This window comes from Bufo bufo, chromosome 9, assembly GCF_905171765.1.
Source record: "Bufo bufo chromosome 9, aBufBuf1.1, whole genome shotgun sequence".
Classification (NCBI taxonomy): Eukaryota; Metazoa; Chordata; class Amphibia; order Anura; family Bufonidae; genus Bufo; species Bufo bufo.
In genome coordinates this window covers 226140612-226212700 of record NC_053397.1, presented here as the reverse complement: position 1 = coordinate 226212700, position 72089 = coordinate 226140612, and the positions used below count along the sequence as shown (strand labels likewise).

The 72089-nt window shown below is 43.7% G+C and overlaps 3 protein-coding genes across 8 annotated transcripts; 2 read left to right on the top strand and 1 right to left on the bottom strand.

The window, feature by feature from the left end:
- The first annotated feature begins 18614 nt into the window (after window positions 1-18614).
- HPDL (4-hydroxyphenylpyruvate dioxygenase like) lies at window positions 18615-36238 on the top strand. Its single transcript, XM_040408192.1, has 2 exons — window positions 18615-18695; window positions 34612-36238. The coding sequence occupies exons 1-2, from the start codon at window positions 18661-18663 to the stop codon at window positions 35786-35788; spliced, it is 1212 nt and encodes a 403-aa protein (XP_040264126.1). The 5' UTR covers window positions 18615-18660; the 3' UTR covers window positions 35789-36238.
- A 62-nt stretch (window positions 36239-36300) lies between these two features.
- MUTYH (mutY DNA glycosylase) lies at window positions 36301-57896 on the bottom strand. Of its 4 annotated transcripts, none has more exons than XM_040408181.1 (16): window positions 57840-57896; window positions 57182-57691; window positions 56983-57101; window positions 55320-55359; window positions 44851-44924; window positions 44732-44773; window positions 44552-44623; window positions 44264-44377; window positions 44075-44172; window positions 43548-43692; window positions 43148-43238; window positions 42072-42260; window positions 41846-41991; window positions 41543-41695; window positions 37562-37612; window positions 36301-37227 (listed from the first exon to the last, which is right to left on the bottom strand). In XM_040408181.1, exons 2-16 carry the CDS (start codon window positions 57273-57275, stop codon window positions 37093-37095), a joined length of 1563 nt encoding a protein of 520 aa, XP_040264115.1. In that variant the 5' UTR covers window positions 57276-57691; window positions 57840-57896; the 3' UTR covers window positions 36301-37092. The 4 variants fall into 4 exon arrangements, with proteins under 4 accessions (XP_040264115.1, XP_040264113.1, XP_040264116.1 ...); XM_040408179.1 differs by having other exon boundaries at window positions 57182-57276; window positions 57840-57890; XM_040408182.1 differs by having other exon boundaries at window positions 42072-42257; window positions 43205-43238; window positions 57182-57276; window positions 57840-57890.
- Window positions 57897-58035: 139 nt separating this feature from the next.
- Window positions 58036-68846, top strand: TOE1 (target of EGR1, exonuclease). Of its 3 annotated transcripts, XM_040408186.1 has the most exons (8): window positions 58036-58096; window positions 58370-58486; window positions 58776-58816; window positions 59331-59427; window positions 60388-60546; window positions 62504-62763; window positions 64826-64997; window positions 67706-68846. In XM_040408186.1, the coding sequence occupies exons 2-8, from the start codon at window positions 58376-58378 to the stop codon at window positions 68318-68320; spliced, it is 1455 nt and encodes a 484-aa protein (XP_040264120.1). In that variant the 5' UTR covers window positions 58036-58096; window positions 58370-58375; the 3' UTR covers window positions 68321-68846. The 3 variants fall into 3 exon arrangements, with proteins under 3 accessions (XP_040264120.1, XP_040264119.1, XP_040264121.1); XM_040408185.1 differs by having other exon boundaries at window positions 58050-58486; XM_040408187.1 differs by lacking the exons at window positions 58036-58096; window positions 58370-58486 and having other exon boundaries at window positions 58782-58914; window positions 59222-59427.
- Window positions 68847-72089: the final 3243 nt, after the last annotated feature.

Genomic DNA, 72089 nt, shown 5'->3' with positions numbered 1-72089 from the left:
ACACTGTTCAGAGAGGTGTACTGTTTTCCCTCCTTGTAAATCTCACATTTGATGATGGACCACAGGTTCTCAATGGGGTTCAGATCAGGTGAACAAGGAGGCCATGTCATTAGATTTTCTTCTTTTATACCCTTTCTTGCCAGCCACGCTGTGGAGTACTTGGACGCGTGTGATGGAGCATTGTCCTGCATGAAAATCATGTTTTTCTTGAAGGATGCAGACTTCTTCCTGTACCACTGCTTGAAGAAGGTGTCTTCCAGAAACTGGCAGTAGGACTGGGAGTTGAGCTTGACTCCATCCTCAACCCGAAAAGGCCCCACAAGCTCATCTTTGATGATACCAGCCCAAACCAGTACTGCACCTCCACCTTGCTGGCGTCTGAGTCGGACTGGAGCTCTCTGCCCTTTACCAATCCAGCCACGGGCCCATCCATCTGGCCCATCAAGACTCACTCTCATTTCATCAGTCCATAAAACCATAGAAAAATCAGTCTTGAGATATTTCTTGGCCCAGTCTTGACGTTTCAGCTTGTGTGTCTTGTTCAGTGGTGGTCGTCTTTCAGCCTTTCTTACCTTGGCCATGTCTCTGAGTATTGCACACCTTGTGCTTTTGGGCACTCCAGTGATGTTGCAGCTCTGAAATATGGCCAAACTGGTGGCAAGTGGCATCTTGGCAGCTGCACGCTTGACTTTTCTCAGTTCATGGGCAGTTATTTTGCGCCTTGGTTTTTCCACACGCTTCTTGCGACCCTGTTGACTATTTTGAATGAAACGCTTGATTGTTCGATGATCACGCTTCAGAAGCTTTGCAATTTTAAGAGTGCTGCATCCCTCTGCAAGATATCTCACTATTTTTGACTTTTCTGAGCCTATCAAGTCCTTCTTTTGACCCATTTTGCCAAAGGAAAGGAAGTTGCCTAATAATTATGCACACCTGATATAGGGTGTTGATGTCATTAGACCACACCCCTTCTCATTACAGAGATGCACATCACCTAATATGCTTAATTGGTAGTAGGCTTTCGAGCCTATACAGCTTGGAGTAAGACAACATGCATAAAGAGGATGATGTGGTCAAAGTACTCATTTGCCTAATAATTCTGTACAGGGTGTATACTGCACAGTATACTATAATACTATACACTGCACAGTATACTATAATACTATACACTGCACAGTATACAATAATACTATACACTGCACAGTATACAATAATACTATACACTGCACAGTATACAATAATACTATACACTGCACATTATACAATAATACTATATACTGCACAGTATACTATAATACTATACACTGCACAGTATACAATAATACTATACACTGCACAGTATACAATAATACTATACACTGCACAGTATACAATAATACTATACACTGCACAGTATACAATAATACTATACACTGCACATTATACAATAATACTATATACTGCACATTATACAATAATACTATATACTGCACATTATACAATAATACTATATACTGCACAGTATACAATAATACTATATACTGCACAGTATACAATAATACTATACACTGCACAGTATACAATAATACTATACACTGCACAGTATACTATAATACTATATACTGCACAGTATACAATAATACTATACACTGCACAGTATACAATAATACTATACACTGCACATTATACTATAATACTATATACTGCACAGTATACAATAATACTATACACTGCACAGTATACAATAATACTATACACTGCACAGTATACAATAATACTATACACTGCACATTATACAATAATACTATATACTGCACAGTATACAATAATACTATACACTGCACAGTATACAATAATACTATACACTGCACAGTATACTATAATACTATATACTGCACAGTATACAATAATACTATACACTGCACAGTATACAATAATACTATACACGGCACATTATACTATAATACTATATACTGCACAGTATACAATAATACTATACACTGCACATTATACAATAATACTATATACTGCACAGTATACTATAATACTATACACTGCACAGTATACAATAATACTATATACTGCACAGTATACTATAATACTATACACTGCACAGTATACTATAATACTATACACTGCACAGTATACAATAATACTATACACTGCACAGTATACAATAATACTATATACTGCACAGTATACTATAATACTATACACTGCACAGTATACTATAATACTATACACTGCACAGTATACAATAATACTATACACTGCACAGTATACAATAATACTATACACTGCACAGTATACAATAATACTATACACTGCACATTATACAATAATACTATATACTGCACAGTATACTATAATACTATACACTGCACAGTATACAATAATACTATACACTGCACAGTATACAATAATACTATACACTGCACAGTATACAATAATACTATACACTGCACAGTATACAATAATACTATACACTGCACATTATACAATAATACTATATACTGCACATTATACAATAATACTATATACTGCACATTATACAATAATACTATATACTGCACAGTATACAATAATACTATATACTGCACAGTATACAATAATACTATACACTGCACAGTATACAATAATACTATACACTGCACAGTATACTATAATACTATATACTGCACAGTATACAATAATACTATACACTGCACAGTATACAATAATACTATACACTGCACATTATACTATAATACTATATACTGCACAGTATACAATAATACTATACACTGCACAGTATACAATAATACTATACACTGCACAGTATACAATAATACTATACACTGCACATTATACAATAATACTATATACTGCACAGTATACAATAATACTATACACTGCACAGTATACAATAATACTATACACTGCACAGTATACTATAATACTATATACTGCACAGTATACAATAATACTATACACTGCACAGTATACAATAATACTATACACTGCACATTATACTATAATACTATATACTGCACAGTATACAATAATACTATACACTGCACAGTATACAATAATACTATACACTGCACAGTATACAATAATACTATACACTGCACATTATACTATAATACTATACACTGCACAGTAAACAATAATACTATATACTGCACAGTATACAATAATACTATACACTGCACAGTATACAATAATACTATACACTGCACAGTATACAATAATACTATACACTGCACAGTATACAATAATACTATACACTGCACATTATACAATAATACTATACACTGCACAGTATACAATAATACTATATACTGCACAGTATACAATAATACTATACACTGCACAGTATACAATAATACTATACACTGCACAGTATACAATAATACTATACACTGCACAGTATACAATAATACTATATACTGCACAGTATACAATAATACTATACACTGCACATTATACAATAATACTATACACTGCACAGTATACAATAATACTATATACTGCACAGTATACAATAATACTATACACTGCACAGTATACAATAATACTATACACTGCACAGTATACAATAATACTATACACTGCACAGTATACAATAATACTATATACTGCACAGTATACAATAATACTATATACTGCACATTATACAATAATACTATACACTGCACAGTATACAATAATACGATATACTGCACAGTATACAATAATACTATATACTGCACAGTATACAATAATACTATACACTGCACCAGTATACAATAATACTATACACTGCACAGTATACAATAATACTATATACTGCACAGTATACAATAATACTATACACTGCACAGTATACAATAATACTATACACTGCACAGTATACAATAATACTATATACTGCACAGTATACAATAATACTATATACTGCACATTATACAATAATACTATACACTGCACAGTATACAATAATACTATACACTGCACAGTATACAATAATACTATACACTGCACAGTATACAATAATACTATACACTGCACAGTATACAATAATACTATACACTGCACAGTATACAATAATACTATATACTGCACAGTATACAATAATACTATATACTGCACAGTATACAATAATACTATATACTGCACAGTATACAATAATACTATACACTGCACAGTATACAATAATACTATATACTGCACAGTATACAATAATACTATATACTGCACAGTATACAATAATACTATATACTGCACATTATACAATAATACTATATACTGCACATTATACAATAATACTATATACTGCACAGTATACAATAATACTATATACTGCACAGTATACAATAATACTATACACTGCACAGTATACAATAATACTATATACTGCACAGTATACAATAATACTATACACTGCACAGTATACAATAATACTATATACTGCACAGTATACAATAATACTATATACTGCACATTATACAATAATACTATATACTGCACATTATACTATAATACTATATACTGCACATTATACAATAATACTATATACTGCACATTATACAATAATACTAAATACTGCACAGTATACAATAATACTATATACTGCACATTATACAATAATACTATATACTGCACATTATACAATAATACTAAATACTGCACAGTATACAATAATACTATATACTGCACAGTATACAATAATACTATACACTGCACAGTATACAATAATACTATATACTGCACAGTATACAATAATACTATACACTGCACAGTATACAATAATACTATATACTGCACAGTATACAATAATACTATATACTGCACATTATACAATAATACTATATACTGCACATTATACAATAATACTATACACTGCACATTATACAATAATACTATATACTGCACAGTATACAATAATACTATATACTGCACATTATACAATAATACTATATACTGCACATTATACAATAATACTATATACTGCACATTATAAAATAATACTATATACTGCACAGTATACAATAATACTATATACTGCACATTATACAATAATACTATATACTGCACAGTATACAATAATACTATATACTGCACAGTATACAATAATACTATATACTGCACAGTATACAATAATACTATACACTGCACAGTATACTATAATACTATATACTGCACATTATACAATAATACTATACACTGCACATTATACAATAATACTATATACTGCACATTATATAATAATACTATACACTGCACATTATAAAATAATACTATATACTACACATTATACTATAATACTATACACTGCACAGTATACAATAATACTATATACTGCACAGTATACAATAATACTATATACTGCACATTATACAATAATACTATATACTGCACAGTATACAATAATACTATATACTGCACAGCATACAATAATACTATATACTGCACAGTATACAATAATACTATACACTGCACAGTATACAATAATACTATATACTGCACAGTATACAATAATACTATATACTGCACAGTATACAATAATACTATATACTGCACATTATACAATAATACTATATACTGCACATTATACAATAATACTATATACTGCACAGTATACAATAATACTATACACTGCACAGTATACTATAATACTATATACTGCACATTATACAATAATACTATACACTGCACATTATACAATAATACTATATACTGCACATTATACAATAATACTATACACTGCACATTATACAATAATACTATATACTACACATTATACTATAATACTATACACTGCACAGTAAACAATAATACTATATACTACACATTATACTATAATACTATACACTGCACAGTAAACAATAATACTATATACTGCACAGTATACAATAATACTATTCACTGCACAGTATACAATAATACTATACACTGCACAGTATACAATAATACTATATACTGCACAGTATACAATAATACTATATACTGCACAGTATACAATAATACTATACACTGCACAGTATACTATAAAACTATATACTGCACATTATACAATAATACTATACACTGTACATTATACAATAATACTATACACTGCACAGTATACAATAATACTATACACTGCACAGTATACAATAATACTATATACTACACATTATACTATAATACTATACACTGCACAGTAAACAATAATACTATATACTGCACAGTATACAATAATACTATTCACTGCACAGTATACAATAATACTATACACTGCACAGTATACAATAATACTATATACTGCACAGTATACAATAATACTATATACTGCACAGTATACAATAATACTATACACTGCACATTATACAATAATACTATATACTGCACCGTATACAATAATACTATATACTGCACAGTATACAATAATACTATATACTGCACAGTATACAATAATACTATACACTGCACAGTATACTATAATACTATACACTGCACAGTATACAATAATACTATATACTACACATTATACTATAATACTATACACTGCACAGTAAACAATAATACTATATACTGCACAGTATACAATAATACTATTCACTGCACAGTATACAATAATACTATACACTGCACAGTATACAATAATACTATACACTGCACAGTATACAATAATACTATATACTGCACATTATACAATAATACTATATACTACACATTATACAATAATACTATACACTGCACAGTATACAATAATACTATTCACTGCACAGTATACTATAATACTATACACTGCACAGTATACAATAATACTATATACTGCACATTATACAATAATACTATATACTGCACATTATACAATAATACTATATACTGCACATTATACAATAATACTATATACTGCACATTATACAATAATACTATACACTGCACAGTATACAATAATACTATACACTGCACAGTATACAATAATACTATATACTGCACAGTATACAATAATACTATACACTGCACAGTATACAATAATACTATATACTGCACATTATACAATAATACTATATACTGCACAGTATACAATAATACTATATACTGCACAGTATACAATAATACTATATACTGCACAGTATACAATAATACTATACACTGCACATTATACAATAATACTATATACTGCACAGTATACAATAATACTATATACTGCACATTATACAATAATACTATATACTGCACAGTATACAATAATACTATATACTGCACAGTATACAATAATACTATATACTGCACAGTATACAATAATACTATACACTGCACAGTATACTATAATACTATATACTGCACAGTATACAATAATACTATACACTGCACAGTATACTATAATGCTATATATTGCACATTATACAATAATACTATACACTGTACATTATACAATAATACTATATACTGCACATTATACAATAATACTATACACTGCACAGTATACTATAATACTATACACTGCACAGTATACAATAATACTATATACTACACATTATACTATAATACTATACACTGCACAGTAAACAATAATACTATATACTGCACAGTATACAATAATACTATTCACTGCACAGTATACAATAATACTATACACTGCACAGTATACAATAATACTATATACTGCACAGTATACAATAATACTATATACTGCACAGTATACAATAATACTATACACTGCACATTATACAATAATACTATATACTGCACAGTATACAATAATACTATATACTGCACAGTATACAATAATACTATATACTGCACAGTATACAATAATACTATACACTGCACAGTATACAATAATACTATATACTGCACATTATACAATAATACTATACACTGCACAGTATACTATAATACTATACACTGCACAGTATACAATAATACTATATACTACACATTATACTATAATACTATACACTGCACAGTAAACAATAATACTATATACTGCACAGTATACAATAATACTATTCACTGCACAGTATACAATAATACTATACACTGTACAGTATACAATAATACTATACACTGCACAGTATACAATAATACTATATACTGCACATTATACAATAATACTATATACTACACATTATACAATAATACTATACACTGCACAGTATACAATAATACTATTCACTGCACAGTATACTATAATACTATACACTGCACAGTATACAATAATACTATATACTGCACATTATACAATAATACTATATACTGCACATTATACAATAATACTATACACTGCACAGTATACAATAATACTATACACTGCACAGTATACAATAATACTATATACTGCACAGTATACAATAATACTATACACTGCACAGTATACAATAATACTATATACTGCACATTATACAATAATACTATATACTGCACAGTATACAATAATACTATATACTGCACAGTATACAATAATACTATATACTGCACAGTATACAATAATACTATACACTGCACATTATACAATAATACTATATACTGCACAGTATACAATAATACTATATACTGCACATTATACAATAATACTATATACTGCACAGTATACAATAATACTATATACTGCACAGTATACAATAATACTATATACTGCACAGTATACAATAATACTATACACTGCACAGTATACTATAATACTATATACTGCACAGTATACAATAATACTATACACTGCACAGTATACAATAATACTATATACTGCACATTATACAATAATACTATATACTGCACATTATACAATAATACTATATACTGCACATTATACAATAATACTATACACTGCACAGTATACTATAATACTATACACTGCACAGTATACAATAATACTATATACTGCACATTATACAATAATACTATACACTGCACATTATACAATAATACTATATACTGCACATTATACAATAATACTATACACTGCACAGTATACTATAATACTATACACTGCACAGTATACAATAATACTATATACTACACATTATACTATAATACTATACACTGCACAGTAAACAATAATACTATATACTGCACAGTATACAATAATACTATATACTGCACAGTATACAATAATACTATATACTGCACAGTATACAATAATACTATACACTGCACAGTATACAATAATACTATACACTGCACAGTATACAATAATACTATATACTGCACAGTATACAATAATACTATATACTGCACAGTATACAATAATACTATACACTGCACATTATACAATAATACTATATACTGCACAGTATACAATAATACTATATACTGCACAGTATACAATAATACTATATACTGCACAGTATACAATAATACTATACACTGCACAGTATACAATAATACTATATACTGCACATTATACAATAATACTATACACTGCACAGTATACTATAATACTATACACTGCACAGTATACAATAATACTATATACTACACATTATACTATAATACTATACACTGCACAGTATACAATAATACTATATACTGCACAGTATACAATAATACTATTCACTGCACAGTATACAATAATACTATACACTGCACAGTATACAATAATACTATACACTGCACAGTATACAATAATACTATATACTGCACATTATACAATAATACTATATACTACACATTATACAATAATACTATACACTGCACAGTATACAATAATACTATTCACTGCACAGTATACTATAATACTATATACTGCACATTATACAATAATACTATATACTGCACATTATACAATAATACTATACACTGCACAGTATACAATAATACTATACACTGCACAGTATACAATAATACTATATACTGCACAGTATACAATAATACTATATACTGCACATTATACAATAATACTATACACTGCACAGTATACAATAATACTATACACTGCACAGTATACAATAATACTATATACTGCACAGTATACAATAATACTATACACTGCACAGTATACAATAATACTATATACTGCACAGTATACAATAATACTATATACTGCACATTATACAATAATACTATATACTGCACATTATACAATAATACTATACACTGCACAGTATACAATAATACTATACACTGCACAGTATACAATAATACTATATACTGCACAGTATACAATAATACTATACACTGCACAGTATACAATAATACTATATACTGCACAGTATACAATAATACTATATACTGCACATTATACAATAATACTATACACTGCACATTATACAATAATACTATATACTGCACAGTATACAATAATACTATATACTGCACATTATACTATAATACTATACACTGCACATTATACAATAATACTATATACTGCACAGTATACTATAATACTATACACTGCACATTATACAATAATACTATACACTGCACAGTATACAATAATACTATATACTGCACATTATACTATAATACTATACACTGCACATTATACAATAATACTATATACTGCACAGTATACAATAATACTATATACTGCACATTATACTATAATACTATACACTGCACAGTATACAATAATACTATATACTGCACAGTATACAATAATACTATACACTGCACAGTATACAATAATACTATACACTGCACAGTATACAATAATACTATACACTGCACATTATACAATAATACTATACACTGCACAGTATACAATAATACTATACACTGCACAGTATACAATAATACTATACACTGCACAGTATACAATAATACTATACACGGCACATTATACAATAATACTATACACTGCACAGTATACAATAATACTATACACTGCACAGTATACAATAATACTATACACTGCACAGTATACAATAATACTATACACTGCACAGTATACAATAATACTATACACTGCACAGTATACAATAATACTATACACTGCACAGTATACAATAATACTATACACTGAACAGTATACAATAATACTATACACTGCACAGTATACTATAATACTATACACTGCACAGTATACTATAATACTATACACTGCACAGTATACAATAATACTATATACTACACATTATACAATAATACTATATACTGCACAGTATACTATAATACTATACACTGCACAGTATACAATAATACTATATACTACACATTATACAATAATACTATATACTGCACAGTATACAATAATACTATACACTGCACAGTATACAATAATACTATACACTGCACAGTATACAATAATACTATATACTGCACATTATACAATAATACTATATACTGCACAGTATACAATAATACTATATACTGTACAGTATACAATAATACTATATACTGCACAGTATACAATAATACTATACACTGCACATTATACAATAATACTATACACTGCACAGTATACAATAATACTATATACTGCACAGTATACTATAATACTATACACTGCACATTATACAATAATACTATATACTGCACAGTATACAATAATACTATACACTGCACAGTATACAATAATACTATACACTGCACTGTATACTATAATACTATATACTGCACATTATACAATAATACTATACACTGCACATTATACAATAATACTATATACTGCACAGTATACAATAATACTATACACTGCACAGTATACAATAATACTATACACTGCACTGTATACTATAATACTATATACTGCACATTATACAATAATACTATACACTGCACAGTATACTATAATACTATACACTGCACAGTATACAATAATACTATACACTGCACAGTATACAATAATACTATATACTGCACAGTATACAATAATACTATATACTGCACATTATACAATAATACTATATACTACACATTATACAATAATACTATATACTGCACATTATACTATAATACTATACACTGCACAGTATACAATAATACTATACACTGCACATTATACAATAATACTATATACTGCACAGTATACAATAATACTATACACTGCACAGTATACAATAATACTATACACTGCACATTATACAATAATACTATATACTGCACAGTATACAATAATACTATACACTGCACATTATACAATAATACTATATACTGCACAGTATACAATAATACTATATACTGCACAGTATACTATACAATAATACTATATACTGCACAGTATACAATAATACTATACACTGCACATTATACAATAATACTATACACTGCACATTATACAAAAATACGATACACTGCACAGTATACAAAAATACGATATACTGCACAGTATACAATAATACTATATACTGCACAGTATACTATACAATAATACTATATACTGCACAGTATACAATAATACTATACACTGCACATTATACAATAATACTATACACTGCACAGTATACAATAATACTATATACTGCACAGTATACAATAATACTATATACTGCACATTATACAATAATACTATATACTGCACAGTATACAATAATACTATACACTGCACATTATACAATAATACTATACACTGCACAGTATACAATAATACTATACACTGCACATTATACAATAATACTATACACTGCACATTATACAATAATACTATATACTGCACAGTATACAATAATACTATATACTGCACAGTATACTATAATACTATATACTGCACATTATACAATAATACTATATACTGCACACTATACAATAATACTATACACTGCTCAGTATACAATAATACTATATACAGCACATTATAAAATAATACTATATACTGCACAGTATACAATAATACTATATACTGCACAGTATACTATAATACTATATACTGCACATTATACAATAATACTATATACTGCACAGTATACAATGATACTATATACTGCACAGTATAATATAATACTATATACTGCACATTATACAATAATACTATATACTGCACAGTATACAATAATACTATATACTGCACAGTATACAATAATACTATATACTGCACAGTATACAATAATACTATATACTGCACATTATACAATAATACTATATACTGCACAGTATACAATAATACTATACACTGCACAGTATACAATAATACTATATACTGCACAGTATACAATAATACTATATACTGCACATTATACAATAATACTATATACTGCACAGTATATAATAATACTATACACTGCACATTATACAATAATACTATACACTGCACATTATACAATAATACTATACACTGCACAGTATACAATAATACTATAGACTGCACATTATACAATAATACTATATACTGCACAGTATACAATAATACTATATACTGCACATTATACAATAATACTATATACTGCACAGTATACAATAATACTATATACTGCACAGTATACTATAATACTATATACTGCACATTATACAATAATACTATATACTGCACACTATACAATAATACTATACACTGCTCAGTATACAATAATACTATATACAGCACATTATAAAATAATACTATATACTGCACAGTATACAATAATACTATATACTGCACAGTATACTATAATACTATATACTGCACATTATACAATAATACTATATACTGCACAGTATACAATGATACTATATACTGCACAGTATAATATAATACTATATACTGCACATTATACAATAATACTATATACTGCACAGTATACAATAATACTATATACTGCACAGTATACAATAATACTATATACTGCACAGTATACAATAATACTATATACTGCACATTATACAATAATACTATATACTGCACAGTATACAATAATACTATATACTGCACAGTATACAATAATACTATATACTGCACAGTATACAATAATACTATATACTGCACATTATACAATAATACTATATACTGCACAGTATACAATAATACTATACACTGCACAGTATACTATAATACTATACCCTGCACAGTATACAATAATACTATACACTGCACAGTATACTATAATACTATATACTGCACATTATACAATAATACTATACACTGCACATTATACAATAATACTATACACTGCACAGTATACAATAATACTATACACTGCACAGTATACAATAATACTATACACTGCACAGTATACAATAATACTATACACTGCACATTATACAATAATACTATACACTGCACAGTATACAATAATACTATACACTGCACATTATACAATAATACTATATACTGCACAGTATACAATAATACTATACACTGCACAGTATACAATAATACTATACACTGCACAGTATACAATAATACTATATACTGCACATTATACAATAATACTATATACTGCACAGTATACAATAATACTATACACTGCACAGTATACAATAATACTATACACTGCACAGTATACAATAATACTATACACTGCACAGTATACTATAATACTATATACTGCACATTATACAATAATACTATACACTGCACAGTATACAATAATACTATACACTGCACATTATACAATAATACTATATACTGCACAGTATACAATAATACTATACACTGCACAGTATACAATAATACTATACACTGCACAGTATACAATAATACTATACACTGCACAGTATACAATAATACTATACACTGCACAGTATACAATAATACTATACACTGCACAGTATACAATAATACTATACACTGCACATTATACAATAATACTATATACTGCACAGTATACAATAATACTATATACTGCACAGTATACAATAATACTATATACTGCACAGTATACAATAATACTATACACTGCACAGTATACAATAATACTATATACTGCACAGTATACAATAATACTATATACTGCACAGTATACAATAATAATATACACTGCACATTATACAATAATACTATATACTGCACAGTATACAATAATACTATATACTGCACAGTATACAATAATACTATATACTGCACAGTATACAATAATACTATATACTGCACAGTATACAATAATACTATATACTGCACAGTATACAATAATACTATATACTGCACAGTATACAATAATACTATATACTGCACAGTATACAATAATACTATTCACTGCACAGTATACAATAATACTATATACTGCACAGTATACAATAATACTATACACTGCACATTATACAATAATACTATACACTGCACAGTATACAATAATACTATATACTGCACAGTATACAATAATACTATATACTGCACAGTATACAATAATACTATATACTGCACAGTATACAATAATACTATATACTGCACAGTATACAATAATACTATACACTGCACATTATACAATAATACTATACACTGCACAGTATACAATAATACTATACACTGCACATTATACAATAATACTATACACTGCACATTATACAATAATACTATACACTGCACATTATACAATAATACTATATACTGCACAGTATACAATAATACTATACAATGCACAGTATACAATAATACTATACACTGCACAGTATACAATAATACTATATACTGCACAGTATACAATAATACTATATACAATACACTATACAATATTATATACAATACTTTATACTACACTATACAATAATACTATATACAATACATTATACTACACTATACAATAATACTATATACAATACATTATACTACACTATACAATAATACTATATACAATACATTATATTACACTATACAATAATACTATATAGTGCACATTAACACCAAAATGCCCCATATACAACAACCTAACACCTTAACAACCACTCCGTCGACACATAAGACCAAAACCGAATCGACTCCCAACGCCCAATCTGCTTGAGAACCTTGTCCCCATCACCATGGCGCCCGGCCTCTGTAGCCATCCCAATCCGAAAAGAGTTGCTCAAATAACCCCCTTGATCCACCTCCAAACAATCTAGACACCACCGAAATAATGCGATAAATTATAAGCAAGAGATAAAGGAACCATCCGCATGGGCCAGAAGAGTCGTCGGCACATCATACACCCCGGCACCGAAAACAACAACTCCCTACATCCCTTTCCACCCACATGCGTCTTGGAGCGACAAAACTCAGCCCTATCTGCATATAGATCCATCCCTTTTCGGGCACAAACCCCCTGCCCGCCGAACGGTAGGACAAACCAACTCTCCCAAGAAAAGGGCACCGGAAAAAAGCCGTAGAGAACGCCAAATGGAATAAACAAACTTCAAAATCAGAACCACAAATCAACCCCAACTAAATGTCACGCCCTGCCCTGTGGGTGTTCTGAGGAGATCTGTCAGAGTTGCTGCACGCGACTCGATCTGACAGTTTGTTTTGTTGTGGGTTAGAACTGAATCCCACCTCCTCCCAGGTGTTGTTCTTTAGGTAATTGGTGAGGCTATTTATTCCTCCCTCTCCATATAGCCTTTGCAGGTTATAGTTCTGCCTTGTGTGAGCTCTGGAAGTTTGGTGGATCGTCTGCTCCAACACATCTCTAGATAAGTCCTTTTCCCTTTTTTGTTCTGTGTCTGTTTTTCTAGGCCTCTAGGGTGACGCTAGCTCCTTCGGTTGTAGAAGGAGCTGGGTGTCTCTTTCCCTCTTCCCTACAGCTGAGGGTTTGGTTCAGTGTGTTATAGTCCTAGGTACGTGGGCATGTGCATATCTACCATCCAGATATGCACATGGGCATAGTAGCTTAGGGAAAGTGTTTTAGGGATTGCTAGGAGGTGACCCCTTTGTTCCCTAGAATTCGGGGCCTAGTCAGTTGTCTTTGTTTGCTTTGCCTTGTTCTGTTTCCTTCCCTTATCTTACCTACCGTGACACTAAACCCCCAGATCTTGAAGCAACAAAAATCAGACCGTCCGCCTGCTGTCCTCCCCCACCTTCAAGCATCGCCCCTCTTGAACTCAAGCAAGCCAGACCCACTGGGGACAAGGAGATGCAGCAGTGGCCATGTGGGTGCCGGGGAGCGAGGTAAGTACAATCTGTGTGTGGGGAGCATTAGAGGTTGGATAACCCATTTAAACAAGTAACAATCCCTTCGCCGACATAAAATTGGATTGACCTGATCCCCCCGCATCCCCCCGAAAGGACTGGCCCGACCTAACTGGCGCCGTCACCTTCAACCACAACGCTAGGACGCACCGCCTTCCGTTGCCTATACTGCTTGTCTTAGCAGAGTCGCGTCTGACCCCACACACCCGGTATGCCTCGCCAATCGCATCCAAATAACAGAAAAACTGCAAACACTCCAGTGTTTTTTCTCCAATCACAATAGCCAGAATCGCAAACAATTCTTAAAATCGAATGATACCAGCGCTTTTCCTCCTCCTCCTCCCTATTCCTGTCATCTTTCTTCCCCCTATCCAAGATAAAACGTTCCAAAGGTAGCATGGGAGATAAATGGTTAAATATTAGGATGCAGAATGGCCTGTCCTGCCTTGTACTGTTATTTCTAGGGTTATGCTGCCACCTAGTGGCCAGTTGGGTTATTGTTACTGGATCATGTGCTGTTCTGTGCCCAGGACCTTTTGGTCACATGTTGTAGTTCTGCAGGTCCTCATGCCAGTCAGGCGACTTTCATACTTGCGTTGTTGTTTTCCGTTATTGAGATCTGGCAGTGGATCTCAATACCGGGAAAAAAACATTTCCGTTTAGTCCTCCTGAATGGAAAGAGATCCGTTCAGGATGTCTTCCGTTCCGTTTTGTGAACGCTGCAAGCTGCGGTTTTGTGTCCGGTCATAAAAACAGGAACAAAAACTGATCCGTCACTGAAAATAATGCAAGTCAATGGTGACAGATCCATTTTTTATGGAGCCTAAAAAAACTGATCCGTCACCCATTGACTTGCAATGTATTTAGTAATGGATCCGTTTTCTCCCGATTTAATTTCACACAACCGCATCCTAACGGAATGGACGCATCCTGATGTGCAAGATCAAAATGGATCAGTTTAACTCAGAATAACTGCGCAAGCGTGAAAGTGGCCTGAGAGTGCGCTGCTCCTGATGTACCTGGAAGGAACGGGACAATGGAACGCTGTGCGTCCGGAGAGAGCGTCCTGTATCAGGAAAAAACGATGGAAAATTACTTCCTGATCCACGTCCAGTGATACACTGTAACAAGCCCTCAGCTGTTGGAGCGGGAATCCGGATGCTGAATGTATACAATGTCTCTATTCACTGACAGGAAGCAGAAATCTTGCAAATGCTGAGAAATGTTAACACATAGACTATTAGGAAGTTGCAGAATTCCTCATTACACAAGAATTAGGTTTTATTTCACTGGAAACCTCTCGGCATTAGGGCTCATGCACACAAATGTATTTATTTCCGTATCCGATCCACATCCGGTCGGATGCGGACTCATTTACTTCAATGGGGCCGCAAACGCAATCTGCTGTCCGCATCCGTATGTCTGTTCAATGGCACCCGCAACATGTCCTATTCCTGTCCGTTGCAACATGGCATGTACATGAGGGGCCCGGCACTGCTGATTGGCTGCACGTCTACGGCACAGTGTGGGGCCCTCAGCTGGCAGTGGCCCTTGAGTTTAACGACATGCTGCCTGTTAAGGGTCATTGATGGGAGAGTCCATTCCCAGAGCCAGGCGGGGGGGGGGGGGTACAGGAAATATCTCCTGTTATTCTGTACAACCAGACTGAGTGCTCACTAGAACTCTGACCCTCATTCTGCTCCCCCCCCTTCCTGTCAGTGAAATGGTACAGTCCACCTTCAAGGCGCTGCTGGGAGAACTCAAGGGTGACATAAGAGCGAATGAATGAATGGAGGAACCATGTGCCCGTAGTGAGGTGAGAAAGGGAGCGGACACGGGTGTAGCAGAGCTGAGTCTGTCACCTGGTGCAACTGGTGCTGATCTCACTACTGCCCACCGTTATATAGAAGGAAAGGGGCTATCACTGTGTCATCTGTGGTGTTACATAGGACTGCAGGTGACATCTACTACATTATCTGTACTCAGAGAGTTATCACTGTGTTATCTGTGGTGTTACATAGGACTGCAGGTGACATCTACTACATTATCTGCACTCAGAGAGGTATCACTGTGTCATCTGTGGTGTTACATAGGACTGCAGGTGACATCTACTACATTATCTGTACTCAGAGAGTTATCACTGTGTTATCTGTGGTGTTACATAGGACTGCAGGTGACATCTACTACATTATCTGTACTCAGTTATCACTGTATCATCTGTGGTGTTACATAGGACTGCAGGTGACATCTACTACATTATCTGTACTCAGTTATCACTGTGTTATCTGTGGTGTTACATAGGACTGCAGGTGACATCTACTACATTATCTGTACTCAGAGAGCTATCACTGTGTTATCTGTGGTGTTACATAGGACTGCAGGAGACATCTACTACATTATCTGTACTCAGAGAGTTATCACTGTGTTATGTGTGGTGTTACATAGGACTGCAGGTGACATCTACTGCATTATCTGTACTCAGAGAGTTATCATTGTGTTATCTGTGGTGTTACATAGGACTGCAGATGACATCTACTACATTATCTGAACTCAGAGAATTATCACTGTGTTCTCTGTGGTGTTACATAGGACTGCAGGTGACATCTACTACATTATCTGTACTCCGTTATCACTGTGTTATCTGTGGTGTTACATAGGACTGCAGGTGACATCTACTACATTATCTGTACTCAGAGTTATCACTGTGTTATCTGTGGTGTTACATAGGACTGCAGGTGACATCTACTACATTATCTGTACTCAGTTATCACTGTGTTATCTGTGGATTTACATAGGACTGCAGGTGACATCTACTACATTATCTGTACTCAGTTATCACTGTGTCATCTGTGGTGTTACATAGGACTGCAGGTGACATCTACTACATTATCTGTACTCAGTTATCACTGTGTCATCTGTGGTGTTACATAGGACTGCAGGTGACATCTACTACATTATCTGTACTCAGAGAGTTATCACTGTGTTATCTGTGGTGTTACATAGGACTGCAGGTGACATCTACTACATTATCTGTACTCAGTTATCACTGTATCATCTGTGGTGTTACATAGGACTGCAGGTGACATCTACTACATTATCTGTACTCAGTTATCACTGTGTTATCTGTGGTGTTACATAGGACTGCAGGTGACATCTACTACATTATCTGTACTCAGAGAGCTATCACTGTGTTATCTGTGGTGTTACATAGGACTGCAGGAGACATCTACTACATTATCTGTACTCAGAGAGTTATCACTGTGTTATGTGTGGTGTTACATAGGACTGCAGGTGACATCTACTACATTATCTGTACTCAGAGAGTTATCACTGTGTTAGCTGTGGTGTTACATAGGACTGCAGGTGACATCTACTACATTATCTGTACTCAGTTATCACTGTGTTATCTGTGGTGTTACATAGGACTGCAGGTGACATCTACTACATTATCTGTACTCAGAGTTATCACTGTGTTATCTGTGGTGTTACATAGGACTGCAGGTGACATCTACTACATTATCTGTACTCAGTTATCACTGTGTTATCTGTGGATTTACATAGGACTGCAGGTGACATCTACTACATTATCTGTACTCAGTTATCACTGTGTCATCTGTGGTGTTACATAGGACTGCAGGTGACATCTACTACATTATCTGTACTCAGAGAGTTATTACTGTGTCATCTGTGGTGTTACATAGGACTGCAGGTGACATCTATTACATTATCTGTACTCAGTTATCACTGTGTTATCTGTGGATTTACATAGGACTGCAGGTAACATCCACTACATTATCTGTACTCAGTTATCACTGTGTTATCTCTGGTGTTACATAGGACTGCAGGTGACATCTACTACATTATCTGTACTCAGAGAGTTATCACTGTGTCATCTGTGGTGTTACATAGGACTGCAGGTGACATCTATTACATTATCTGTACTCAGAGTTATCATTGTGCTATCTGTGGTGTTACATAGGACTGCAGGAGACATCTACTACATTATCTGTACTCAGAGAGGTATCACTGTGTTATCTGTAGTGTTACATAGGACTGCAGGTGACATCTACTACATTATCTGTACTCAGAGAGTTATCACTGTGTTCTCTGTGGTGTTACATAGGACTGCAGGTGACATCTACTGCATTATGTGTACTCAGAGAGTTATCACTGTGTCATCTGTGGTGTTACATAGGACTGCAGGAGACATCTACTACATTATCTGTACTCAGAGAGGTATCACTGTGTCATCTGTGGTGTTACATAGGACTGCAGGTGACATCTACTGCATTATCTGTACTCAGAGAGTTATCATTGTGTTATCTGTGGTGTTACATAGGACTGCAGATGACATCTACTACATTATCTGAACTCAGAGAATTATCACTGTGTTCTCTGTGGTGTTACATAGGACTGCAGGTGACATCTACTACATTATCTGTACTCAGAGAGGTATCACTGTGTTACCTGTGGTGTTACATAGGACTGCAGGTGACATCTACTACATTATCTGTACTCGGAGAGCTATCACTATGTTATCTGTGGTGTTACATAGGACTGCAGGTGACATCTACTACATTATCTGTACACAAAGAGCTATCACTGTGTTATCTGTGGTGTTACATAGGACTGCAGGTGACATCCACTACATTATCTGTACTCAGTTATCACTGTGTTATCTGTGGATTTACATAGGACTGCAGGTGACATCCACTACATTATCTGTACTCAGTTATCACTGTGTCATCTGTGGTGTTACATAGGACTGCAGGAGACATCTACTACATTATCTGTACTCAGAGAGTTATCACTGTGTTATCTGTGGTGTTACATAGGACTGCAGGTGACATCTACTACATTATCTGTACTCAGAGAGTTATCACTGTGTTATTGAGGTGTTACATAGGACTGCAGGTGACATCTACTACATTATCTGTACTCAGTTATCACTTTGTTATCTGTGGTGTTACATAGGACTGCAGGTGATATCTACTACATTATCTGTCTACAGAGAGCTATCACTGTGTTATGAGTGAAGTTACATAGGACTGCAGGTGACATCTACTACATTATCTGTACTCAGAGAGTTATCACTGTGTTATCTGTGGTGTTACATAGGACTGCAGGTGACATCTACTACATTATCTGAACTCGGTTATCAGTGTTATCTGTGGTGTTACATAGGACTGCAGGTGACATCTACTACATTATCTGTACTCAGAGAGTTATCACTGTGTTATCTGTAGTGTTACATAGGACTGCAGGTGACATCCACTACATTATCTGTACTCAGTTATCACTGTGTTATCTGTGGATTTACATAGGACTGCAGGTGACACCCACTACATTATCTGTACTCAGTTATCACTGTGTTATCTGTGGATTTACATAGGACTGCAGGTGACATCCACTACATTATCTGTACTCAGTTATCACTGTGTTATCTGTGGATTTACATAGGACTGCAGGTGACATCCACTACATTGGGCTACTTTCACATCAGATGTGCCAGAGCCGCCATGCTCAACCTGAGGCCCTCCAGCTGTTGCAAAACTACAACTCTTATCATTCGCGGGCAGCCTACAGCTCATTTTGCATCCGTTTTTGTCACTTCCGTCAGAGATCCGTTACTTTAGACGAGAGAAAAAGCCGAGCAAAAGTCGGTAAAAACATCATAAAAAAACTACGGGGGGAGATTTATCAAAACTGGTGGAAAGTAGAACCGGCCGAGTCGCCCAGAGCAGCCAATCAGATTCATTTCTCACAGATCCTTTGATCTGATTGGCTGCTCTGGGCGGCTCGGCCAGTTCTCCTTTCCACCAGTTTTGATAAATCTCCCCCTATGTGTGAACCCGACCTTCATGCCGGTGCCGGTTCTGGGCTTTATAATATACAGGTCGTTCAGATGTAAAATGGACCCTAAAATAAATGGAATAAATATTCTTGAAAATGTGACTTGTAATCCTTCTAATAACCTAAAACCCAAAATACCAAATAAACGGCGTTTTTTTCTCACTCCAATTAATAGAAATGACGATTCTATTGAGTAAAATGTTCTATAATTTGTGGAATGGAAAAGCAGATGAACCCTGAGGTGTCCGGGGCCCGGGCCGCCTGCAGGGCATCTCAGGCCACTCCCCTTCCTGGTAAAGCCACACCCCCTTCAGGGCGGGGGCCGATAAATTCTCTATACCTAGATTTCCCAAAATGCGCCACAATTTCTGTCAGACTCCAGCAGCGCTCGCATTGTCATGAAATAAATCCAGAATCTCAGAATTAGGCCTCACGCACACGGCCGTTGTTTGGGTCCGCATCCGAGCCGCAGTTTTGGCGGCTCGGATGCGGATCCGATCACTTCAATGGGGCCGCAAAAGATGCGGACAGCCCTCCGTGTGCTGTTCGCATCTGTTGCTCCGTTCCGTGGTCCGCAAATAAAATAGACTGCTCAAAAAAATAAAGGGAACACTTAAACAACACAATGTCACTCCAAGTCAATCACACTTCTGTGAAATCAAACTGTCCACTTAGGAAGCAACACTGAGTGACAATCAATTTCACATGCTGTTGTGCAAATGGGATAGACAACAGGTGAAAATTATAGGCAATTAGCAAGACACCCCCAATAAAGGAGTGGTTCTGCAGGTGGTGACCACAGACCACTTCTCAGTTCCTATGCTTCCTGGCTGATGTTTTGGTCACTTTTGAATGCTGGCGGTGCTTTCACTCTAGTGGTAGCATGAGACGGAGTCTACAACCCACACAAGTGGCTCAGGTAGTGCAGCTTATCCAGGATGGCACATCAATGCGAGCTGTGGCAAGAAGGTTTGCTGTGTCTGTCAGCGTAGTGTCCAGAGCATGGAGGCGCTACCAGGAGACAGGCCAGTACATCAGGAGACGTGGAGGAGGTCGTAGGAGGGCAACAACCCAGCAGCAGGACCGCTACCTCCGCCTTTGTGCAAGGAGGAACAGGAGGAGCACTGCCAGAGCCCTGCAAAATGACCTCCAGCAGGCCACAAATGTGCATGTGTCTGCTCAAACGGTCAGAAACAGACGCCATGAGGGTGATATGAGGGCCCGACGTCCACAGGTGGGGGTTGTGCTTACAGCCCAACACCGTGCAGGACGTTTGGCATTTGCCAGAGAACACCAAGATTGGCAAATTCGCCACTGGCGCCCTGTGCTCTTCACAGATGAAAGCAGGTTCACACTGAGCACATGTGACAGACGTGACAGAGTCTGGAGACGCCGTGGAGAACGTTCTGCTGCCTGCAACATCCTCCAGCATGACCGGTTTGGCATTGGGTCAGTAATGGTGTGGGGTGGCATTTCTTTGGAGGGCCGCACAGCCCTCCATGTGCTCGCCAGAGGTAGCCTGACTGCCATTAGGTACCGAGATGAGATCCTCAGACCCCTTGTGAGACCATATGCTGGTGCGGTTGTCCCTGGGTTCCTCCTAATGCAAGACAATGCTAGACCTCATGTGGCTGGAGTGTGTCAGCAGTTCCTGCAAGACGAAGGCATTGATGCTATGGACTGGCCCGCCCGTTCCCCAGACCTGAATCCAATTGAGCACATCTGGGACATCATGTCTCGCTCTATCCACCAACGTCACGTTGCACCACAGACTGTCCAGGAGTTGGCAGATGCTTTAGTCCAGGTCTGGGAGGAGATCCCTCAGGAGACCGTCCGCCACCTCATCAGGAGCATGCACAGGCGTTGTAGGGAGGTCATACAGGCACGTGGAGGCCACACACACTACTGAGCCTCATTTTGACTTGTTTTAAGGACAATACATCAAAGTTGGATCAGCCTGTAGTGTGTTTTCCACTTTAATTTTGAGTGTGACTCCAAATCCAGACCTCCATGGGTTAAAAAATTTGATTTCCATCTTTAATTTTTGGTGTGATTTTGTTGTCAGCACATTCAACTATGTAAAGAACAAAGTATTTCAGAAGAATATTTTATTAACTCAGATCTAGGATGTGTTATTTTTGTGTTCCCTTTATTTTTTGGAGCAGTGTATATAACCGGTCCTATTCTTGTCCGCGCTTTGCAGACAAGAATAGGCAGTTATAGTAAAGGCTGTCCGTGCCGCTCTGCAAATGCGGAACGCACAAGGACGCCATCCGAGTTTTGCGGATCTGCGATTTGCGGACCGCAAAACACACAACAGTCGTGTGCATGAGGCCTAATTTGGATAAGTAAAAGCATTCCAAAGCTAATACCGCATAAAGTGACTCAAGTCAAACGTGGAGCTGCGTCCTGAAGGGGTTAAAAGTCCTCAGCCAGACATTGTAACCAGTGACACTGAACGGATTGATACTTTGTAATCTCTAGTCCTTGTTCATCTCCATATTCAGGCCTCTGTAACTTTGTTCTAGTTCTGTTTACGGAGCCGAGTGGGGGCTCATTTTTTTCTGGACGGTCTGTAGTTTTTACTGATACTGTATTGGAGGCTGTACGACTTTTTAATCACTTTTTATGAAAAATTTTTGGGGGGGAGGTGAAGTGACAAAAAAATGGCGAACCGCCGTATGGGATTTTTTGTTTTTGTTTTTATTGTACGAGCGTTTTTGGACCAAGCGATGCCCATAATTTATTTTTTTATTGTTTATGTATTTATTTTTTTAATTCTAGGGAAAGGAGGGTGAATTGTATTTATATATATTTACTTTTTTTTAAAGTCACTAGGTGACTAACGTGCAATCATTAGATCCCATCTTGTATTCTCTCACACATGGATTCAGTGTATTCCCCTGCAGTGCTGCCACCTACAGGCCTGCATTGGTTTATACTAGTCATCGGCCTGTAAGCCTTGTACAAGATTAGGGCTCGTTCACACGAGCAATGCACGGGCAGGGGAATACAGGGTGGTCGTAACCCCCGGATAAGAGCCGTGTATAATGTGATGAAAAAATGAGTCCTGCAAAAGAAGCAACTTTTGCTACTTTTTCGCGACCTACTTATGTAGTAGTTATGCCCAAATATGTGCCCCTCACAGTAGTTATGCCCAGATATGTGCCCCCTCACAGTAGTTATGCCCAGATATGTGCCCCCTCACAGTAGTTATGCCCAGATATGTGTCCCCTCACAGTAGTTATGCCCAGATATGTGCCCCCTCACAGTAGTTATGCCCAGATATATACCCCCTCATAGTAGTTATGCCCAAATATGTGCCCCTCACAGTAGTTATGCCCAGATATGTGCCCCCTCACAGTAGTTATGCACAGATATGTGCCCCTCACAGTAGCTATGCCCATATATATACCCCCTCATAGTAGTTATGCCCAGATATGTGCCCCTCACAATATTTATGCCCAGATATGTGCCCCCTCACAGTAGTTATGGTCAGATATGTGCCCTCTCACAGTAGTTATAAGCAGATATGTGCCCCCTCACAGTAGTTATACCCAGATATGTGCCCCCTCACAGTAGTTATAAGCAGATATGTGCCCCCTCACAGTAGTTATACCCAGATATGTGCCCCCTCACAGTAGTAATAAGCAGATATGTGCCCTCTCACAGTAGTTATACCCAGATATGTGCCCCCTCACAGTAGTTATACCCAGATATGTGCCCCCTCACAGTAGTTATAAGCAGATATGTGCCCCCTCACAGTAGTTATACCCAGATATGTGCCCCCTCACAGTAGTAATAAGCAGATATGTGCCCTCTCACAGTAGTTATACCCAGATATGTGCCCCCTCACAGTAGTTATACCCAGATATGTGCCCCCTCACAGTAGTAATAAGCAGATATGTGCCCCTCACAGTAGTTATGCCCAGATATGTGCCCCTCACAGTATTTATGTCCAGATATGTGCCCCCTCACAGTAGTTATAACCAGATATGTGCCCCTCACAGTAGTTGTGCCCAGATATGTGCCCCTAACAGTAGTTATGCCCAGATATGTGCCCCCTCGCAATAGTTATGCCCAGATATGTGCCTCCTCACAGTACTGTGGAGGATGGGGGGCCCAGTGTATGAGGGGGGATACTGTGGAAGATGGGGGGCTCAGTGTATGAGGGCGGATACTGTGGAAGATGGGGGGCTCAGTGTATGAGGCGGTATACTGTGGAGGATGGGGGTGCTCAGTGTATGAGGGGAGATGGTGTGTAGGATGGGGGTGTTCAGTGTATGAGGGGAGATACTGTGGAGGATGGGGGTGCTCAGTGTATGAGGGGGGATACTGTGGAGGATGGGGGTGCTCAGTGTATGAGGGGGGATACTGTGGAGGATGGGGGTGCTCAGTGTATGAGGAGAGATACTGTAGAGGATGGGGGTGCTCAGTGTATGAGGGGGGATACTGTGGAGGATGGGGGTGTTCAGTGTATGAGGGGAGATACTGTGGAGGATGGGGGTGCTCAGTGTATGAGGGGGGATACTGTGGAGGATGGGGGTGCTCAGTGTATGAGGGGGATACTGTGGAGGATGGGGGTGCTCAGTGTATGAGGGGGATACTGTGGAGGATGGGGGGCTCAGTGTATGAGGGGGGATATTGTGGAAGATGGGGGGCTCAGTGTATGAGGGCGGATACTGTGGAAGATGGGGGGCTCAGTGTATGAGGGGGTATACTGTGGAGGATGGGGGTGCTCAGTGTATGAGGGGAGATGGTGTGTAGGATGGGGGTGTTCAGTGTATGAGGGGAGATACTGTGGAGGATGGGGGTGCTCAGTGTATGAGGGGAGATACTGTGGAGGATGGGGGTGCTCAGTGTATGAGGGGGGGTACTGTGGAAGATGGGGGTGCTCAGTGTATGAGGGGGTATACTGTGGAGGATGGGGGTGCTCAGTGTATGAGGGGGTATACTGTGGAGGATGGGGGTGCTCAGTGTATGAGGGGAGATGGTGTGTAGGATGGGGGTGTTCAGTGTATGAGGGGGGATACTGTGGAGGATGGGGGTTCTCAGTGTATGAGGGGAGATACTGTGGAGGATGGGGGTGCTCAGTGTATGAGGAGAGATACTGTAGAGGATGGGGGTGCTCAGTGTTTGAGGGGGGATACTGTGGAGGATGGGTTGCTCAGTGTATGAGGGGAGACGCTGTGGAGGATGGAGGTGCTCAGTGTATGAGGGGGGATACTGTGGAGGATGGGGGTGCTCAGTGTATGAGGGGGGATACTGTGGAGGATGGGGGTGCTCAGTGTATGAGGGGGGATACTGTGGAGGATGGGGGTGCTCAGTGTATGAGGGGGGATACTGTGGAGGATGGGGGTGCTCAGTGTATGAGGGGAGATACTGTGGAGGATGGGGGTGCTCAGTGGATGAGGGGGGATACTGTGGAGGATGGGGGTGCTCAGTGTATGAGGGGAGATACTATGGAGGATGGGGGTGCTCAGTGTATGAGGGGGATACTGTGGAGGATGGGGGTGCTCAGTGTATGAGGGGGATACTGTGGAGGATGGGGGTGCTCAGTGTATGAGGGGGATACTGTGGAGGATGGGGGTGCTCAGTGTATGAGGGGGGATACTGTGGAGGATGGGGGTGCTCAGTGTATGAGGGGAGATACTGTGGAGGATGGGGGTGCTCAGTGTATGAGGGGGATACTGTGGAGGATGGGGGTGCTCAGTGTATGAGGGGGATACTGTGGAGGATGGGGGTGCTCAGTGTATGAGGGGAGATACTGTGGAGGATGGGGGTGCTCAGTGTATGAGGGGGGATACTGTGGAGGATGGGGGTGCTCAGTGTATGAGGGGGGTACTGTGGAGGATGGGGGTGCTCAGTGTATGAGGGGGATACTGTGGAGGATGGGGGTGCTCAGTGTATGAGGGGGATACTGTGGAGGATGGGGGTGCTCAGTGTATGAGGGGAGATACTGTGGAGGATGGGGGTGCTCAGTGTATGAGGGGAGATACTGTGGAGGATGGGGGTGCTCAGTGTATGAGGGGGGATACTGTGGAGGATGGGGGTGCTCAGTGTATGAGGGGGGATACTGTGGAGGATGGGGGTGCTCAGTGTATGAGGGCAGATACTGTGGAGGATGGGGGTGATCAGTGTATGAGGGGGGATACTGTGGAGGATGGGGGTGCTCAGTGTATGAGGGCAGATACTGTGGAGGATGGGGGTGATCAGTGTGTGAGGGGGGATACTGTGGAGGATGGGGGTGCTCAGTGTGTGAGGGGGGATACTGTGGAGGATGGGGGTGCTCAGTGTATGAGGGGGGATACTGTGGAGGATGGGGGTGCTCAGTGTATGAGGGGGGATACTGTGGAGGATGGGGGTGCTCAGTGTATGAGGGGGGATACTGTGGAGGATGGGGGTGCTCAGTGTATGAGGGGAGATACTGTGGAGGATGGGGGTGCTCAGTGTATGAGGGGGGATACTGTGGAGGATGGGGGTGCTCAGTGTATGAGGGGGGGATACTGTGGAGGATGGGGGTGACAGAACAATATGGTTCCCAGCCAGAGCCTCAGTCCAAGACGACACAAATGTGATACATGTCATCCTGATATTATCCTGTGAGATTCACCCATTGAGTGATATCCGGTCAGGACTAGAGATGAGTAAATTTCCACTGATGAAATCCGTTCACACTTCGTTTACTGGTAAAAGCAGAATTGCGTTATGGATTCCGTTACCACGGACCGCACCGCAGTGCTGTGACGGAATGCCTTTAGAGGCATAATAGAAGTCTATGAGCTGCAAAACGGATCCGTCCCGTTTCTGTTATGCAGGGGCGTCCTCTAAAGGCATTCCGTCATAGCACTGCGGTGCGGTCCGTGGTAACGGAATCCATAACGCAATTCTGCTTTTACCAGTAAACGAAGTGTGAACGGATTTCATCAGTGGAAATTTACTCATCTCTAGTCAGGAGCCATTTGGTGATTGTGTTCCTTGTATCAAAGGCAGGAAGGACAGATTGGAAAAGCAGTTGGACGACATTCTCTTGGCCACCAGATTGGGAAGATATTTAGGTGGTCACAGGGTGGAGTCCATGGTGGGGGCAGGGACACAAGAACATATAGGTGATCTGAGACTTGGGAGTCCCCCTCTCTCCCTGCGACCCCCTGGACCAACATCACTCCAGGAGCTACGTTCTAGGTGAGCTTCTGTGTGTATAGAAGTATAATATCCCAGTGGACTTTATATGTGTTGTCTGCGATTGTATTACCAGTAGATTATATAATGTGCCTTGCAAAAGTATTCACCCCCTTGACTTTTTTCGTGTTTTGGTGCCTCACAACCTGGAATTCACATGGATTGTTTGAGGATTTGTATCCTGTAATTACAGAAGATGCCGACAACTGTGAAGATGTTTGTTTTATTGTGAAGCAAACAACAAATAGGACAAAATACCAGAAAAAGTCAATGTGCAGAACTATTCACCCCCTACAGTCAGTACTTTGCAGCAATCACAGCTCCAGGTCGCTCTGGATACGTCTCTATGAACAGTCGCCACATCTGACCGCTGGGATTGTCGCCCGTTCCTCCTTGCAGAACGGCTCCGGCTCCTTCAGGTCGGATGTTTGCCCTTGTGAACAGCAATCTTTACGTCTGACCACAGACTTTCTATTGGATTGAGATCTGGGCTGTGACTCGGCCGTTCCAACACATTTACAGGTCTCCCCTTGAACCCCTCAAGTCTTGCTTTAGCCGTGTGTTTGGGGTCATTGTCCTGCTGGAAGGTGAACCTCCGTCCTGGCCTCAGATCACGCACAGAGTGGTGCAGGTTCTGCTGAAGGATATCCCTGTATTTACCACCATCCATCTCTCCCTACCCTCTGACCAGTTTCCCAGTCCCCCCAGTATGATGCTGCCACCACCAGGTCTCACTGTGGGGATGGTCTTCTTTGGGTGATGTGATGTGTTGGGTTTGCTCCAGACATAGCGTTTTCTTTGATGGCCGAAAAGTTCAGTTTTAGTCTCCTCAGACCAGAGCCCCTTCCTCCATACATTTTGGAAGTCTCCTCAGACCGGAGCCCCTTCCTCCATACATTTTGGGGTCTCCTCAGACCAGAGCCCCTTCCTCCATACATTTCGGAGTCTCCTCAGACCGGAGCCCCTTCCTCCATACATTTCGGAGTCTCCTCAGACCAGAGCCCCTTCCTCCATACATTTTGGAAGTCTCCTCAGACCAGAGCCCCTTCCTCCATACATTTTGGGAGTCTCCCACAGGCCTTTTTACTCACAACGCGCCTTATTGTTTTTAGCTGACAGTAATGGCTTTCTTCTGGCCGCTCCGCCATAAAGCCCAACTCTATGGAGCGTACGGCTTATTGTCGTCCTCTGTACAGATACTCCCGTCTCTGCTGTGGAACTCTGCAGCTCCTCCAGGGTCACCTGAGGTCTCTGTGCTGCCTCTCTGATTAATGCCCTCCTGCCCGCTCCGTCAGTTTTGGTGGGCGGCCGTCTCTTGGCAGGTTTGCTGTTGTGCCATGTTCTTTCCATTTGGTGATGATAGATTGGATGGAGCTCCTGGGAATTGTCAAAGATTTGGATATTCTTTATAACCCAACCCTGACTTGTACTTCTCCACAACATTGTCCCTTACTTGTTTGGAGAGTTCCTCGGTCTTCATGGCAGCGTTTGGTCAGTGATGCCTCTTGCTTAGGTGTTGCAGCCTCTGGTGTGTATATGTAATGACAGGTCATGTGACACTTAGATTACACACAGGTGACATCATGTCACTAATCATGTGACTTCTGAAGGTAATTGGTTGCACCAGAGCTTTTTATGGGCTCCTAACAAAGGGGGTGAATACATACGCACAGGACAATTTTCTGTTTTCTATTTCTAAACAATAGTTTTATTTATATATTTTTCTCATTTCACTTCACCAACTTAGACTATTGTGTTCTGATCCATCACATAACATTCAGACTAAACATTGAACTTAAGGCTGTAATGTAACAAAATGTGAAAAAAGTCAAGGGGGGTGAATACTTTTGCAAGGCACTGTATATGCTGTTTATGCATGAGTCTCTATATGTACATGTACTAATGGTCCGGTACTGGATGTGAGTTGGGTAGAAGAGTAGATCCAGTAGACTGTATATTGGTGCACTCTGGATATACTGTATACACATACACATTATTAGCCGCATTTGCTTAGCATCCAGGGAGGGCAGGAACGGAGGCGGTGGTGTCCTCTATGTTATTTGTAGTGTCTGCATCTTTATGTACAATGTCCATTGCTTTGTCATCTCTATGTTATCAGTAAACTATTTTCTATATAAGTATCTGCAAGGGTTGTATGTTACCCCTGGGGTATATGAAGAACTGGAGGGGTGTATATAATACACAGAATAAGCGGGTTATATAGGAAACAAAGACAATAGCTTAGGAACAGAATGACATCTGTTGGGTTCTGGATATGTAGTTCACTGTACAGATTACATTAATTAAAAGAAAATCAGATTACTTGATAAAATAAATATTAGAAAAATGAAGAAGAGAGCCCATGATATATAATCAATAAAAATTAAAATCTACAATGTATCATATAGACATGATCATAAGAAAGACTATTGCCAGTTTTTATCTCTCACTGAAAGTGAATGAATTGTATGTAGTGAGCGCCCTCTAGTGGTGACTGTATAATCTGTATGTAGTGAGCTCCCTCTAGTGGTGGCTTTATAATCTGTATGCAGTGAGCTCCCTCTAGTGGTGACTGTATAATCTGTATGTAGTGAGCTCCCTCTAGTGGTGGCTGTATAATCTGTATGCAGTGAGCTCCCTCTAGTGGTGGCTGTATAATCTGTATGTAGTGAGCTCCCTCTAGTGGTGGCTGTATAATCTGTATGTTGTGAGCTCCCTCTAGTGGTAGATGTATGATCTGTATGCAGTGAGCTCCCCCTAGTGGTGGTTGTATAATCTGTATGTAGTGAGCAACCTCTAGTGGTGGCTGTATAATCTGTATGTAGTGAGCACCCTCTAGTGGTGGCTGTATAATCTGTAGGTAGTGAGCTCCCTCTAGTGGTGGCTGTATAATCTGTATGTAGTGAGCTCCCCCAAGTGGTGGCTGTATAATCTGTAGGTAGTGAGCTCCCCCTAGTGTTGACAGTATAATATGTATGCAGTGAGCTCCCTCTAGTGGTGGCTGTATAATCTGTATGTAGTGAGCTCCCTCTAGTGGTGACTGTATAATCTGTATGTAGTGAGCTCCCTCTAGTGGTGGCTGTATGATCTGTATGTAGTGAGCTCCACCTAGTGGTGGCTGTATAATCTGTATGTAGTAAGCTCCCTCTAGTGGTGGCTGTATAATCTGTATGTAGTGAGCTCCCTCTAGTGGTGGCTGTATATATCTGTATGTAGTGAGCTCCCTCTAGTGGTGGCTGTATATATCTGTATGTAGTGAGCTCCCTCTAGTGGTGGCTGTATAATCTGTATGTAGTGTGCTCCCTCTAGTGGTGGCTGTATAATCTGTATGTAGTGAGCTCCCTCTAGTGGAGGCTGTATAATCTGTATGTAGGGAGCTCCCTCTAGTAGTGACTGTATATAATCTGTATGTAGTGAGCTCCCTCTAGTGGTGGCTGTATATATCTGTATGTAGTGAGCTCCCTCTAGTGGTGGCTGTATAATCTGTATGTAGTGAGCTCCCTCTAGTGGTGGCTGTATATATCTGTATGTAGTGAGCTCCCTCTAGTGGTGGCTGTATAATCTGTATGTAGTGTGCTCCCTCTAGTGGTGGCTGTATAATCTGTATGTAGTGAGCTCCCTCTAGTGGTGGCTGTATATATCTGTATGTAGTGTGCTCCCTCTAGTGGTGGCTGTATAATCTGTATGTAGTGTGCTCCCTCTAGTGGTGGCTGTATGATCTGTATGTAGTGAGCTCCACCTAGTGGTGGCTGTATAATCTGTATGTAGTAAGCTCCCCCTAGTGGTGGCTGTATAATCTGTATGCAGTGAGCTCCCTCTAGTGGTGGCTGTATAATCTGTATGTAGTGAGCTCCCTCTAGTGGTGGCTGTATATATCTGTATGTAGTGAGCTCCCTCTAGTGGTGGCTGTATAATCTGTATGTAGTGTGCTCCCTCTAGTGGTGGCTGTATAATCTGGATGTAGTGAGCTCCCCCTAGTGGTGGCTGTATATAATCTGTATGTAGTGAGCTCCCTCTAGTGGAGGCTGTATAATCTGTATGTAGGGAGCTCCCTCTAGTAGTGACTGTATATAATCTGTATGTAGTGAGCTCCCTCTAGTGGTGGCTGTATATATCTGTATGTAGTGAGCTCCCTCTAGTGGTGGCTGTATAATCTGTATGTAGTGAGCTCCCTCTAGTGGTGGCTGTATATATCTGTATGTAGTGAACTCCCTCTAGTGGTGGCTGTATAATCTGTATGTAGTGTGCTCCCTCTAGTGGTGGCTGTATAATCTGTATGTAGTGAGCTCCCTCTAGTGGTGGCTGTATATATCTGTATGTAGTGTGCTCCCTCTAGTGGTGGCTGTATAATCTGTATGTAGTGAGCTCCCTCTAGTGGTGGCTGTATATATCTGTATGTAGTGTGCTCCCTCTAGTGGTGGCTGTATAATCTGTATGTAGTGTGCTCCCTCTAGTGGTGGCTGCATGTGTGAAGAATTATTTCATGTAGTTTGGATCAGAAAACTATATCTGACTGCTATAAAGATGTATAATATGGAAATAATCAGCTCAGAATATTTGATATATTTAGAAAAGCTTGAAAGAAATGTGGATGTCTTGTAATAAAGTGATATAATAATGGCGTCATTGTATACGTCACATCTGTAGGTGGATGGTCTAATTCTCCTGTTCTTGTGTTTCAGCCGATAACCTCAGGGCTGCACCATGAGATCGCCGCTCATCCGTCTGTGTCACATCACCCTCCAGGTCTCCAACCCCCAGAAGGTCATAGCCGACCTGGTGGCCAAGTACAGATTTAGACCATTTGCGGCTCGCGGTCTGGACGGAGCGGCGCCTTGTCAGGTGGCGTTGAGAAATGGAGAAGTTGTGTTCATAGTCAATGAGATCTCCAAAAGCCCTGACCTATTGTACGATTCCGCTGTTCCCCTGACATCCCCCGACACGGCCTGCAACGTCAGCTATGAGGTGGATAATTTGCCCAGTATGTGGCAGCAACTGGTCAGCAATGGCTGCCACATGTTAGTGCAACCCACCCATATTCAGAGCGACGCGGGCCCAGTGTCCTACTGTGTGGTCAAGTCCATTCTAGGGAACGTAAGACACACTCTCATTGACCGCACTCAGTATGCGGCCGCCTTCCTTCCAGGCTTTGAGCCCCTCAAGAAAGATGACGACGGTGCTCCGGTTGATGTCACCCGCGTAGATCATGTGACTTACTCCTGTCCCCGGGGGACCTTGCCACAGGTGATAGAGTGGTATAGGCGGTGCTTTGGGTTCCAACACTTCCCTCTCCGAGAAGGAGAAGACCTGAGCCGGGGATTTGAAATCAGTGGCCCCCAGATCGGGCTGCGTCTGACCTCCGTAGAATGCCCGGAGCGAGCAGAAGTGGCGAAGATTGTGTTTGCGGAATCGTTACCCCAGACGGGGATGAACCAGATCGACCAGTTTCTTCAGCATCACCCAGAAGGTGGGATCCAGCACATCGGCCTCCTGACGCCCAACATCTTAAAGGCTGTGAGGGCCCTGACTGATAGTGGGGTTGTCTTTGCTAGCCAGCCCCCGTCCTATTATAATGACCCCCAGAAGGTGGCAGAGATCCTCCGCGCAGGGTTCACCCCGCAGCAGCTCTCGCCCTTCGGGATTTTGCTGGATTCTTCCCCTGAACTTCAGGATGAGAAAGATGGCGATCTGAAGTTCCTTTTACAGGTTTTCGCTGAACCCTTGTTCTTCAAGGACTCGCTCTACCTGGAGCTGATAGAGCGCACGGGGGCGCAGGGCTTCGGGGAGGGAAATATTCGCGCCCTGTGGCGCTCCATGCAAGATATGATTACTGGCCTGAGCCAAAAAGTGCAGGAGGGGGCAGTGACCCAGTGATGCTACTTACCTGGACGAGTGCCCTCATCGTCTTCTGCTGCCCATGACAACAAGCAGAGCTACACTGTAAAGCATAGTGAGCAACACAGAAGCCATAGCCTGTGATAAGAAAGGTGGTAGATTTCTAACTCTAGGGCTATTCAACATAGCAGTGTCCTAATAGAAGAAAGCTGCAGTGTAAAGCATGAGGGAGGGACAGAGCAGCAGCATCCTCAGGACAATGCAGCTACGCTGGAGTTGCAGCGAGACTGATAACTGATGTCTAATAAACGTTACTTCATAAATGGTGCAGGAGTTTTTTCTTAATTTTTTCCTAAAGTGAACTGTGGCCTAAATCGACTTCATCACCCACTATGAAATCAGGTGCCAGATTGTTACTAAAAGATTTATTACTTTAAAAAATGTATAAAAATATTCCATGAAAAGGTTACAATGTATAAAACAAACATTTAATGATACAAAACATCATTCCTGACACCCAGTGCAGGGAACCATGTCCCCAGTTGTCAGGGCTCCTTATTTCTTTTTGCTTTTCGTTGCTCATGGAGTCCACAGGTTTCTAAGCTCCGTAACGTGGGCGTCTTTCTGGTCTCTGATGTCATGTAATTGTCACAGATATTCCTGGCCTCCTGTGGATAAGGCTTCATCTTTGGCGCACTTCATAGGAAGTTCTCAATCAAAACTTCATTGGCGTAAATTGCACCAAATTTGTAAATCGATGCATGCAAAAATTAAATGTACGTCTCCAATGAGCAGCGGCAGATTGATGTTCGAATAGATACGTCTCATGGACAGGTTTTGACCACGCCCCTAACGGTAAGCCACGCCCACTCTCTAAAACCGATACGTTCCCAGGAAGATCTCAAATTCTTGCACAAAATGGCATGCAACAAAATCTGCTTCTGTCTTACTCCAAAAAACTGGCACAAATTAGTTGATAAATTCCCCCCTTTTTCAGGATCTCTGTTTGCTTTCAGTAAACAGGAATGGTCCTGGGTGAATTCCCTGTCCTGCTGTCCTCACAGCTGAAGGTTTGCTACAATTATATCCAATCACACAATCCGCTGTGAGGCAGAAACCCCAGGGGGTCAGGCTGATCGGCCGATACATTGTGGCAAACCAGGAGATGAGAAGATTTTCTAGTCTGGATACAATAGTAGCAAACCTTCAGCTGTGAAAAATAGGACTGGGTCTGGACAGGTTTCAAGCCTTTATACTTAAACAAGAATGTTTCCATTCACTGAAAGCAAACAAAGCTTGAAAACAGCAAGGAACTGAAGTCTATCAGAAAGCTGCCGGACATTTTATGATCCGTCCTCCAGGGCTCTTTTCTTGATGGTGGCGGTGAAGAAGCTCTGTATAGACCTCTGCTTGCTGTCCACCTTGGCTCTTCCGGCGGGTGGCTGGATGTCACTTACGTCCTTCTTCCTCTTTTTGGACTGAAAGTCAAGGAATAACTATCAGATTCAGCTGCGTTCACACTGGTGCTGTACCGTGTACGATTTACTGAGATGTCACTATAGACATACCGCCATAGGTCGCCCATAGACCCCCATGTAAAAAACATACACCGCACAGAACCTTTTTTTTTTGTCCACTGGACGTGCTATTCCATGCTGCAACAGGAGCACGGACGTAGATATCGGGGGATCGAGGCTATAGATACGTGCGTCCTAGGAGCGTCCCGGGGCACATGGTATAGACGCAGTGTGAATGTAACCCTAGTGTAAAGCCTGGGAAACCAGGAGGTGCAGAAGTAGAAGGCGTGCTCACCGGCTCTGCTACATCACCCAGGAACCCCCGGCTCTCGCACAGCTTAAGAATCTGGAAAAACAGAAAAGTGGTTGTCAGATGAACAGGCCCAAAAGAAACCAATCCTGCGCTGTCTGCAATGCGTGTCAATATCCGCCATTTCAGAGGAGAGGACGACTGTAGGACAGGAGAATACAGTCTATTGCCCCCTGTTATCAGCCATTTCAGGGGAGAGGATGACTGTAGGACAGGAGAATACAGTCTATTGCCCCCTGTTATCAGACATTTCAGGGGAGAGGATGACTGTAGGACAGGAGAATACAGTCTATTGCCCCCTGTTATCAGACATTTCAGGGGAGAGGATGACTGTAGGACAGGAGAATACAATCTATTGCCCCCTGTTATCAGCCATTTTAGGGGAGAGGATGACTGTAGGACAGGAGAATACAGTCTATTTCCCCCTGTTATCAGCCATTTCAGAGGAGAGGATGACTGTAGGACAGGAGAATACAATCTATTGCCCCTGTTATCAGCCATTTCAGGGGAGAGGATGACTGTAGGACAGGAGAATACAGTCTATTGCCCCCTGTTATCTGCCATTTCAGGGGGGAGGATGACTGTAGGACAGGAGAATACAGTCTATTGCCCCCTGTTATCAGCCATTTCAGGGGAGAGGATGACTGTAGGACAGGAGAATACAATCTATTGCCCCTGTTATCAGCCATTTCAGGTGAGAGGATGACTGTAGGACAGGAGAATACAGTCTATTGCTCCCTGTTATCAGCCATTTCAGGGGAGAGGATGACTGTAGGACAGGAGAATACAGTCTATTGCCCCCTGTTATCAGCCATTTCAGAGGAGAGGATGACTGTAGGACAGGAGAATACAGTCTATTGCCCCCTGTTATCAGCCATTTCAGGGGAGAGGATGACTGTAGGACAGGAGAATACAGTCTATTGCCTCCTGTTATCAGCCATTTCAGGGGAGAGGATGACTGTAGGACAGGAGAATACAGTCTATTGCTCCCTGTTATCAGCCATTTCAGGGGAGAGGATGACTGTAGGACAGGAGAATACAATCTATTGCCCCCTGTTATCAGCCATTTCAGGGGAGAGGATGACTGTAGGACAGGAGAATACAATCTATTGCAACCTGTTATCAGCTATTTCAGGGGAGAGGATGACTGTAGGACAGGAGAATACAGTCTATTGCCCCCTGTTATCAGCCATTTCAGAGGAGAGGATGACTGTAGGACAGGAGAATACAGTCTATTGCCCCCTGTTATCAGCCATTTCAGGGGAGAGGATAACTGTAGGACAGGAGAATACAGTCTATTGCTCCCTGTTATCAGCCATTTCAGGGGAGAGGATGACTGTAGGACAGGAGAATACAATCTATTGCCCCCTGTTATCAGCCATTTCAGAGGAGAGGATGACTGTAGGACAGGAGAATACAGTCTATTGCCCCCTGTTATCAGCCATTTCAGGGGAGAGGACGACTGTAGGACAGGAGAATACAATCTATTACCCCCTGTTATCAGCCATTTCAGGGGAGAGGATGACTGTAGGACAGGAGAATACAGTCTATTGCTCCCTGTTATCAGCCATTTCGGGGGAGAGGATGACTGTAGGACAGGAGAATACAGTCTATTGCTCCCTGTTATCAGCCATTTCAGAGGAGAGGATGACTGTAGGACAGGAGAATACAGTCTATTGCTCCCTGTTATCAGCCATTTCAGGGGAGAGGATGACTGTAGGACAGGAGAATACAGTCTATTGCCCCCTGTTATCAGCCATTTCAGAGGAGAGGATGACTGTAGGACAGGAGAATACAGTCTATTGCCCCCTGTTATCAGCCATTTCAGGGGAGAGGATGACTGTAGGACAGGAGAATACAATCTATTGCCCCCTGTTATCAGCCATTTCAGGAGAGAGGATGACTGTAGGACAGGAGAATACAGTCTATTGCCTCCTGTTATCAGCCATTTCAGAGGAGAGGATGACTGTAGGACAGGAGAATACAGTCTATTACCCCCTGTTATCAGCCATTTCAGAGGAGAGGATGACTGTAGGACAGGAGAATACAGTCTATTGCCTCCTGTTATCAGCCATTTCAGGGGAGAGGATGACTGTAGGACAGGAGAATACAGTCTATTGCTCTCTGTTATCAGCCATTTCAGGGGAGAGGATGACTGTAGGACAGGAGAATACAGTCTATTGCCCCCTGTTATCAGCCATTTCAGGAGAGAGGATGACTGTAGGACAGGAGAATACAGTCTATTGCCCCCTGTTATCAGCCATTTCAGGGGAGAGGATGACTGTAGGACAGGAGAATACAGTCTATTGCCCCTGTTATCAGCCATTTCAGGAGAGAGGATGACTGTAGGACAGGAGAATACAATCTATTGCCCCCTGTTATCAGCCATTTCAGGGGAGAGGATGACTGTAGGACAGGAGAATACAATCTATTGCCCCTGTTATCAGCCATTTCAGGGGAGAGGATGACTGTAGGACAGGAGAATACAGTCTATTACCCCCTGTTATCAGCCATTTCAGGGGAGAGGATGACTGTAGGACAGGAGAATACAGTCTATTGCTCCTGTTATCAGCCATTTCAGGGGAGAGGATGACTGTAGGACAGGAGAATACAGTCTATTGCTCCCTGTTATCAGCCATTTCAGGGGAGAGGATGACTGTAGGACAGGAGAATACAATCTATTGCTCCTCTATTATCAGCCATTTCAGAGGAGAGGATGACTGTAGGACAGGAGAATACAGTCTATTGCCCCCTGTTATCAGCCATTTCAGGGGAGAGGATGACTGTAGGACAGGAGAATACAGTCTATTACCCCCTGTTATCAGCCATTTCAGGGGAGAGGATGACTGTAGGACAGGAGAATACAGTCTATTGCTCCTGTTATCAGCCATTTCAGAGGAGAGGATGACTGTAGGACAGGAGAATACAGTCTATTGCCCCCTGTTATCAGCCATTTCAGGGGAGAGGACGACTGTAGGACAGGAGAATACAGTCTATTGCTCCCTGTTATCAGCCATTTCAGAGGAGAGGATGACTGTAGGACAGGAGAATACAGTCTATTGCCCCCTGTTATCAGCCATTTCAGGGGAGAGGATGACTGTAGGACAGGAGAATACAGTCTATTGCCCCTGTTATCAGCCATTTCAGGGGAGAGGATGACTGTAGGACAGGAGAATACAGTCTATTGCCCCCTGTTATCAGCCATTTCAGGGGAGAGGACGACTGTAGGACAGGAGAATACAGTCTATTGCTCCCTGTTATCAGCCATTTCAGAGGAGAGGATGACTGTAGGACAGGAGAATACAGTCTATTGCCCCTGTTATCAGCCATTTCAGGGGAGAGGATGACTGTAGGACAGGAGAATACAGTCTATTACCCCCTGTTATCAGCCATTTCAGGGGAGAGGATGACTGTAGGACAGGAGAATACAGTCTATTGCTCCCTGTTATCAGCCATTTCAGGGGAGAGGATGACTGTAGGACAGGAGAATACAGTCTATTGCCCCCTGTTATCAGCCATTTCAGGGGAGAGGATGACTGTAGGACAGGAGAATACAGTCTATTGCCCCCTGTTATCAGCCATTTCAGGGGAGAGGATGACTGTAACGGTTCACAATTCATTAAGTAAATCTTTTCTTTTTCACAGATTTCATGATTTTCCTCCATTCATATACGAAGCTGCTGGTGAACTTCAGACGTGAATAGAGAAGAACATGATTCCAGATGACCATAAGGCTGTGTCTACACGACGACATATGTTGCGCAACTATTTTTATAATGGCAGTCTATGGTGTCGCACCGCAACATGCAACATGCTGCGACGCAACAGTCGCAAAAAAATCCATCTCGAATGTTGCAGTGCGACACCATAGACTGCCATTATAAAAATTGTTGCAAAACATTAGTGCAACAAAATATCGTCGTGTAGACGTAGCCTAAGAAGCCGCAGAAATTTCCATGAATTTACCTTTTTCATGGCGGTAGGGACAGCGGACTCCATAAATTGTCTCCTGGTGACCCAGCGCAGAGCGGAGCACTCCTCCTCCTCCTCCTTCACCGGAACACTGCGCAACAAGTAGACCAGGTACGTCTGGTTGATATGAGAGAAGATGTGGACGACCTGCCGGAAGAAGGACCCATAACTGACACCTCCTAGATCTTCAGGTCACACCCATGACATCAGTTTTCCACAGTCTGATATTTTGGGGTTCAGGGCACACACTGCACCTCTCCCCACACCCCTCCTTCTGTACACTTCTGGACATCTCACCTCCCCCACATACTGCAGATCCTGCGCTGATACCTCCCGGCCGGTCACTTCATGGAGGCGGCTGCACAAATCATCTTCCCGCTCCTTCACGGCGGCCGTTTTCTCCAAGAGCATGCTGGGAAATTCCCACATCCCAGCCAGGAGCCCTATACAGGACAGTATATGGATATGGGGTTCAGTGTGAGCACAGGTACATTGTGACACAGAGCTGCATACAATGTATCACCTTTCTGGGGTCTCTGGACCAGTAAATACTCCGGGAACCCCTGCTCCCCGGGTTTCTCCCACACGCAGGTCACAGTCTGCTCCTCTCTGGAGGGTTTCTTTGCAGGTTTGCGGGGGTAGTTGGCCACTCCGAGGCTGTGGTCCCACTGGTCGCCGGACTGGATGCAGAGTGGACATGAGGCAGCTGCTGCTGAAGAACAGCTTCGTTACAGCGTATCAGTCACAGCACATAAAGCAACATAGTCATCATTTATAGGGGATTCCTGGCTCTTCACATGACAGTTACACCGCACCAGCGATATATGGACCCCTGCCCAGTGCATTCCTATAGGGGCATGCAGACCTCAGTACTATATGGACCCCAGCCCAGTGCATTCCTATAGGGGCATGCAGACCTCAGCACATTCCTATAGGGGCATGCAGACCTCAGCACATTCCTATAGGGGCATGCAGACCTCAGCACATTCCTATAGGGGCATGCAGACCTCAGCACATTATGGACCCCAACCCAGTGCATTCCTATAGGGGCATGCAGACCTCAGCGCATTATGGACCCCTGCCCACTGCATTCCTATAGGGGCATGCAGACCTCAGTACTATATGGACCCCAGCCCAGTGCATTCCTATAGGGGCATGCAGACCTCAGCACATTCCTATAGGGGCATGCAGACCTCAGCACATTCCTATAGGGGCATGCAGACCTCAGTACTATATGGACCCCAGCCCAGTGCTTTCCTATAGGGGCATGCAGACCTCAGCACATTCCTATAGGGGCATGCAGACCTCAGCACATTCCTATAGGGGCATGCAGACCTCAGCGCATTATGGACCCCAGCCCAGTGCATTCCTATAGGGGCATGCAGACCTCAGCGCATTATGGACCCCTGCCCACTGCATTCCTATAGGGGTGCAGAAACCTTAGCGCTGTATGGACCCAGCACAGTGCATTCCAAGGGGGTGTGCAGACCTCAACCCGATATGGAGGTTTTATGCCGAGTCTGCATATTCCCATCTCGTTCCTTCAGTTGTCATATTGTGAATCTTCATGTGTACTAGACATAACTTCTCTGCACTCACCGCAATCCTCGATGTCAGACATGGAGCTCATTTGAGTGCTAGCTCTTTTGCTCTCACATTTACTGGGGGAGGATGCAGAATCCAGCTCCACCTGCAACACATAACAGCGGCCATTAATGGGGCTGCCTGGTAGAGATCCTACTGTCATGGACCCTATTAGTGAATGCTGAGGGGGTCCTCAGCCACAAGAAGAGTCTCTCACTGTGGACAACCTATATAATTTCATCATGTAATGCTTCATGTCCCCTGTGGGAGCACTGCAGGGGAACTGAACACTTCCTGTGCACAGGTGGAGCGCCCCTTTAATAGATTTACCGAACTGTACAAGTGACTCCGGAGAATGAATGACATCATCACCTGGTGACATCACAGCAGCTGAGCGAGTCTGTTGTCACCTCACCTTCTTGAACGCTCGGCACAGGGTCTGCAGAGGACATTCACCGCAGAGCACTTTTTTAGGGGTGCAGACCGTTGCCCCCAGCTCCATCATTGCCTGGTTAAAATCTCCGGGTCGATCCGGGTCAACAAGATTATTTGCCAAATTCCTGAAAAGCATAAAACGGTGATTACTATCAACCCTTCTCCACGTCCTGGGCCTCATCAGCTCTGCAACTTTCATTTTCAAGATCCCTGCTTGCTGTCTGTAGACACAAATATCCTTTAGTTTAGCTGAGGGTTTGTTAAAATATATCTGTGCAGACAAGAGCGATAAGCCTGGCTTCAAAGAGGATTGCGAGCTCTGATACACTGTAACAGAGTGCTGCTGTGTGAAAAGGCCCAGGTCCCGACAGATATTCAGTCTTTGGATGTAGCCAATGTTTCCTTTTGATAACAGCAAGCAGAGATCTTGAAAACAATGGCTTAATACACGAATGTCTTTTCTAAGGTTGCAAAATTTGCACGCCCCTTTAACGCTACAGTACTCACCACAAGGCGTCAGTGACAGTCGGGGAGGTAAAATCAGCTCCAATGCATCGCAGGCGGCAGAGAACACGGATGACATTCCCGTCTACTACGCCCGTAACCTGCGGGAAAGTATAAATAACAGGGAGTTCAGGGCGGCCAAGCTGTTCATATCCGGGTGACCCGTGTGGAAGGGGCTCCAGTCATGCTTACCTGCCCGTAGGAGATAGAGGACACCGCCCCGGCTGTATACCTGCCCACCCCCGGCAGCAGTCTCTGTAAGTCTTCCGCAGTGCGAGGCATCCGACCCCCCAACTCCCGCACAACCTGGAGACGCCAAGATGTTAAGTATCATGGACCAAACCATTCACTGCTCCTGCTAGAACCTCCCTGCATCATGGACCAAACCACTCACTTCCGCTAGAACAACTCTGCATCATAGGCCAAACCATTCAGTAGGACCTCCCATGTCTCAACACCAAGAAGATGACTTGTACAAACCTTCTGGGCTCCTTCATGCAGCCGCCGACCCCGTGAGTAATACCCTAGACCGGACCACTTCTCGTTCACCTCCTGGGGGCGGATAGTAACACTGCCGGTTAGAACTGTTACTGCAGCACCTAATGATGCACTGATACAATGTAACACACCAGGAATGATGGCCGCCAGATCATCACCTACCTCCAGTGATGCCATCGCCAGATCCTGAACGGTCGGCCAAGTCTGCAGGACAAAGACACTAGTGGATGAGATTCCTATAGGTCACTGCAAATGCTCCCCTCCCCCAAACATCCCTTCACCTTCATCCACTTGGTGTAGTAGTCAATGACCGTGGACACCTGAGTCTGCTGCAGCATCACCTCCGACACCCAGACTGCGGAGACGGAAGAAGACTCCCAGTTATTACAGGACTGGTATACATGGCTGATAACAGGGAGCAATAGACTGTATTCTCCTGTCCTACAGTCATCCTCTCCCCTGAAATGGCTGATAACAGGGGGCAATAGACTGTATTCTCCTGTCCTACAGTCATCCTCTCCCCTGAAATGGCTGATAACAGGGGGCAATAGACTGTATTCTCCTGTCCTACAGTCATCCTCTCCTCTGAAATGGCTGATAACAGGGAGCAATAGACTGTATTCTCCTGTCCTACAGTCATCCTCTCCCCTGAAATGGCTGATAACAGGGGGCAGTAGACTGTATTCTCCTGTCCTACAGTCATCCTCTCCCCTGAAATGGCTGATAACAGGGGGCAATAGACTGTATTCTCCTGTCCTACAGTCATCCTCTCCCCTGAAATGGCTGATAACAGGAGGCAATAGATTGTATTCTCCTGTCCTACAGTCATCCTCTCCTCTGAAATGGCTGATAACAGGGGGCAATAGACTGTATTCTCCTGTCCTACAGTCATCCTCTCCTCTGAAATGGCTGATAACAGGGAGCAATAGACTGTATTCTCCTGTCCTACAGTCATCCTCTCCTCTGAAATGGCTGATAACAGGGGGCAATAGACTGTATTCTCCTGTCCTACAGTCATCCTCTCCTCTGAAATGGCTGATAACAGGGGGCAATAGACTGTATTCTCCTGTCCTACAGTCATCCTCTCCTCCCCTGAAATGGCTGATAACAGGGAGCAATAGACTGTATTCTCCTGTCCTACAGTCATCCTCTCCCCTGAAATGGCTGATAACAGGGGGCAATAGACTGTATTCTCCTGTCCTACAGTCATCCTCTCCCCTGAAATGGCTGATAACAGGAGGCAATAGATTGTATTCTCCTGTCCTACAGTCATCCTCTCCTCTGAAATGGCTGATAACAGGGGGCAATAGACTGTATTCTCCTGTCCTACAGTCATCCTCTCCTCTGAAATGGCTGATAACAGGGGGCAATAGACTGTATTCTCCTGTCCTACAGTCATCCTCTCCTCTGAAATGGCTGATAACAGGGGGCAATAGACTGTATTCTCCTGTCCTACAGTCATCCTCTCCCCTGAAATGGCTGATAACAGGGGGCAGTAGACTGTATTCTCCTGTCCTACAGTCATCCTCTCCTCTGAAATGGCTGATAACAGGGGGCAATAGATTGTATTCTCCTGTCCTACAGTCATCATCTCCCCTGAAATGTCTGATAACAGGGGGCAATAGACTGTATTCTCCTGTCCTACAGTCATCCTCTCCCCTGAAATGTCTGATAACAGGGGGCAATATACTGTATTCTCCTGTCCTACAGTCATCCTCTCCCCTGAAATGTCTGATAACATGGGGCAATAGACTGTATTCTCCTGTCCTACAGTCATCCTCTCCCCTGAAATGTCTGATAACAGGGGGCAATATACTGTATTCTCCTGTCCTACAGTCATCCTCTCCTCTGAAATGGCTGATAACAAGGGGCAATAGACTGTATTCTCCTGTCCTACAGTCATCCTCTCCCCTGAAATGGCTGATAACAGGGGGCAATAGATTGTATTCTCCTGTCCTACAGTCATCCTCTCCCCTGAAATGGCTGATAACAGGCGGCAATAGACTGTATTCTCCTGTCCTACAGTCATCCTCTCCCCTGAAATGGCTGATAACAGGGAGCAATAGACTGTATTCTCCTGTCCTACAGTCATCCTCTCCCCTGAAATGGCTGATAACAGGGGGCAATAGACTGTATTCTCCTGTTTTACAGTCATCCTCTCCCCTGAAATGGCTGATAACAGGGGGCAATAGACTGTATTCTCCTGTCCTACAGTCATCCTCTCCCCTGAAATGGCTGATAACAGGGGGCAATAGACTGTATTCTCCTGTCCTACAGTCATCCTCTCCCCTGAAATAGCTGATAACAGGAGGCAATAGACTGTATTCTCCTGTACTACAGTCATCCTCTCCCCTGAAATGGCTGATATCAGGGGGCAATAGACTGTATTCTCCCGTCCTACAGTCATCCTCTCCCCTGAAATGGCTGATAACAGGGGGCAATAGATTGTATTCTCCTGTCCTACAGTCATCCTCTCCCCTGAAATGGCTGATAACAGGCGGCAATAGACTGTATTCTCCTGTCCTACAGTCATCCTCTCCCCTGAAATGGCTGATAACAGGGAGCAATAGACTGTATTCTCCTGTCCTACAGTCATCCTCTCCCCTGAAATGGCTGATAACAGGGGGCAATAGACTGTATTCTCCTGTCCTACAGTCATCCTCTCCCCTGAAATGGCTGATAACAGGGGGCAATAGACTGTATTCTCCTGTCCTACAGTCATCCTCTCCCCTGAAATGGCTGATAACAGGGGGCAATAGACTGTATTCTCCTGTCCTACAGTCATCCTCTCCCCTGAAATGGCTGATAACAGGGGGCAATAGACTGTATTCTCCTGTCCTACAGTCATCCTCTCACCTGAAATTACTGATAACAGGGGGCAATAGACTGTATTCTCCTGTCCTACAGTCATCCTCTCCCCTGAAATGGCTGATAACAGGAGGCAATAGACTGTATTCTCCTGTCCTACAGTCATCCTCTCCCCTGAAATAGCTGATAACAGGAGGCAATAGACTGTATTCTCCTGTACTACAGTCATCCTCTCCCCTGAAATGGCTGATATCAGGGGGCAATAGACTGTATTCTCCCGTCCTACAGTCATCCTCTCCCCGGAAATGGCTGATAACAGGGGGCAATAGACTGTATTCTCCTGTCCTACAGTCATCCTCTCCCCTGAAATGGCTGATGACAGGGGCAATAGACTGTATTCTCCTGTCCTACAGTCATCCTCTCCCCTGAAATGGCTGATAACAGGGAGCAATAGACTGTATTCTCCTGTCCTACAGTCATCCTCTCCCCTGAAATGGCTGATAACAGGGGACAATAGACTGTATTCTCCTGTCCTACAGTCATCCTCTCCCCTGAAATGGCTGATAACAGGGGGCAATAGACTGTATTCTCCTGTCCTACAGTCATCCTCTCACCTGAAATGGCTGATAACAGGGGGCAATAGACTGTATTCTCCTGTCCTACAGTCATCCTCTCCTCTGAAATGGCTGATAACAGGGGGCAATAGACTGTATTCTCCTGTCCTACAGTCATCCTCTCCCCTGAAATGGCTGATAACAGGGGGCAATAGACTGTATTCTCCTGTCCTACAGTCATCCTCTCACCTGAAATGGCTGATAACAAGGGGCAATAGACTGTATTCTCCTGTCCTACAGTCATCCTCTCCCCTGAAATGGCTGATAACAGGGGCAATAGACTGTATTCTCCTGTCCTACAGTCATCCTCTCACCTGAAATGGCTGATAACAGGGGGCAATAGACTGTATTCTCCTGTCCTACAGTCATCCTCTCCCCTGAAATGGCTGATAACAGGAGGCAATAGACTGTATTCTCCTGTCCTACAGTCATCCTCTCCCCTGAAATGGCTGATAACAGGAGGCAATAGACTGTATTCTCCTGTCCTACAGTCATCCTCTCCCCTGAAATGGCTGATAACAGGGGCAATAGACTGTATTCTCCTGTCCTACAGTCATCCTCTTCCCTGAAATGGCTGATAACAGGGGCAATAGACTGTATTCTCCTGTCCTACAGTCATCCTCTCCCCTGAAATGGCTGATAACAGGGAGCAATAGACTGTATTCTCCTGTCCTACAGTCATCCTCTCCCCTGAAATGGCTGATAACAGGAGGCAATAGACTGTATTCTCCTGTCCTACAGTCATCCTCTCCCCTGAAATGGCTGATAACAGGAGGCAATAGACTGTATTCTCCTGTCCTACAGTCATCCTCTCCCTCAAATGGCTGATAACAGGGGCAATAGACTGTATTCTCCTGTCCTACAGTCATCCTCTTCCCTGAAATGGCTGATAACAGGGGCAATAGACTGTATTCTCCTGTCCTACAGTCATCCTCTCCCCTGAAATGGCTGATAACAGGGGGCAATAGACTGTATTCTCCTGTCCTACAGTCATCCTCTCCCCTGAAATGGCTGATAACAGGGGGCAATAGACTGTATTCTCCTGTCCTACAGTCATCCTCTCCCCTGAAATGGCTGATAACAGGGGCAATAGACTGTATTCTCCTGTCCTACAGTCATCCTCTCCCCTGAAATGGCTGATAACAGGGGCAATAGACTGTATTCTCCTGTCCTACAGTCATCCTCTCCCCTGAAATGGCTGATAACAGGGGCAATAGACTGTATTCTCCTGTCCTACAGTCATCCTCTCCTCTGAAATGGCTGATAACAGGGAGCAATAGACTGTATTCTCCTGTCCTACAGTCATCCTCTCCTCTGAAATGGCTGATAACAGGGAGCAATAGACTGTATTCTCCTGTCCTACGGTCATCCTCTCCCCTGAAATGGCTGATAACAGGGGGCAATAGACTGTATTCTCCTGTCCTACAGTCATCTTCTCCCCTGAAATGGCTGATAACAGGGGGCAATAGACTGTATTCTCCTGTCCTACAGTCATCCTCTCCCCTGAAATGGCTGATAACAGGCGGCAATAGATTGTATTCTCCTGTCCTACAGTCATCCTCTCCCCTGAAATGGTTGATAACAGGGAGCAATAGATTGTATTCTCCTGTCCTACAGTCATCCTCTCCCCTAAAATGGCTGATAACAGGGGGCAATAGACTGTATTCTCCTGTCCTACAGTCATCCTCTCCTCTGAAATGGCTGATAACAGGGGGCAATAGACTGTATTCTCCTGTCCTACAGTCATCCTCTCCCCTAAAATGGCTGATAACAGGGAGCAATAGACTGTATTCTCCTGTCCTACAGTCATCCTCTCCCCTGAAATGGCTGATAACAGGGGGCAATAGACTGTATTCTCCTGTCCTACAGTCATCCTCTCCCCTGAAATGGCTGATAACAGGGGGCAATAGACTGTATTCTCCTGTCCTACAGTCATCCTCTTCCCTGAAATGGCTGATAACAGGGGCAATAGACTGTATTCTCCTGTCCTACAGTCATCCTCTCCCCTGAAATGGCTGATAACAGAAAGCAATAGACTGTATTCTCCTGTCCTACAGTCATCCTCTCCTCTAAAATGGCTGATAACAGGGGGCAATAGACTGTATTCTCCTGTCCTACAGTCATCCTCTCCCCTGAAATGGCTGATAACAGGGGGCAATAGACTGTATTCTCCTGTCCTACAGTCATCCTCTCCCCTGAAATGGCTGATAACAGGGGGCAATAGACTGTATTCTCCTGTCCTACAGTCATCCTCTCCTCTGAAATGGCTGATAACAGGGAGCAATAGACTGTATTCTCCTGTCCTACAGTCATCCTCTCCCCTGAAATGGCTGATAACAGGGAGCAATAGACTGTATTCTCCTGTCCTACAGTCATCCTCTCCCATGAAATGGCTGATAACAGGGGCAATAGATTGTATTCTCCTGTCCTACAGTCATCCTCTCCCCTGAAATGGCTGATAACAGGGGGCAATAGACTGTATTCTCCTGTCCTACAGTCATCCTCTCCCCTGAAATGGCTGATAACAGGGGCAATAGACTGTATTCTCCTGTCCTACAGTCATCCTCTCCCCTGAAATGGCAGATAACAGGGGCAATAGACTGTATTCTCCTGTCCTACAGTCATCCTCTCCCCTAAAATGGCTGATAACAGGGGGCAATAGACTGTATTCTCCTGTCCTACAGTCATCCTCTCCCCTGAAATGGCTGATAACAGGGGGCAATAGACTGTATTCTCCTGTCCTACAGTCATCCTCTCCTCTGAAATGGCTGATAACAGGGAGCAATAGACTGTATTCTCCTGTCCTACAGTCATCCTCTCCCCTGAAATGGCTGATAACAGGGGGCAATAGACTGTATTCTCCTGTCCTACAGTCATCTTCTCCCCTGAAATGGCTGATAACAGGGGGCAATAGACTGTATTCTCCTGTCCTACAGTCATCCTCTCCCCTGAAATGGCTGATAACAGGCGGCAATAGACTGTATTCTCCTGTCCTACAGTCATCCTCTCCCCTGAAATGGCTGATAACAGGGAGCAATAGATTGTATTCTCCTGTCCTACAGTCATCCTCTCCCCTGAAATGTCTGATAACAGGGGGCAATAGACTGTATTCTCCTGTCCTACAGTCATCCTCTCCCCTGAAATGGCTGATAACAGGGGGCAATAGATTGTATTCTCCTGTCCTACAGTCATCCTCTCCTCTGAAATGGCTGATAACAGGGAGCAATAGACTGTATTCTCCTGTCCTACAGTCATCCTCTCCCCTGAAATGGCTGATAACAGGGAGCAATAGACTGTATTCTCCTGTCCTACAGTCATCCTCTTCCCTGAAATGGCTGATAACAGGGGCAATAGACTGTATTCTCCTGTCCTACAGTCATCCTCTCCCCTGAAATGGCTGATAACAGGGAGCAATAGACTGTATTCTCCTGTCCTACAGTCATCCTCTCCCCTGAAATGGCTGATAACAGGGGCAATAGATTGTATTCTCCTGTCCTACAGTCATCCTCTCCCCTGAAATGGCTGATAACAGGGGGCAATAGACTGTATTCTCCTGTCCTACAGTCATCCTCTCCCCTGAAATGGCAGATAACAGGGGCAATAGACTGTATTCTCCTGTCCTACAGTCATCCTCTCCCCTAAAATGGCTGATAACAGGGGGCAATAGACTGTATTCTCCTGTCCTACAGTCATCCTCTCCTCTGAAATGGCTGATAACAGGGGGCAATAGACTGTATTCTCCTGTCCTACAGTCATCCTCTCCTCTGAAATGGCTGATAACAGGGAGCAATAGACTGTATTCTCCTGTCCTACAGTCATCCTCTCCCCTGAAATGGCTGATAACAGGGGGCAATAGACTGTATTCTCCTGTCCTACAGTCATCTTCTCCCCTGAAATGGCTGATAACAGGGGGCAATAGACTGTATTCTCCTGTCCTACAGTCATCCTCTCCCCTGAAATGGCTGATAACAGGGAGCAATAGATTGTATTCTCCTGTCCTACAGTCATCCTCTCCCCTGAAATGTCTGATAACAGGGGGCAATAGACTGTATTCTCCTGTCCTACAGTCATCCTCTCCCCTGAAATGTCTGATAACAGGGGGCAATAGACTGTATTCTCCTGTCCTACAGTCATCCTCTCCCCTGAAATGGCTGATAACAGGGGGCAATAGATTGTATTCTCCTGTCCTACAGTCATCCTCTCCTCTGAAATGGCTGATAACAGGGAGCAATAGACTGTATTCTCCTGTCCTACAGTCATCCTCTCCCCTGAAATGGCTGATAACAGGGAGCAATAGATTGTATTCTCCTGTCCTACAGTCATCCTCTCCCCTGAAATGTCTGATAACAGGGGGCAATAGACTGTATTCTCCTGTCCTACAGTCATCCTCTCCCCTGAAATGGCTGATAACAGGGGGCAATAGACTGTATTCTCCTGTCCTACAGTCATCCTCTCCCCTGAAATGGCTGATAACAGGGAGCAATAGACTGTATTCTCCTGTCCTACAGTCATCCTCTCCCCTGAAATGGCTGATAACAGGGGGCAATAGATTGTATTCTCCTGTCCTACAGTCATCCTCTCCCCTGAAATGGCTGATAACAGGGGGCAATAGACTGTATTCTCCTGTCCTACAGTCATCCTCTCCCCTAAAATGGCTGATAACAGGAGGCAATAGACTGTATTCTCCTGTCCTACAGTCATCCTCCCCCCTGAAATGGCTGATAACAGGGAGCAATAGACTGTATTCTCCTGTCCTACAGTCATCCTCTCCCCTGAAATGGCTGATAACAGGGGGCAATAGACTGTATTCTCCTGTCCTACAGTCATCCTCTTCCCTGAAATGGCTGATAACAGGGGCAATAGACTGTATTCTCCTGTCCTACAGTCATCCTCTCCCCTAAAATGGCTGATAACAGGGGGCAATAGACTGTATTCTCCTGTCCTACAGTCATCCTCTCCCCTCAAATGGCTGATAACAGGGGGCAATAGACTGTATTCTCCTGTCCTACAGTCATCCTCTCCTCTGAAATGGCTGATAACAGGGGGCAATAGACTGTATTCTCCTGTCCTACAGTCATCCTCTCCTCTGAAATGGCTGATAACAGGGAGCAATAGACTGTATTCTCCTGTCCTACAGTCATCCTCTCCCCTGAAATGGCTGATAACAGGGGGCAATAGACTGTATTCTCCTGTCCTACAGTCATCTTCTCCCCTGAAATGGCTGATAACAGGGGGCAATAGACTGTATTCTCCTGTCCTACAGTCATCCTCTCCCCTGAAATGGCTGATAACAGGCGGCAATAGATTGTATTCTCCTGTCCTACAGTCATCCTCTCCCCTGAAATGGCTGATAACAGGGAGCAATAGATTGTATTCTCCTGTCCTACAGTCATCCTCTCCCCTGAAATGTCTGATAACAGGGGGCAATAGACTGTATTCTCCTGTCCTACAGTCATCCTCTCCCCTGAAATGGCTGATAACAGGGGGCAATAGATTGTATTCTCCTGTCCTACAGTCATCCTCTCCTCTGAAATGGCTGATAACAGGGAGCAATAGACTGTATTCTCCTGTCCTACAGTCATCCTCTCCCCTGAAATGGCTGATAACAGGGAGCAATAGACTGTATTCTCCTGTCCTACAGTCATCCTCTCCCCTGAAATGGCTGATAACAGGGGGCAATAGACTGTATTCTCCTGTCCTACAGTCATCCTCTCCCCTGAAATGGCTGATAACAGGGGGCAATAGACTGTATTCTCCTGTCCTACAGTCATCCTCTCCCCTGAAATGGCTGATAACAGGGAGCAATAGACTGTATTCTCCTGTCCTACAGTCATCCTCTCCCCTGAAATGGCTGATAACAGGGGGCAATAGATTGTATTCTCCTGTCCTACAGTCATCCTCTCCCCTGAAATGGCTGATAACAGGGGGCAATAGACTGTATTCTCCTGTCCTACAGTCATCCTCTTCCCTGAAATGGCTGATAACAGGGGCAATAGACTGTATTCTCCTGTCCTACAGTCATCCTCTCCCCTGAAATGGCTGATAACAGAAAGCAATAGACTGTATTCTCCTGTCCTACAGTCATCCTCTCCTCTAAAATGGCTGATAACAGGGGGCAATAGACTGTATTCTCCTGTCCTACAGTCATCCTCTCCCCTGAAATGGCTGATAACAGGGGGCAATAGACTGTATTCTCTTGTCCTACAGTCATCCTCTTCCCTGAAATGGCTGATAACAGGGGCAATAGACTGTATTCTCCTGTCCTACAGTCATCCTCTCCCCTGAAATGGCTGATAACAGGGAGCAATAGACTGTATTCTCCTGTCCTACAGTCATCCTCCCCCCTGAAATGGCTGATAACAGGGGCAATAGACTGTATTCTCCTGTCCTACAGTCATCCTCTCCCCTGAAATGGCTGATAACAGGGGGCAATAGACTGTATTCTCCTGTCCTACAGTCATCCTCTCCCCTGAAATGGCTGATAACAGGGGCAATAGACTGTATTCTCCTGTCCTACAGTCATCCTCTCCCCTAAAATGGCTGATAACAGGGGGCAATAGACTGTATTCTCCTGTCCTACAGTCATCCTCTCCTCTGAAATGGCTGATAACAGGGGGCAATAGACTGTATTCTCCTGTCCTACAGTCATCCTCTCCTCTGAAATGGCTGATAACAGGGAGCAATAGACTGTATTCTCCTGTCCTACAGTCATCCTCTCCCCTGAAATGGCTGATAACAGGGGGCAATAGACTGTATTCTCCTGTCCTACAGTCATCTTCTCCCCTGAAATGGCTGATAACAGGGGGCAATAGACTGTATTCTCCTGTCCTACAGTCATCCTCTCCCCTGAAATGGCTGATAACAGGCGGCAATAGATTGTATTCTCCTGTCCTACAGTCATCCTCTCCCCTGAAATGGCTGATAACAGGGGGCAATAGATTGTATTCTCCTGTCCTACAGTCATCCTCTCCTCTGAAATGGCTGATAACAGGGAGCAATAGACTGTATTCTCCTGTCCTACAGTCATCCTCTCCCCTGAAATGTCTGATAACAGGGAGCAATAGACTGTATTCTCCTGTCCTACAGTCATCCTCTCCCCTGAAATGGCTGATAACAGGGGGCAATAGATTGTATTCTCCTGTCCTACAGTCATCCTCTCCTCTGAAATGGCTGATAACAGGGAGCAATAGACTGTATTCTCCTGTCCTACAGTCATCCTCTCCCCTAAAATGGCTGATAACAGGGAGCAATAGATTGTATGAAGATGCATAACATTGCTGTAGGTGTACTGTCCATTCAATATAAAAAGTTGCTCCTTGGATAATCACCTCCATATGCTCTGCGGTCCATGTCCAATTCTGTATCCGCCTGAAACAGAGAGGTTTTCTCCATTTTCATCCAAACATCACAAAACAAACAGCACAACTCCTCTAACCCAGAATCAACAGGACCAGTGCAGAGCTGCACTCACTATTCTGCTGGTGCAGTCACTGTGTACATACATTACTTATCCTGTACTGATCCTGAGTTACATCCTGTATTATACTCCAGAGCTGCACTCACTATTCTGCTGGTGCAGTCACTGTGTACATACATTACTTATCCTGTACTGATCCTGAGTTACATCCTGTATTATACTCCAGAGCTGCACTCACTATTCTGCTGGTGCAGTCACTGTGTACATACATTACTTATCCTGTACTTATCCTGAGTTACATCCTGTATTATACTCCAGAGCTGTACTCACTATTTTGCTGGTGCAGTCACTGTGTACATACATTACTTATCCTGTACTGATCCTCAGTTACATCCTGTATTATCCTCCAGAGCTGCACTCACTATTCTGCTGGTGCAGTCACTGTGCACATATATTACTTATCCTGTACTGATCCTGAGTTACATCCTGTATTATACTCCAGAGCTGCACTCACTATTCTGCTGGTGCAGTCACTGTGTACATACATTACTTATCTTGTACTGATCCTGAGTTACATCCTGTATTATACTCCAGAGCTGCACTCACTATTCTGCTGGTGCAGTCACTGTGTACATACATTACTTATCCAGTACTTATCCTGAGTTACATCCTGTATTATACTCCAGAGCTGCACTCACTATTCTGCTGGTGCAGTCACTGTGTACATACATTACTTATCCTGTACTGATCCTGAGTTACATCCTGTATTATACTCCAGAGCTGCACTCACTATTTCGCTGGTGGAGTCACTGTGTACATACATTACTTATCCTGTACTGGTCCTGAGTTACATCCTGTATTATGCTCCAGAGCTGCACTCACTATTCTGCTGGTGCAGTCACTGTGTACATACATTACTTATCCTGTACTGATCCTGAGTTACATCCTGTATTATACTCCAGAGCTGCACTCACTATTCTGCTGGTGCAGTCACTGTGTACATACATTACTTATCCTGTACTGATCCTGAGTTACATCCTGTATTATACTCCAGAGCTGCACTCACTATTCTGCTGGTGCAGTCACTGTGTACATACATTACTTATCCTGTACTGATCCTGAGTTACATCCTGTATTATACTCCAGAGCTGCACTCACTATTCTGCTGGTGCAGTCACTGTGTACATACATTACTTATCCTGTACTGATCCTGAGTTACATCCTGTATTATACTCCAGAGCTGCACTCACTATTCTGCTGGTGCAGTCACTGTGTACATACATTACTTATTCTGTACTGATCCTGAGTTACATCCTGTATTATACTCCAGAGCTGCACTCACTATTCTGCTGGTGCAGTCACTGTGTATATACATTACTTATCCTGTACTGATCCTGGGTTACATCCTGTATTATACTCCAGAGCTGCACTCACTATTCTGCTGGTGCAGTCACTGTGTACATACATTACTTATCCTGTACTGATCCTGGGTTACATCCTGTATTATACTCCAGAGCTGCACTCACTATTCTGCTGGTGCAGTCACAGTCATACATGGCGCTCTGTGTTATTACCAGTGTCCGCCATGGCAGGTCTCGTTTGCGTCGGTTGTACCAGGTGAGGAGGTTCTTCCTGAGGGTCGCCGTCTCCTCTGAGGTGAATGTATGGTGTGGAGGAGGGCGTGCACCGGACTCTGCAGGGAGGACACACCCTGTGAATCCCTGTCTGCTGGTAGACAATATGGCGGCACATTGCTCTGATCCCGTGTCTCACCTGTGTTCCGGGCGGCGGGCGGCTGTTTGCTCGCGGCCGTTGTCGCCTTCCTTGGCCGTTTCTTTGAGATGCGTTTTATGGCGGAGCGTCCCATTCTGCAGGGAGGAATTAATACTGGTATAATAAACTACAACTCCCAGCATGCCCGGACCAATCGATATCGGAGGCCGCCCTGTGACGGGAGTATCCGTGACAGAGTGCGAGCTGCACTGCGGTCTATGGCGACGCGTCATGTGAGCTTCAGTGCGGCCATACGGGCAATCATCTGATAGAAAACCGCACCGTCCACAGCCCCAAGGTTTCCTATGGGTAAAGACAAGCATTCCAACATGGACGCCAGCGCCTTGTTCACACTGTGGTCGCGGCGATGTTGCCGTACGCCTTTGACTTCCCAGATTACTGGATGCCGGACGTAACCCCCACGATCTCCTCTACAGGAAGAAAGCGGAGTCTACGGCGCATCATAATGGTCACGAATCACTGCGCCAAATAATTCAATCAACTTTATTCCTAAATAGAAAAAATTCAAATAAATTTTAAAAAACACACAAGACCACGTGACCAAGCCTGATATAATCATAATTGATCATGTGACGCCTGCCCACAACAAAGTATCAATATTATGAGTTATGACGTCACTGTAATGAAGTTTACTCACTGCTCTGCCATCTCCGTTAGCGCACTGCCAATCTCCACGCTGCCCGTAAGGTTAAGCACCGCCCTCTCATTACCCTACTACAAACTGATTGGTTACAACTAGCTAGGAGGCGGGGTTTAGTATTGACGGACGTCTTCGCCTGCCAATAACAAGACCCATTCAGGCGTCCCAACATAAGTCACCTGATCATCGTCATCGGCAGGCGCCGGAAGTGGAGCTGTGTCACCCGGGAACTGTAGGCTTCATGTGTTTTTAGGGTTGGCGTTGTGTTTTTTCTTTATACAATTTGCATTTAGATATATGCGGGCAGAGTAATGAAAATCATTTAAAGGAGCGCTGTCTTTTTTTGCCCATAGCAGCCAATCGCAGAGCAGCTTTCATTTTCTATAGCCTGTGTGAACAATGAAAGCTGTGCTGTGATTGGTTGTTTTTTTGTATTTTTCCTTTCGTGGCATTGTGAGGTGGTTTGTGCCTCATGCCACAGGGCGGGTACTGGTTCCTATAGACGGTGAATATTCTGTTTTGCACAGGTGACAATGACGAGTCTGAAGATCCCGGTGATCGACGTTCACATCGATAATTTTGTTGAGCTTTGGCCGTCCATGTTACTGGCGCTGAAGACGTCCACGTTTATCGCGGTTGACACGGTAAGTGACACTGGGCTCGCGCAATTGGGTGGTGGGGAGTCGCTGTCCGGCCCCTGCGGATGCTGCAGTCCTGCGAGCCGCCGCTGGATCGGCCTCTGTCGTGAGCATGCTCTGCCGCACTGCATTCTGCGAGATGGCGGCGTCTCCTCCAGGCGAGTACTGCTCACACAGATGATCACAGAAGGTAAGCTCTTTAGGTCAGGATCTAATGTTCGCATTCACTGAAAGCAAGCAGAGATACTTTCAGCCCACTGATCAGTGACGATGGGTTTGTCTTGGGCTCTTGCAGGAGCTGAGCGGCCTGGGATCCCGGAAGAGTTTGCTGAACCAGTAAGTACAGCGCCCGCAGGGTGTCACCCAGCTTTCCCAGGGGCCTGATCATAATGGAGGTTGTGGCCGGGCTCTGACCTGTGATGGTCTTACTGCCGGTGTTCTGAGATGTTTTCCTACCTGTGAACTGAGCATGCTCAGTACAAGTGCAGTCCCCGCCCATTCTATTTTCCTACTGCTTCTGTTCCCGATCTGCTGGAGTCATATTGTGTCTCCTGCTGTCACATGTAAGTTCCTACTGGTTTTAAATTGTTGAATGTGACAGCAAGAGACACAATGAATCCAGTAGATCGGGAACAGAAGCAGTAGGAAAATAGAATGGGCGGGAACTTTACATGTGTTTGGGGACGTCACTCGTACTGAGCATGCTCAGTTCGCCGGGTAGGAAAATATCTCGGCACACTGGCCGTCCTGCCTTACACTGAAGTCACTTTCCGGCCCCTGAATTCACCCCGGCTCTGATGTGTCTGCAGCGCCCCCCAGAGTATGACCCCCAGCGTCTCATCTCTTGCAGATGTGTTGAGGAGCGATATAAAGCAATATGTATGGCTGCACGAACCCGCTCCATACTGTCCCTGGGGATCGCCTGCTTCAAAGCACTCCCTGAAAAGGTAACAGCAGCACAGATGGTTTCAGGAGAAGAGTGCTGATCTTGTGGAGGTCACAGGCTGAGAGTTACATAGTGGAAGGAGCAGGATCCCCAGCAGCACAGAGGATTTCAGGGGAGGAGTGTGCTGATCTTGTGGAGGTTACATAGTGGAAGGAGCAGGATCTCCAGCAGCACAGAGGATTTCAGGGGAGGAGTGTGCTGATCTTGTGGAGGTTACATAGTGGAAGGAGCAGGATCTCCAGCAGCACAGAGGATTTCAGGGGAGGAGTGTGCTGATCTTGTGGAGGTCACAGGGTGAGGGTTATATAGTCGAAGGAGCAGGGTCCTAGCAGCACAAAGGATTTCACGGGAGGAGTGTGCTGATCTTGTGGAGGGCACAGGATGAGAGTTACTTAGTGGGAGGAGCAGGGTCCCCAGCTGCACAGAGGATTTCAGGGGAGGAGTGTGCTGATCTTGTGGAGGTTACATAGTGGAAGCAGCAGGATCCCCAGCAGCACAGAGGATTTCAGGGGAGGAGTGTGCTGATCTTGTGGAGGTTACATAGTGGAAGGAGCAGGATCTCCAGCAGCACAGAGGATTTCAGGGGAGGAGTGTGCTGATCTTGTGGAGGTCACAGGGTGAGGGTTATATAGTCGAAGGAGCAAGGTCCTAGCAGCACAAAGGATTTCACGGGAGGAGTGTGCTGATCTTGTGGAGGTCACAGGGTGAGGGTTATATAGTCGAAGGAGCAAGGTCCTAGCAGCACAAAGGATTTCACGGGAGGAGTGTGCTGATCTTGTGGAGGGCACAGGATGAGAGTTACTTAGTGGGAGGAGCAGGGTCCCCAGCTGCACAGAGGATTTCAGCAGAGGGGTGTGCTGATCATTTGCAGGTCACAGGGTGAGGGTTATATAGTGGAAGGAGCAGATATTCTGTAACATGGGGATGCATGCTGACATGTTTCCTGTGTGACGTCCTGCAGGGGGAGGATGCCTACCTGTGTCAGATCTATAACCTGACCCTGCTGTGTATGGAGGATTACACCATAGAACCGCAGTCCGTCCAGTTCCTTGTCCAGCACGGCTTTGACTTCAATAAGCAATATTCCCAAGGGATCCCGTACCACAAGGGCAATGACAAGGTAATGTGACCCGCAGCAGGAAGAGCAGACCTCTGATATAGCTGTCTGCCAGTACCAGTAGTGAGTGACTATGTAGTGAGCTCCCTCTGGTGGTGGCTGTATAATCTGTATATAGTAAGCTCCCTCTAGTGGTGGCTGTATAATCTGTATGTAGTGAGCTCCCTCTAGTGGTGGCTGTATGATCTGTATGTAGTGAGCTCCCTCTAGTGGTGGCTGTATAATCTGTATGTAGTGAGCTCCCTCTAGTGGTGGCTGTATAGTCTGTATGTAGTGAGCTCCCTCTAGTGGTGGCTGTATAATCTGTATGTAGTGAGCTCCCTCTAGTGGTGGCTGTATAGTCTGTATGTAGTGAGCTCCCCCTAGTGGTGGCTGTATAATCTGTAAGTAGTGAGCTCCCTCTAGTGGCAGCTGTATAATCTGTATGTAGTGAGCTCCCTCTAGTGGTGGCTGTATAGTCTGTATGTAGTGAGCTCCCTCTAGTGGTGGCTGTATAGTCTGTATGTAGTGAGCTCCCTCTAGTGGTGGCTGTATAGTCTGTATACAGTGAGCTCCCCCTAGTGGTGGCTGTATAGTCTGTATGTAGTGAGCTCCCTCTAGTGGTGGCTGTATAGTCTGTATGTTGTGAGCTCCCTCTAGTGGTGACTGTATAATCTTTATGCAGTGAGCTCCCTCTAGTGGTGACTGTATAATCTGTATGTAGTGAGCGCCCCCTAGTGGTGGCTGTATAATCTGTATGTAGTGATCTCCCTCTAGTGGTGGCTGTATAATCTGTAAGTAGTGAGCTCCCTCTAGTGGTGGCTGTATAGTCTGTATGTAGTGAGCTCCCTCTAGTGGTGGCTGTATAATCTGTATGTAGTGAGCTCCCTCTAGTGGTGGCTGTATAGTCTGTATGTAGTGAGCTCCCTCTAGTGGTGGCTGTATAGTCTGTATGTAGTGAGCTCCCTCTAGTGGTGGCTGTATAATATGTAGTGTGCTCCCTCTACTGGTGGCTGTATAATCTGTATGTAGTGAGCTCCCTCTAGTGGTGACTGTATTATCTGTATGTAGTGAGCTCCCTCTAGTGGTGGCTGTATAATCTGTATGTAGTGAGCTCCCTCTAGTGGTGGCTGTATAATCTGTATGTAGTGAGCTCCCTCTAGTGGTGACTGTATTATCTGTATGTAGTGAGCTCCCTCTAGTGGTGGCTGTATAATCTGTATGTAGTGAGCTCCCTCTAGTGGTGGCTGTATAATCTGTATGTAGTGAGCTCCCTCTAGTGGTGGCTGTATAGTCTGTATGTAGTGAGCTCCCTCTAGTGGTGGTTGTATAATCTGTATGTAGTGAGCTCCCTCTAGTGGTGGCTGTATAATCTGTATGCAGTGAGCTCCCTCTAGTGGTGGCTGTATAATCTGTATGTAGTGAGCTCCCTCTAGTGGTGGTTGTATAATCTGTATGTAGTGAGCTCCCTCTAGTGGTGGCTGTATAATCTGTATGTAGTGAGCTCCCTCTAGTGGTGGCTGTATAATCTGTATGTAGTGAGCTCTTCCTTTATCATGTGCTCTGTCTTTGCAGGGGATTTGCTCTGTATCAGAATAATGGTTTCCTGACTATTATATAATAAATATCAGCATAGAATTAGGCAGTTACTTTCTCACGTCACTGTCTATGTGACATTTCCTAATTATCTCCTTCCAAAAAAGGGAAGAAAGCTTCTGGCGCCCCCTGCTGGAAGAATGTTTTATTTTATGAGTCCTTGTTTGACTTGAGCCAGTGCTTCATCTGCAGGCGGCTATTTCGGGGTGATTGCCCCTCATCAGTGCAGAGCAGAGAGAACTGGCTTAGCTGGGTAAGAGGCCTTTGTCGGGGGCGGAGGGCCCTATTTCTCCTTGTGGAGAGCATCTAGTACCCATAAAGAGTCTTCTGGGATTTGTCATGTAGGAGGTTCATCATCTTTCTGACTTGTTTCCTCTCTGCTCAGGAGGATGAGCGGCGCCTCCAGAGTGTCCGCACTCTCTTCCTTGAGCTTCTCCGGGCCCGGAAGCCGCTGATCCTGCACAACGGTCTCATAGACCTGGCGTTCCTCTATCAATGCTTCTACGCTCAGCTCCCCGACAAGATGATGAACTTCATTGCCGACCTGTCGGATATGTTCCCGGCTGGAGTCTACGACACCAAGTACGCCTCCGAATTCGAGACTCGCTTCGTGGCTTCTTACCTGGAATACGCCTACAAGAAATGGTGAGTGCGAGGATTATCCTCCTGTCCGGAGACCGCATCGCGTTAGGAGAATTTCACTACATTACCATTCGACAGTCATTTCCTTTATTTTCCAGATCCCTGCTTACTGTCAGGGAATGGTAACACTCATTATGAATGAATAAGCCAGGGGGGGGGGGGGGGGGGGGCACTCATTTTTGCCAAGGGCCACATCAGCCGTATGGTTGTCTTCAAAGGGCCGTTAGTAATTCTGTGACTGTGACTGTAACTCTGCCAGTTATCGCAACCATAAAGCCGATGGTAACGCATTGTCAAATAACGCAAAACATAATATAAATCTATATGTACAGCTGGTATAACCTGGGCATCTCCTGTATATAAATATATATGTACAGCTGGTATAACCTGGGCATCTCCTGTATATAAATATATATGTACAGCTGGTATAACCTGGGTATCTCCTGTATATAATTATATATGTACAGCTGGTATAACCTGGGTATCTCCTGTATATAATTATATATGTACAGCTGGTATAAGTTATACATCTTCTGTATATAGTGATATGGACAACCATACGCTGGGCATCTCCCTTATAATACAGGAGATGCCCAGGTTATACCAGCTGTACATATATAATTATATCCAGGAGATGCCCGGGTTATACCAGCTGTACATATATAACTATATCCAGGAGATGCCCGGGTTATACCAGCTGTACATATATAACTATATCCAGGAGATGCCCGGGTTATACCAGCTGTACATATATAATTATATCCAGGAGATGCCCGGGTTATACCAGCTGTACATATATAACTATATCCAGGAGATGCCCGGGTTATACCAGCTGTACATATATAACTATATACAGGAGATGCCCGGGTTATACCAGCTGTACATATATAACTATATACAGGAGATGCCCGGGTTATACCAGCTGTACATATATAACTATATACAGGAGATGCCCGGGTTATACCAGCTGTACATATATAACTATATACAGGAGATGCCCGGGTTATACCAGCTGTACATATATAACTATATACAGGAGATGCCCGGGTTATGCCAGCTGTACATATATAACTATATACAGGAGATGCCCGGGTTATGCCAGCTGTACATATATAACTATATACAGGAGATGCCCGGGTTATGCCAGCTGTACATATATAACTATATACAGGAGATGCCCGGGTTATGCCAGCTGTACATATATAACTATATACAGGAGATGCCCGGGTTATGCCAGCTGTACATATATAACTATATACAGGAGATGCCCGGGTTATACCAGCTGTACATATATAACTATATACAGGAGATGCCCGGGTTATACCAGCTGTACATATATAACTATATACAGGAGATGCCCGGGTTATACCAGCTGTACATATATAACTATATACAGGAGATGCCCGGGTTATACCAGCTGTACATATATAACTATATACAGGAGATGCCCGGGTTATACCAGCATGGTCCATATCACTATACACAAGAAGCAGCATACTCACTCTAGTCCTGCTCTAAGATGGCGCCTCCACCTCCCTTTTACTGCGCTACTGAGTCCTCTTCTGGCTACAAAAAGGAAGAGGCGGCAGCAGTGCGGTAATATGGAGTCGGTGGCACCGCAAGCACCAGGGCGTTCTGAGGCGCCGTGGGAGACAAGTATGGGCACTGCGCTGAGTGGCACTAACTACTCGCACACATTATGGACTTCACTGGCGGAACTTGTGTTTGACACGTGTGGAATAGGCTCATCCTGCTCAGTCATCTGAGGGTTTGTTGCAATGTATCAGGAAGATAAGAGCCATGAGGCTGGAGTCCAGGACAGGAGAGATTTGCACTGCTGTTGTATTTTGTCTGCACTGATACATTGTAACAAAGCTTCATCTGCAAGGTCTGCATTATGATTATGACTCTCCCTATGGGCACAGCGCTCGTCAGACAGAGCTCCTTCATTCTTGGGGTCTGGGGTGATGTTCCCATACACCCACTGGGCTATGATGGGTTCACTATGGAGAAGATCTCGCCGTGTGCCTCCATCTTTATCACGCCATATTCATTTGTTTTTCAGTAAACGTGAGAACAACAAACTGATGGACTCCAGCAGCGGGCACCTGGTCATGGAGTTCTGTCACTATACGGCTGCTGTGTCGGCGTACGTGGATTATCGCCTGTGCACCTTCCCGGACCCAGTGGCTGCGGACCCCGCCACCGAGACGCCCCACATCTGTGAGAGGTTTTCTGTGAGTATATTGGTGAACCCAGAGTCCACTACAAGGGTCGATACCACGTGGATTTAATTGCCCCCTGTTATCGGCCATTTCAGGGGAGAAGATGACTGTAGGACAGGAGAATACAGTCTATTGCCGCCTGTTATCAGCCATTTCAGGGGAGAGGATGACTGTAGGACAGGAGAATACAGTCTATTGCCCCCTGTTATCAGCCATTTCAGGGGAGAGGATGACTGTAGGACAGGAGAATACAGTCTATTGCTCCCTGTTATCAGCCATTTCAGGGGAGAGGACGACTGTAGGACAGGAGAATACAGTCTATTGCCCCTGTTATCAGCCATTTCAGGGGAGAGGATGACTGTAGGACAGGAAAATACAGTTTATTGCCCCCTGTTATCAGCCATTTCAGAGGAGAGGATGACTGTAGGACAGGAGAATACAGTCTATTGCCTCCTGTTATCAGCCATTTCAGGGGGGAGGATGACTGTAGGACAGGAGAATACAGTCTATTGCCCCTGTTATCAGCCATTACAGGGGAGAGGATGACTGTAGGACAGGAGAATACAGTCTATTGCCCCCTGTTATCAGCCATTTCAGGGGAGAGGATGACTGTAGGACATGAGAATACAGTCTATTGCCTCCTGTTATCAGCCATTTCAGGGGGGAGGATGACTGTAGGACAGGAGAATACAGTCTATTGCCCCCTGTTATCAGCCATTTCAGGGGGGAGGATGACTGTAGGACAGGAGAATACAGTCTATTGCCCCCTGTTATCAGCCATTTCAGGGGGGAGGATGACTGTAGGACAGGAGAATACAGTCTATTGCCCCCTGTTATCAGCCATTTCAGGGGAGAGGATGACTGTAGGACAGGAGAATACAGTCTATTGCCCCTGTTATCAGCCATTTCAGGGGAGAGGATGACTGTAGGACAGGAAAATACAGTTTATTGCCCCCTGTTATCAGCCATTTCAGAGGAGAGGATGACTGTAGGACAGGAGAATACAGTCTATTGCCTCCTGTTATCAGCCATTTCAGGGGGGAGGATGACTGTAGGACAGGAGAATACAGTCTATTGCCCCCTGTTATCAGCCATTTCAGGGGGGAGGATGACTGTAGGACAGGAGAATACAGTCTATTGCCCCCTGTTATCAGCCATTTCAGGGGGGAGGATGACTGTAGGACAGGAGAATACAGTCTATTGCCCCCTGTTATCAGCCATTTCAGGGGAGAGGATGACTGTAGGACAGGAGAATACAATCTATTGCTCCTCTATTATCAGCCATTTCAGGGGAGAGGATGACTGTAGGACAGGAGAATACAGTCTATTGCTCCCTGTTATCAGCCATTTCAGAGGAGAGGATGACTGTAGGACAGGAGAATACAGTCTATTGCCCCCTGTTATCAGCCATTTCAGAGGAGAGGATGACTGTAGGACAGGAGAATACAATCTATTGCCCCCTGTTATCAGCCATTTCAGGGGAGAGGATGACTGTAGGACAGGAGAATACAGTCTATTGCTCCCTGTTATCAGCCATTTCAGGGGAGAGGATGACTGTAGGACAGGAGAATACAGTCTATTGCCCCCTGTTATCAGCCATTACAGGGGAGAGGATGACTGTAGGACAGGAGAATACAGTCTATTGCCCCCTGTTATCAGCCATTTCAGGGGAGAGGATGACTGTAGGACATGAGAATACAGTCTATTGCCCCCTGTTATCAGCCATTTCAGAGGAGAGGATGACTGTAGGACAGGAGAATACAGTCTATTGCCCCCTGTTATCAGCCATTTCAGGGGGGAGGATGACTGTAGGACAGGAGAATACAGTCTATTGCCCCTGTTATCAGCCATTTCAGGGGAGAGGATGACTGTAGGACAGGAGAATACAGTTTATTGCTCCCTGTTATCAGCCATTTCAGGGGAGAGGATGACTGTAGGACGGGAGAATACAGTCTATTGCCCCCTGTTATCGGCCATTTCAGGGGAGAGGATGACTGTAGGACAGGAGAATACAGTCTATTGCTCCCTGTTATCAGCCATGTCAGGGGAGAGGATGACTGTAGGACAGGAGAATACAGTCTATTGCTCCCTGTTATCAGCCATTTCAGGGGGAGGATGACTGTAGGACAGGAGAATACAGTCTATTGCCCCCTGTTATCGGCCATTTCAGGGGAGAGGATGACTGTAGGACAGGAGAATACAGTTTATTGCTCCCTGTTATCAGCCATTTCAGGGGGAGGATGACTGTAGGACAGGAGAATACAGTCTATTGCCCCCTGTTATCGGCCATTTCAGGGGAGAGGATGACTGTAGGACAGGAGAATACAGTTTATTGCTCCCTGTTATCAGCCATTTCAGGGGAGAGGATGACTGTAGGACAGGAGAATACAGTCTATTGCCGCCTGTTATCAGCCATGTCAGGGGAGAGGATGACTGTAGGACAGGAGAATACAATCTATTGCTCCCTGTTATCAGCCATTTCAGGGGAGAGGATGACTGTAGGACAGGAGAATACAGTCTATTGCCGCCTGTTATCAGCCATGTCAGGGGAGAGGATGACTGTAGGACAGGAGAATACAGTCTATTGCCGCCTGTTATCAGACTGTAGGGCTGATGAATGACGTTTCTACTAGGTTTTGTCTTATTCGAGTGTAGAGCTTCCCCTGGAGATTATTTTTTGGGTGCCCTGATCAGAACCTTTCCTTGTCCTATCCCCACAGGCGTACGGTTGGTGTCCCGATGGGTTTAAGTGCACACAGTCCCACAATATCGACCTGATTATCGAGGAGGATGAGAAATGCAAAGGGGAGAAGAAAAGAAGGAGACGGAAGAGAAAGAAAGTGGCTGAAGCTCCTGTGCAGTTGGAGTCTGAGCCCCCCAGTAAACAAAACTGCGGGGTCCTCCTTAGTAGTATCAAGACGGAGGCATCAGAATCCATGATGACCAATGATGTGGACTGTCAAGTGGGTGAAGACCAAGATGGTGCCTCAGAACTCCCAATGTCTGTGCCGGAGGAAACCCCTGCACCTGTGAGCGAGGAGGCCACCCCATTATTACAGGGCTCAGCAGATGGACCCAAACCCTCATCATCCGAGGGAGGAACCCACAGAGCCGGGTTTGATGCCTTTATGACGGGGTACATCATGGCCTATGTGTGGATGCTGAAGAAGGTAAAGGGCTCTGACCCGTCCGCCTCCTGCTGCCTCTCGGACTGTCTCAATAAGATCTATCTGAGCGGGAAGAACGTCCCCCTGCAGATCGTCAAAAGCGTCTTCTCCAAGTCGTCCCGAGCCCATGTCCAGAAGATGAGGCTAATGGCGAGTGTCGGCTCCTGACCTCCGAGGGAGTCGGGTGGGGTACTTCCTTCCCACAGACACAATGATAGATCCTCATCGGGGCAGTCGCCATTAGAACGCCCCCAAGACTCATCACCCGGCTTTATCAGATCCCGAATGGCGGGCATCAGACGGATGGGGGCGTTCCCATCTGATCCTAAGGGAGCCCTGGACTGATGGCGACTGGTCAGAAAGAGTCAGGGATTTACATTGTTTCCATTTTGTAGCACTTTCCAGTTTTATGGACACAGCCTGCAGTGTAAAGAATGGAGGTTTGTTATTCTCGTTGTCATGGATACGTCCTGGATCGTTTTTTATAGAGCTCTCTTCTAGCTATGGTTCTTTTATTAAAATTCCTTCAATCTGGCATGGAATAATCCACCCAGGCAAATGTCAGACGGCATTAGGCCTCTTTCACACGGGCGTCCCGGATTTGCTCCGGATGTGTCGTGTGTGCATTGCGGGAAAACCCGCGTGAGTGAGCACGCAATTTCAGTCAGTTTTGATTACGTTGCGTTTACTTTTTATCGTGCGGGTGCAAAATAATGGCATTCCTAATACAGATTACTTACTAAAATGTCAATTGAGGGGTTAAAAAAATGAACTCTCCTCGTCCTCTTGTTTGCGCAGCCGGCATCTTCTTTCAGGACCTTTGACATAATCGCGCTCACCACGTGTCAAAGGTCCTTTTGCAGGTCCTGAAAGAAGACGATGCCGGCTGCACGATCAAGTTGATGAGGCGAGTTAAATTTTATTTTTTTAACCCCTCAATCGACATTTTACTAAGCATTCTGTTCCCTTATAACATGGTTATAAGGGAAAATAATACAGTGAATTTACTTTAATGGGCTCTGGGGCTCATCCCGATCATCTCCTAAGCAACCATGCGTGAAAATCGCACCGTATCTGCACTTGCTTGCGATTTTCACGCAGCCCCATTCATTTCTATGGGGCCTGCTTAGCATGAAAAACACAGAATATAGAACAGGCTGCGATTTTCACGCAACGCACAAGTGATGCATGAAAATCACCGCTCATGTGCACAGCCCCATAGAAGTGAATGGGTCCGGATTCAGTGCGGGTGCAATGTGTTCACGTCACTCATTGCACCTGCGTGGAATTCTCGCCCGTGTGAAAGGGGTCTTACTTTCGTCTGGTACTAGATCACACATCTGTTGTGGACGTCGACTAGAGAAGAAATGGGATATTTATGTAGTTCCTGGACTGTGAATGAAAACCTCCATTCTTTACACTGCAGGCTGCAATCTGAGAACCAGAAGTTGCTGCAGAATAGAAAACATATTGCAAAGTGATTTATAGGTTTCTTTATATATATTTTTTTTAAAGGTTAGTGCCCCTTTAAATGATGTTACTGATTGTGGTGACATCACAACTCCTTCACGTTGCAGTCTGTCTTCTCTGGCTGAAAATGTCAATCTTTTAGAAAGCCTTGGAGGGGTTAATAAGATTGCTGCAGTTGCTCTTTAGTGACCACAATATATATATATCACACCCTTAAAGCGGATCACCGCTGCCCTGCGCCACGCATATGGCCTGCTAGGGTTGAGGACGCTGACAAAAACGATGCCTTTCTTTCTGCTGTTGGGGGAGGGGAAACAAACTTTTAAAAATATGGAAATGAAGTATCTTAGCGCCAGGAGGCGGGCTTACGTGGTTCGAGTACTGCTCCAGCGCTGCCCCCCTGCCTTTAGATTAACAGCGTTGAGATCCTGCCCCTGCCCCTGCCCCCATAACAGCGCGTGTGCACATATTTGGCTTCATTTCTGACTTGTGAAGATGTATGGTGGGCACGCGCCGCCACTGACCCTGGATGTGATAGCGCGTGCGCACGCTCCGTTCTAGAGGGTATATTGCTGTCAATCTAAAGGCAGGGGGCGTGAACTACAGGAGCGGGACATCATTATGGAGCACCAGGGGTGGCACTGGAGCAGTGCTCGACCCCCCCCCCCCATGAGCCCGCCTCCTGGTGCTCGACCCCCCTTCCTCATGAGCCCGCCTCCTGGTGCTCGACCCCCCCCCCCCCCCCCCCCCATGAGCCCGCTTCCTGGTGCTCGACCCCCCCCCCCCCATGAGCCCGCCTCCTGGTGCTTGACCCCCCCCCCCCCATGAGCCCGCCTCCTGGTGCTTGACCCCCATCCCCATGAGCCCGCCTCCTGGTGCTTGACCCCCCCCCCCCCCCATGAGCCCGCCTCCTGGTGCTCGACCCCCCCCCCCCCATGAGCCTGCCTCCTGGTGCTCGACCCCCCCCCATGAGCCCGCCTCCTGGTGCTCAACCCCCCCCCCCATGAGCCCGCCTCCTGGTGCTCAAACCCCCCCCCCATGAGCCCACCTCCTGGTGCTCGACCCCCCCGCCCCATGAGCCCGCCTCCTGGTGCTCAACCCCCCCCCCCCCCATGAGCCCGCCTCCTGGTGCTCAACCCCCCCCCCCCATGAGCCCGCCTCCTGGTGCTCAACCCCCCCCCATGAGCCCGCCTCCTGGTGCTCGACCCCCCCCCCCATGACCCCCGCCTCCTGGTGCTTGACCCCCCCATCTGGTGCTCGACCCCCCCCCCCCATGAGCCCACCTCCTGGTGCTCGACCCCCTCATTGGCATATTTTAAAAAGTTAATTTTATTTTTTTTAAATGTCACCATAGTGAGGGATACATAAAAATCCAAAATCGGACGCGGTCATGCACCCCCATCCTCTGGTCGGGTGCTGAGGAGAAACTGAAGGAAGTGTATATAGAAATCTTGACACTTCCAGAAATGAGGGAGCGCAGAGGCCGCGATCAGACACAAGCTCGTTATCATTACTTACTGGTTCATTTAAAGGGGCAGACACGGTCCTGTGATCATTTTTTTCTACATTGACTCTAATGGGGGTAAGGTCTGGAGCATGTTCCCTCATCCGTGCGGCTCCACCAATATGGCCGCCCGCAGCTCCGCTGCCAGTGTGACATTTCTTGTGGTTTCAATGATTTTATTACAAGTGTCTGTAAATATTAAATGGTGAAACATCCGGACTGTACCTGTGCTGATCATTGCTCGTCCCGCAGAACCGCGCACGAGGCCGCCGCCATATCGTCAGCAAGAAAAGGATAAATCTCACATTTCTGTAATGTCCTATTTGTCTTGTAAATGTTAAATTTCAAGGCACTGTAGACAAATGATACATTGTTACATCTAGCGCGGGGCGGGGCGGGGCAGAGGTCTAGAGGGCTGACATGCCCCGCCCTGACACTAGACGGAACAATGTATCAGTTTTTCCCAAAATGTGTCTTTAATAGAAAGCCGGCCCCGTGATTTTTTTTTATGTAGTGAGATTTAAAGGGACGGGTTTCTTTACTGCAGGAAATTTATAAGAAATGCCCCAAGACCCAGGAAACCTGCAAATAAGACCAAGGTTTTATGTCTGACTCGTCTGTAGATATTCTGGAACATTGGGCTCCAGCTTGTGCCAAACTACAACTCCCACCATGCAACAACCAACTCCCGGCCAATGAGCTGTCGTTTTGCAACAACCCGGTTACAATGTATCTGTGGAGGGAGGTCCAGGCCTTGATGCTCATTGATTGAGGTTAGCTTATAGGGCAGGGGCCACATTGGTAGCCTGAACCGTGCTGGTATCACGCGTCCGTATCTGCCAGATACGTTTTTTTTTGTGTGTGCGCAGGGATCAGAAGTGCCAAGTCGCACCTCTGCACCGCAAAAAGATAGAACATGTTCTAGCTTTGGGCATATGGTGCGGATCACTGTCAATGGGTCGT

What these genes read in the sequence shown, in the direction of transcription:
- HPDL (XM_040408192.1), top strand. Translation starts at nt 18,661, where the DNA reads ATGAATGAATGGAGGAACCATGTGCCCGTAGTGAG. An exon ending in AACCATGTGCCCGTAGTGAG is followed by an intron (nt 18,696 to 34,611) that starts GTGAGAAAGGGA and finishes ATAACCTCAGGG; the next exon opens with CTGCACCATGAGATCGCCGC.
- MUTYH (XM_040408179.1), bottom strand. An exon ending in GCCCGCCGCCCGGAACACAG is followed by an intron (nt 57,102 to 57,181) that starts GTGAGACACGGG and finishes TCCTCCCTGCAG; the next exon opens with AGTCCGGTGCACGCCCTCCT. An exon ending in TGGCGATGGCATCACTGGAG is followed by an intron (nt 44,624 to 44,731) that starts GTAGGTGATGAT and finishes ATCCGCCCCCAG; the next exon opens with GAGGTGAACGAGAAGTGGTC.
- TOE1 (XM_040408186.1), top strand. Translation starts at nt 58,376, where the DNA reads ATGACGAGTCTGAAGATCCCGGTGATCGACGTTCACATCGATAATTTT. An exon ending in TCAAAGCACTCCCTGAAAAG is followed by an intron (nt 59,428 to 60,387) that starts GTAACAGCAGCA and finishes GACGTCCTGCAG; the next exon opens with GGGGAGGATGCCTACCTGTG. An exon ending in GAATACGCCTACAAGAAATG is followed by an intron (nt 62,764 to 64,825) that starts GTGAGTGCGAGG and finishes TTTGTTTTTCAG; the next exon opens with TAAACGTGAGAACAACAAAC.